Source organism: Mesoplodon densirostris, chromosome 16 (genome assembly GCF_025265405.1).
Source record: "Mesoplodon densirostris isolate mMesDen1 chromosome 16, mMesDen1 primary haplotype, whole genome shotgun sequence".
Taxonomy (NCBI): domain Eukaryota; kingdom Metazoa; phylum Chordata; class Mammalia; order Artiodactyla; family Ziphiidae; genus Mesoplodon; species Mesoplodon densirostris.
Window position 1 is genome coordinate 83352729 of NC_082676.1, and position 71860 is coordinate 83424588.

General features: G+C 50.6%; 1 protein-coding gene across 1 annotated transcript; it reads right to left on the reverse strand.

Moving 5' to 3' along the window:
* Window positions 1-862: 862 nt before the first annotated feature.
* On the reverse strand, window positions 863-51260 carry SYNDIG1 (synapse differentiation inducing 1). The gene is made up of 3 exons (XM_060079382.1): window positions 50784-51260; window positions 27087-27224; window positions 863-1021 (listed from the first exon to the last, which is right to left on the reverse strand). Exons 1-3 carry the CDS (start codon window positions 51258-51260, stop codon window positions 863-865), a joined length of 774 nt encoding a protein of 257 aa, XP_059935365.1.
* Window positions 51261-71860: the final 20600 nt, after the last annotated feature.

A 71860-nucleotide genomic window follows, 5' to 3' on the forward strand; every position in this document is an offset into this window, starting at 1 on the left:
CTGTCATCACCAAGGCGTGTAGAAGCATCCCCCTGCGCTCGTCCTTGCACTGAGGGGGCGTGTTGGCCCCTTGGCCTGGAGTTCCTGGAGAAAACCTGGGTCCTTCTGGGAGGAGTCTGGGGAGGGGCCGGCCTGCCCCGGGCCCCAGGTCAACAAGGCCCCAGGATTGCATATTGCCGCGTGGTGGCTGCCGAGTATGGACACGTTCCAGAGGAGGCCTGACGTTCCTAGGCTGGGGACAGCGTGGAGGGAGGGACACTCTGGGCCTGGGAACGACTCTGGCTCTGCATTCTCAGGGCTGGACCCCTCTGGAGAGCTGTGACAGCTGGGGGTCCTGCCAGCAGCCGTTCTGTCTCTCTTGCTGCCCAGCCCATTGCCTTCCTGCAGGAAAGGCACATGGACTGGGGGACAGTGTCGGAGGAGTCAGGTGGGGCCACAGACAGAAGAGCACGTGTCCCCTGCCCTCTGCCTGTTGCACCATATTCCATAAAAATAAACACATGTTCCTGTTTGTCTATTGCTAATGTTATGGCATTCCAGGCACTGGCACCAGTGTTCATCCACCAGAATCCATCCAGAGACAGCCGCGAGGGTCGGGATCTTTGGAGCTTCCAGTTAGAAGGGTTAGCAGTGCCCATCTGTCCCATGCTCTGCACAGTGCTGTGAAAACGATATGAAAGGGTGAAAACAAAAGGAATCCATGGGCAGGAGATCCCAGGGCTTTATGACGGCGTTGGCGATGACTTACACTGGACAGCATCCCACAGGTGTGTCCACCTGCGTGTCCACCCTTGCCAGCCCCGTTCCTCTGCACCCGCACACAACTGGCCCAGGCTCTTCATGCGCATGCGCCCGGGGAGGCTCATAGGTGGTTGCTCTTGGAGAGGTAGGCGATGAGGGCCACGGCCACGCCCACGTAGATGCCGGTCCCGATGGTGATTGACAGCACGGCCAGGAAGAGGGCCCGCCGGGAGCTGGTGCTGGCCTGGTGAAAGTCCCCCTTGGCCACGGCTTTGTTCGTCTGCAGCGGGAGGAGGGAGAGGAAAAAGGGGGTCAAGGTGAGCAAGGCGAACCGAGAGGGGACTCACCGAGGGGGAGTTGTGCAGGGAAGGCGGGGGCTGTCGCTCATCACTGCTCCCCCCTGCCCTGCAAGGCAGTCAAAGCTTAAAGGAAAGAAAGTGAAGCCCCAGGGATACCCAGGCCGGCAGTTGTCAGCTGAGCACCAGCCACGGGAGTCCCGGGTCTCGGGCACCAGGACGCGAGGGCGGGGACGTCACAGCTCAGCGGCCCCCTTCTGTCCGGTAAAGATACGTGAACAGTTTTCTAAAGTGTGTTCACACTTACCTCCTCTGATCCTTACAGGGTACGGCGGTGTGGGGGAGAAAACGGTAGGTCTGTTACCCGGAGAGGAGCCCGAGGCGTGAGATCCTTCAGTGGAGACCCCACTCGTCAGCTGGCGGCGCGGGAATCTGCGTGCCCGATGCCCCCTCCCTGCCATGGCGGGGCCGGAAAATTCATCCACCAGTGAAATAACTCGATGTGAGACCAGCGCCTCTATTTCTGGTCACCCGATTGCATAGCGAGGTGTTAGTTTAGTAAGATTCATGTTGCCTCGGGGTCATGAGGCAGATGGGAACGTGGAGGTTTCGGGTGCTGTGTCTGATTTGGCGTGTTTTTTTTTTTTTTTTTTTTTTTGCGGTACGCAGGCCTCTCACTGTTGTGGCCTCTCCTGTTGTGGAGCACGGGCTCCGGACTCGCAGGCTCAGCAGCCATGGCTCACGGGCCCAGCCGCTCCGCGGCATGTGGGATCTTCCCGGACCGGGGCACGAACCCACGTCCCCTGCATCGGCAGGCGGACTCTCAACCACTGCGCCACCAGGGAAGCCCTGATTTGGCGTTTTGTGCTGGAGTCCACCTCCACCACTGCCAGCCCCCTCCTCCTCGTCCCCTCGACAAGGGAGGCCCCGGGCTGTGGGGACCATCGTGTGATCCAGCTGTGACATCATGGCTGATGCCCCCCTGACTGATGGCAGAGGAGGGTGGAGGCCAGCAGGGCAGGTGCCACTAGAGCGTCATGGGGCGCTGAGGAGGGCTGACCGCCGGCAGGGCGGGGTGCTCAGGGCAAAGGCAGAGCCCACTCCCCGTGTGGGACGTCCTGACCCCCTCAGGACCCATCTCCAGAAACCGGACTCTCCCCGGATCCCGTTTCCATGCGTGTTGAGTGTATTTCTACTTTTTGTGGGCAGGATGGGGGGTGGCATCCTGTTCACTCAGACACCGAGGTCCCAGACTCAGGGGTCACTAGGAGATGGCTTTCCGTCCTCCGCAGCTCTGCCCCCGACCTGATGAGACATCGGGGGGAGAAGGGCCTCCGGTCCGCTCGTGTCCTTTTATTTTTTCCTCTAACTTCTGGTTCTTGAGGGTCAGTTTTATGTCCTCCTCCCCAAGTTTTGGGCGTGGAAGTGAGCCTGGGGGTTCCCTATGGACGATCTTTGAAGAGAACGTGAGCAGGAAGCTCCCAGGACAACAGTAACTACGTCTCAGCTGAGTTCACCCCAAACTCTCCAGGCCCCTCCCTGCTGGCCCCCAGCCTCTGTCAGGGTGGGACCCCCAACCCCAGCCCAGCCGGGGCTCTGCTGCAGGAGCCACAGACAGACAGACCGGGAGGCCCGAGGGCTGCCCGTCTCATCTGGGTCCATGCACGCACTTGGGGCCCTCAGTGGCTGGAAGCCCCGGTGGGCTTTATAATGCCTGCATCGGCTGGGCTCCCCGAGGGCCGCCCTGAACGGCCTGCCCCGCGGGTGTGGGACCGAATCCGGGCGCTCCGTCCTCTCTCCTGACGGGTGGGCTCCCTGTCCTCTGCTGACCTACATCATCCCCAGCCGGGCAGCTTAAATCAAGAACAAGCCGCTAACCTCTCCCAGGTTCCGGGGTTAGGGATTTGGGAGCCCCTTGGTGGGTGACTCTGCCTGGGCCTGGAGGGGCCTGGGCTGCAGTCTCTTGACGTCCTGGCTGCATTATGGGCTGAGGCAGGAGCTCACAGCGTCCCCCTACTGGGACCCACCCGCTCCTTCCTTGCGGCCCTGCAGCCCTCGGGTCCACCTAGGGTCCCCTCCCAGATGGCGGCCTGGCCTCACGGTCTCTGGGGACCAGCTCCTGGGGCCCCTGCACAGAAGCGGGGCTGCGGCTGGGGGTTGGCTGACGTTTGCACAGCGGAAAGGAAACTCTTGTGAAGAAGGACGCACACACAGGACGACACAGTGGGTGGCCCCCCCTTCCAGGAAGAGCAGAATCCCGGGGGGTGCAGCCTGGGGGTCCCACTGAAGCTCATCCTGAGGGGGTCCCCACGGGCAGCTTTCTGTCCGTATGGCCTCTGTGACCCCAGAGGCTGACCCCAGGGCTGCCGCATTGGGCAGAGGGAGTGGCACAGTGTGTGTCACTGGACAGCCCCTCGGGGCCCTGTCTGCAAACGGCCGTACCACTCCCTCCAGCCTGGGAACGTCCCTGCGGCTGGTTTTCCTTCCCTGCCCTTTTGGCCAGAGATCACCAAGTGAAGTTCGTTCCTTTCTTTTTTGAGGTCTTTTGCTCAGAAAACAGAAAGTGCAGGTGACTGGCCTGGTTCTGAGCAGCATCTTCTGTACTCCCGGGGCTCAGAGGGACCCAGAGAGTGTGCTGTCCACCCTCATGGACGCTGCTTGGAGTATAAGTCACAGGCGAGGGAGAGAGTCTTAACTCAGGTCGAAGAGCTGGAGGTCAGTCAGGGAGTGCCTGGGCCCCCTGAGACACTGCTCGCTGGGGACTGGCTGCAGCCACCGCCCTGACCTGGGGAAACGTCCTCCAACCCACCCAGGACGTGCTGAGCTCACACATAGCCCACTGGGATAGTCCACATTCAAACATGCACTCTGGTTCTTTAGGTAAATAACTACCCTCACTCACCTGGTTTTAAAGCTATGTAGAAAACCCAACTTTAAATTCAAGAGCAAAAGTAAAATATTGGTGCTAAAACACATGGAAACACTGACTCCTCCCCTTGAATGAAGTGTTATTTAAATGGAGGAAATAAAAATCATATAAACAGAAAACGCACAGCTGGGACCAATGTGCTCAGGCCAGAATTGACCTTCAGAGCCGTGATCCAGATACGGCGTGAGGTCCGTCCCAGGTGCTGCCCCCGTCAGCCTCTGAGGCTGGGACGGCCACTAGGCCAAGCACCCAGGCAGAGGAGCCGGGCATCAGAAGTCGGGAAGGTCCTCAGACACATTTCAAGCTCATTTTGTGCAGGTTTCTAGGGTGAGAAATGACCAGTTTGCAGGGGAACGAAGTCAAATTCACATCCCCGGCTGCCCTTATCCTCTGACACTTCCTCCCTCTGTGGCTGGTTTCATAGCAGGCTCGTCTCCCGGTCTGACAGATGCCAGGCCCCCTTTCTTCTGGTGCTTCTGGTGCGTCCAGTCTGGCCCCGACCTGCGGCCATCCTCACCCTCTTCCCAGTGCGCGCCGCCTCCCTCCCACCTGAGGCCCGGCTCACCTGAGAGGTTTGTCTGGCCCTCGGCTCGCGGGGGGCCAGGTCCTTACTCCTCCCCCAGCCCTTCCTTCCTTCCTTCCTTTGCTCACTTGCAACAGCTAGAGGTTTGACATCACGACAGACGACGGCCCAGGATGGCGACAGGGCCGCACAGCCGCGTTTGCCAATTTCCAAAACGAGAAGGAACCGAATTAGAGGTTCTGAAGCCCTCCATCGCCCCGCCCTCCGAGGGGACAAGGGGCCGGGTGTGTGGAGGCGGGGAGGGGATCTGAGGGACCAGAACGCAAGGCCGGGTTCTCTCCACGAGGGGTGTAGGCGCCGCCTCCCCATTCAGTCCCACTGAGAGCAGCTCCGACAGGACACTGGGCGTCTGTCTTGACGTGTGTCCCCTGCATGGAGGGCAGGAGACCATTCCTGCCTGGACAATCCAGAAGGCGGGGGTGGGCTGGGCAGCAGCGTCAGGGTGGGAGCTGGGGTCAGCGCTCTCGGGAGGGGATGGGCCAGACCTCCCGTCGGTCAGGGGAGAAGTGGGTACTTCCTGGGGCAGACGCAGGCTGCCCGGGCTGTCTTAGACCATGTCCGACGGAGCCCAACGGAGGGGCAAGCAGACCCCCGAGGAAAATTCCAAGCTCTAGTCGAGGATGCAGAGTGTGTGAGTGTGTGGGGGGGGTCTGCAGAGAACCCGCCAAATGCCTGGATGAGGAAGAGAGCTGCACACACTTTGCAGGCATGAGGCCCCCATGGTGATGTGAGTGGGTAGACTTTTCTACCCCCATCTGTCTCCACTCGCCATGCCTCACCCCAAAGTGGCAGACCCCATGGTGGCAGCCTGGGGGTGGGGAGAGACCACACCCCTCCTTCCCAGGAACGGCTCAGGCATACCCCACCCAGTAGATTGTAAGAGAACAGTGCTATCTGCCATCCAAGAATGGCTCAAAGGGAAGAGAGACACAGTGGAAATCCACACTCTCATCTGGTCCTGCTGAGAGCGTGAATTCCTGTCACTACTTGGGAAACGCAACACTGCTTACAGCTGGACATATAGACACACACACGATGCAAGTGTTCCACTCCTGGCAAATACTCAACAGAAAGGATGCATTTGTACACCAAGGACACCTACAAGCATATCCGTAGCCATACCGACCATCAGAGCCCCGACCTGGAAGTCATCCCAACATCCAACCACAGTAAAAGGATAAATGACAATGGTACCCAATACGGTAATGAAATAAACCTCAGGAACATGATGTTGAACAGAAGAAGCCAGACACAGGAGTCTATTGCGTAGAGTACAAAACAGGCCAAAGCCATCTACACTGTCAGCAAAGGAGCCAGATTGGTGGTGTCCTTGGGGAGGGTCAGTAACAGGAAGAAAACACAGTTAAAAAAATTTACTTTTACACCCTAAGATGATTTTAGAAATGATTCTACCAAGAGTTAAATGAACACATAGGAACCATCTATAAAGAATAGAGAAACCCATTTCGTGAAATTAGTAAAATCTTGATATCGGAACCAGAGAAGGAAAGTAAGAGAAAAGGGAAGGAAGACGCTGATTCCCTACAGACACGGGTGCAGGTGAGATTCGGTGCGCGAGAGCCGGCTTCCTCTGCACGCTGCTCGCTGCCTCTGCATTTGCTGGGCCTTTTGGATCGTCCTTCACACCATTTTCACCCCTAACTCATCTATTATACGTCCATGGGGCTGTCCCTGCCCCCTGAGGAGGGGAGGCCCCCGGGGCTCCCAAGTCTCCATCCCAGGCTCACCACGGAGCATTGCAACTGCAGGTTCGCGGGCTCCGCGCAGGACCACTCAGTGAACTAATGACTGAGGCCCAGCCGCCTTTCCTTCCAGCTCTCGAGGGCAACACGCTTTGGTCAGAAACATCCCCATGTCCAGGAAGCCCTCGGCTGATAATCGCGGGTCTTACGCAGAGTCTATGAGCTGATTAGGAGGATATGCATCAGGCGTAGCCAAGAAGGAAGGATTTACAACCACAGCTCCTTGTTGGGGTGGCTCTGCTAGGCACCCTCAAGGACCTGGAGTCCAGTTTGGGCAGGACGTGGTGCCTGCATGATGGAGGGGAGGGGTCCGCAGTCCTCGGGAGTCCAGGAAGGAGGAGAGAGAGCAGCCAGGAGGGTGGCCAGCGGCTGCCGGGCAGGGGAGCGCTTCCACGATGGAGGCAGTTAATCTGTGCCACCCCGCGTGGTGGCCACGAGCCACCTGTGGCTACTCAGCACTTGGGATGTGGTGAGTGTGACTGTGAGTTTTAATATCATTTGATTTTAATTAATATAAACATAAATAGCCAAACGTTGGGGGCCACCATGGTGGGCAGCACAGACCCAGGAGAAACGGGCAGAGAGTCCCACAGGGAGCGGGGAGGAGAAGAAGCCTGGGGTGTGGCGGGCGGGATGAACCCAAAGGAGGTGGAAACCCTGCAGGGCGGTTCAGGCATCAGTGCTGGGGGGCAGGGGGTTTCCCCGCGTCTGGGAAACTGCTCCACACACACCTGCCTCTGTGCATCTACCTGTGAATTTATTTGGGTAGCTCAGTGTCAGGTGGAGATGAAGGAGGTTGGGGTGACCCTGTGAGAAGGCAATGCCCATGAAATCTGCAGATGAAGGGGGGCCTTTGGACCCGGGCTGTGGAGTGGGCGTCCTGGTCTGGGGTCCACTGGCACCCCTCACAGATGGAACCTATCAGGGGCTGATGCTGGGCCCCAGGCCTCCGTGACATGTGGCAAGGTCCTGCGCTCCATCCCTGCTGGGGGACACCTCCCCCGAACCCCAGGAGACGATGCTCCCAGGGTCTGGTCCTGGATTGAGTTTACCACAAGCTTTTGCCAAAGTCCTCATTTCCTTTGGCTGTAAAATACCCACTGTTGTTTGAGTTTCAGGAAAAACATGATTTTCTCTGCAATATATCCTTCCTTTGTTTTTCTTTCTTTCTTTTTTTTTTTTTTTTTTTAGCTGCGTGGCTTGTGGGATCTTAACTCCCCGACTAGAAATCGAACCTGGGCCCCGGCAGTCAAAGTGCTGAATCCTAACTACTGGACAGCTACGGAATTCCCCTTGCTTTGTTTTTCTTACGGTCGCTTATTTTAGGGGCAGGAATCGCTAAGGTCGGAGGAGTCCACGTCCACGTCTTCCAGACATGTGGTCCCACTCTGGTCGAGGAGCTGGGTCCCGGCACAGCCGGGATGGCCTCGGCAAAACACAAAGGCTGGCGCCAGACCCCCACCCCTGAGGAGTGTGACAGACACCCTCTCTACCTCCACAACCATCTCTCTGGAAATTTATAGCACTCTGGGTATTTTATGGTTCATTTTTCCTCCTGCACCAATATCTGTCGGGCTGGATTACATTTCTTTGCATCATTGCAAAGCTTATTTTCCTTATTTATGACTGTCTACCGCTTGCTGTGTGCTGACGGGTACCCGGGGCTGCGCTGGAGGAGGGGGCTGTGTGGTGGTTTAGCAGGCTCCATGGGGAGGAGGGAAAGCCTCTCAGGCCAGGGCTCACTCAGACCCACATGCACGCTTCTTTCCTTACACGCTTTAGTTCCAGGAGCATTTTTATGACCTCCCCTCCGCCTTTTAAAGCAACCCTTCTATTTTAAGCCATGAAAAAAAAAATAAATCTTGTGAGTTAGGTCTGAAGGACAGACAGATCAGCTATGAAACAAACGTACCCCCTGTGCTTGGGTAAAACCCAATGGGAACACAGGCTCCCCTGGGTGCTAGCACCAAGCCCCCTCACCTGGCCTTGGCCTGGGTCACTGTGGGGGGGGGAGTTACCCATGATGGTGTCTGAGGGCCCCTGTCATCAAGGTCATTTTGTAGGGAACACAACAAAAACATCAGTAGGAGCAACGGCCCCTGTGCCATCCTGTGCAGAAGCCTGAGTGACCTTGTTTCCATCCTCCAGCTGAGGTTAGAGGAGCCCCAGGACCCGCGGTTCCTGAGAGGCCCCGCCCAGTGCTTATGTTCCCACAGCTCAGGCCTCCCCCCTATGCTGGCCATAGGGCTCTGTTGGAGAGAAGCCTGCCTTGGTTTTCCCCTGTGACTAATCAGTATGAACTCATGTTTAGCTTCATACAGGCACAGATGTATAATACAAAAATAATTATACATATGGAAATATTTCTATATATAAAGATGTAGACAAATGTATTTCTACATATAGAACTAATAACGTGTGAGTACACACAGGTGTATTTCCTATTTCCTAGCTCTGTTACTGAGCAAACACAGAATCAATGACACCCCAGTAGCAACAAGCACACCCAATGCCCAGATAGTGGTTTCTAAAACCATTTTCCAATAAAAGGGGTCAGAACTCCATGGGGAAGTGGCTGATTTTAGGACTCAGGCAGGTAATATACAAGATGAGCCTGGGACGGCATTTTATAGTACAAAAAAGGAAAAATACTCCAAGATCAAAAGGATGGGGCATGTCAGGGGGACACAGGAAATGCTGCCTATGGCCAAAGTGACAAAATAAATAATGTAGTATTGGATTATAAGCCAAAGTGTAAAATAAACATCCAAGGGTCCATACTGATATAAATAAATGATTGGATGAGTCAGTTCACTGGGGAGAATAGACAAATCTCCCATATAGACAAATTCCAAATAATCTATGTAGGTCCTCCGGCCTCAGGCAAATAAAGCACTAGTCCCACCCTTTGAGGGTGGGCTGTGCAGTGACTTCCTAGGACAGAGGATGGAATGGATGGCGAGAGGAAGAGTGACCTGGCCGTGAAGAAACCCGACAGACACGACCACAGCCAGGCGACCAGGGTCAGCATCCACAGTGACAGGGCATGTTGACGGGACGCAGCACTGACCTTCACCTCCATGCTCCACCTCCACAAACCCATAACCCCAGTCTAAGCAGGAGGAAAGCATCAGACAAGTCCCGATAGAGGGACATCCCACACCGTACCCCACCAGGTCTCCTCACAGCTGTCAAAGTCATCAGAAACGGGGGACGCCTAAGACGTTGTCACAGTCCAGAGGATCCCGAGGAGGCCTGACCACCAGGTGCTGCGTGGATCCTGGCGGGGACCCAGGAGCAGAAAGAGGGCATCAGGCAACCGCTAAGGCGATCTGGACAGAGCACGTAGAGTACAATGGTGCAGCAACACTGGCCTTTACCTGGGGGACAGGCGAGCCCCACGTGAGATGTTGATGGGGGTTGGTGGGTGACTGGGCTCAGGGAAGCCACCAGCTGTGCACCCCTTTGTCCATTTTCTGCAGAGCTAAACTGGTCTGAGATAAGCCGTTTATTTAAAAGGCAGGGTGTGGATGGGGTGGGTGAGAGGCCTGTCTGGTGCAGGGGCACGTTCCCGGGCTCCGTCCCTGAGAGCCTGGGGGGAGGCGGGGAGAGGGCCCGGCACACCTGCTCAAACCAGCACTGACTGGGAACTCGCTCGGCCCTTGAACTACTTACTCGCTATTTCTGAATGTCCGATTTTACTTTTCTCCCTAAAGCAGAGTTATAACACCTGTCTAGTGGGTATTGTGACAATGTCAGCACAGGACACCCTGACTTACTGCTCCATGTCGAGCTCCATTTGTTCTTGTTTCTCTAGTTTCTTAAGGTGGCTGCTTAGGTTCCATCAAATGCATATATTAGGCTCTTTTTCTAATATATGCATTTGATGCTACAATTTTCCCTCTAAGTACCACTTTAACTACATCCCACAATTTTTGATGTTTTATTTTCATTTTCATTTAATTCAGAATATTTTTAAATTTCCCGTGGGACATTTTTGACCCATGGGTTATTGAGAAGTACATTTTTAAAGTGCCAAATATTTGGGAAGTCCCCAGCTATCTTTCTGTTACTGACTTCTATTTTAATTCTTGTGTGGTCTAGAATGTACTTTGTATTTTTTCTTTAAAATTTTTAAGGATTGTTTTTTTGGCCCAGAATACAGCCTATCCTGGTGAATGCCCCCTGTGCTCTTCAGAAGAATGTGTATTCTGCAGTGGTGGCTGATTAACAGTGCTCTTCAGGTCATCTATATCTTTACTGATCTTCTGTCTGCTTGATCTATCAAGTACTGACAGAGGTGGCTGAAGTCTCCAACTGTAACTGTTATCTATTTCTTCTCTCAATTCTGTAGTCTTGCCTCATATCTCGACTCTGTGGTTAGTGCATTCACTTTATGTTTACGATTGTTATTTGTTCTTGGAGAATTAACCCCTTTATCATTATGCAACACACCTCTTTATCCCCGATAATATGCCTTGTTCTAAGGTCGGCTTTGTATGACATTAACATAAGATACTCCAGCTTTATCTTGATTTGTGTTAGCATAGTATATCTTTTTCCATATCTTTACTTTTAATATTTACTTTCAATCTGTCTGGGCTTTATATACAGGTTTCTTTAAATGTAGACAGTATATAGTTTATAAGTAGACAACATATAGTGGGGTCTCATTTTTTAAAAAATCAGTCTGACAATCTCTGTGTTTTAGCTGGTGTGTTCAGACCACTGACATATAAATGATTATTAATATAATCAGATTAATATTTACCATCTTTGTATATTGTTGCTTTTGTTTCTATTTTCTTTCTTTTCAGCCTTCTCTGTTTTTGCTTTTTTTTTTTTAAATGTGGACCATTTTTAGGGTCTTTATTGAATCTGTTACAATATTTCTTCTGTTTTATGTTTTAATTTTTTGGCCGCAAGGCATGTGGGATCTTAGATCCCTGACCAGGGATGGAACCCACACCCCCTGAATTGGAAGGCAAAGTCTTAACCACTGGACCACCACGGAAGTCCCCGTCTTCTCTGGTTTTAATCGAGCATTTTATGTGATTCCATTTTTTCTCCTCTATTGCCTTATCATTTATACTCCCATTTAAAATATATATATCTCAGTTGCTAAGCCTACTTTCAAATAGCACCATATTGTCTCAAGTGTAGTGCCGATACTTTATGATGGAATATTCCCAAATCCTCCCTCTCACCTCTTCAACACCGTTGTCACTTTTCACTTTTACATATTCCCTAATCGCCTAATGCACTGTTACTATTCGTGCTTTAAACAGACAGCGATCTTTTAGAGAATAAGAAAAATAAAAGATTACATCTCATTTTTATTTATTCATTTTTTGCTGCTCTTCTTTTTTATCAATGTAGATCCAGTTTTCTGACCCATATCATTCTCCTGCTGCCTGAAGAACTTTAATATTTTTCTAGACCTCAGGTGTGCTGGCAGTGAATTCCCCCAGTTGTTTGTTTGAGATTGTTTTCATTTATCCTTGACTTTTTCAGGATATTGTCCCTGGATATACACACAGGTTGGCAGGTTTTTGTTTATTTGTTTTATTCTTTCAACACTTTCAAGATTGAGTTGAACTGCATTCTTAGTTGTGTGGTTTCTGATGAGAAGTTGGCCACAAATTTTATCCTTGTTTCTCTGTAGGTAAGGTGTTTTATTCTCCTTGGAGAATCTTCAAAATTTTCTTTTTGTTTCCTACAGTTTAAATATAATACATCTGGGTCTTGTTTTTGTTGAATTCTGCTTGATGGTTTCTCTGCTTCTTGGAACAGTGATTTGGTGTCTGTCACTAATATTGGAAAACACTTGGATATTATTTCTTAAAATATTTCTTCTTTTGATATTCCAATTACACATGTTACACCATTTCCTGTGGTCTTGCAGTCCACAGTTCTTGGATGTTGTGTTCTTTTTTTTCACTGTTTTCAATTTGTGTTTCAGTTTGGATAATTTCTTTTGGGCCACCTTCAAGTTCACTGATGCTTTTCTCAGCTGTGTCAAGTCTACCAAAAAAATATTCTTCATTTCTGTTACTGTTTTTTACTTCTAGCATTTCTTTTACAGTTTTTATCTCTCTGCTGACATTACCCAGATGTTCATGCATGTTGTCTACCTTTTCCTTTAGAGCTTTTAACGTATTGGACACAGTTGTTTTAAATCCTCTCTTTGATAATTCCAACATCTGACTCATAATCAAGTTTGGTTCTAATGATTGCTTTGTCTCTTCAGACTTTTCTTGACTTCTAGCATGCCTTGCAATAAAGACATCTTTATAGGGCAGTAGATATTGAAGTAAATAGGCCTTTAGTGTGAGAATTTATGTTAAGCTGGCAAGAAGTGGAGCACGTTTGATGTTTGTTGTAGCTTTAGGTACCTCTTTGAATGTCTTTATTTTTGTCTTTCCTCTTGGCTTTGGGGCTTCCCTGTGTACCGCCTCAGACAGAGCATACATCTCATGTCCCCCGGCTCACATCCATCGTTATCATACTGGAAGCTTATACTCATGTGGTGGAAGGGTATGCGGGAGGGGAAGCTCTGTGACCCTCTAAGTCTTTTAACTGGAGAGCACAGTGGGCCAGGGGTGCACTCCACAAAGAGGGATGAACTCCACGGTCTTTCCGTCTCTCCTCCAGAGTAGGGTTGCTCCCCCCGCCCCCATCAAAAGCCTGCTAGAGACCACCCTGCAGCACTTTGCTTTTAGGATAACAAATGAGATGCATGTTGGAGATGAACAAATGCTTTAAGGTGGGTCTCTTTTGTTGAGGTAGTTTCTGTTCCTCTCCTGTACACACACATACTGTAAGGCTGTAGATATTTGAAGAAATATGTTAACTTAGCTTATTTTAAAAATCACTTAGAATATTTAATGCTGTCATTTAGCCTTACCATCACAATGCTGTTTGCTTTGCTAACTGAAGGTTTGCAAGACTCTCAGCACTTCTGTCTTCACTAGGCAATGTCTTTTTTTTTTTTTTTTGCTTTATAATAAATTTAATCAGTTATACATATACATATGTTTCCATATCCCCTCCCTTTTGCGTCTCCCTCCCGCCCTCCCTATCCCACCCCTCCAGGCGGTCACAAAGCACCGAGCTGATCTCCCTGTGCTATGCAGCTGCTTCCCACTATCTGTCTACCTTACGTTTGGTAGTGTATATATGTCCATGCCGCTCTTTCACTTTGTCACAGCTTACCCTTCCCCCTCCCCATATCCTCAAGTCCATTCTCTAGTAGGTCTGTGTCTTTATTCCTGTCTTACCCCTATGCTCTTCATGACATTTTTTTTTCTTAAATTCCATATATATGTGTTAGCATACGGTATTTGTCTTTCTCTTTCTGACTTACTTCACTCTGTATGACAGACTCTAGGTCTATCCACCTCATTACAAATAGCTCAATTTCATTTCTTTTTATGGCTGAGTCATATTCCATTGTATATATGTGCCACGTCTTCTTTATCACTAGGCAATGTCTTTATCATCATTGTCATGTGGGCCAGTGTGCATTTGATAAGTATAATAGCTTTGGAATAGAAATGCCCTTTACTTTTTACTATAATCATGTCATGACATCATAAACTATTAGAAGGCATTTTAGGTCTCAGAAGTTTTGTTAATTTGATATTTTCTTTCTGAATATAGTATTTAGGAAAGAAAGTTGTTCTCTCATTATTCATTTTCCAATGAACCTAATAATATAAACATGTTATGTGTTTACTTTTCTTCCATCCCTGTAAATGCAGCTGTGGCAGATTATATTTTCCCTGAAATGGCTGCTGCAGTGTTTTCCATCCCTCATATTCTTCTAGATCCTTGACCTCTATGTTCCCTCCTATGAGTCTGGGTAGACCTTTACCAAGGCCTCGGCCAGCAGGGTCTGGCGGAGGTGATGCTGCGTGGCTTCAGAGGTTGGGTCATAACAAGGTCTTATGATCTGCCCTGGTATTTTTGGGACACTTGCTTTGGGAGTCCAGCCGCCATGCTGTGAGGAAGCGCAAATTAGCCCATGTGGAGGGACCACGTGGGAAGGCCAGGTACTGGGTGCCCCTGTGCTCACTCTGGGTAAAGTCCAAGCCAACAGCCAGCATCAATTACCAGACATGGGTGTGAAGACGCTGCAGATGTTCCAGGCTCGAGTGACCCGACATTGAGGAGCAGAGACAGGCCTTCCCCATGGTGCCTCCCGGATCCCAACCCAAGAAACCATGAGCACAATGAAAAGGTCATTTCATGCCACTAGGTTCAGGGCAGTTTTCTTTGCAGGAATAACTGGATCAGCACCCAAAATAAAATGCAGAGGTTTATCAGAAAACCAGGAGCAGGTGTGGTGTGCAAAACACTTTCACTGCAGAAGCAGGAGGAAGTACGGGGAGATTGTGAGAGTTTGCTCCCCAAGGCAGCAGGATTCACCCCTTCCGTAAAAGTCTGAGGACATTTCTCTGGGGAGGCTGGGGTTTGTACCTCTTATTTCTTGGTATACTTTTAAGGAGTCCGCTTAGACACGGGGCCTGAGTTTCCTCATGTGCAGACCTTGATGGTGCTCCTTGGCCCCTGCAGGGTCTGAATGCAGGAGGCTCGGGTTCACTCCTTCTCTACCTCAATGTTGCTCAACTGGAAAATCTACCCTCTGTGAAGTTAGACAAGAAAATGAGGCTGGGTCACACTGCATGCGATTTGGGATAAGGTGTGTTCTGGTCACTGTCTAGGAGACGATCCTTCTATCCCTGGAGATTTGTAGTCTGATAAGCTAATGAAAGTATTGTAGCCAGTAAGGGCTATACTATTATACAGTGACAACACGATATCTATCTGACTTACAAACATTAAAAATAAGTACAAGGTATGGGTAAGGTCCTCAAATTGTGTGTGTGTGCATGTGTGTGCACGCACATGCATGGCCCATTTATGCCACATAAAGACCAGCTCCCATGAGATCGTCTGTGGCTGGGAACACACGGAGAGCAGACAGAGAAGGGAAGGGGAGAGCTGTCTTGGGCCCCTTTTGTGCGTGTCTGTTTCTTTGGAAGCCTCAATATTCTTGCCACCTTCTTCTCCATTGTAAGAAACAAGCAAAATCTCTAGGAGAAAAGTGCCTTTCTGGCCGGGGAGTTAGAAACAACAGACTAGTCTGAACTTTGCTCTTCCGTATTTCCCACCCCTTCCAGACAATTCCTTTTGGTGGGTCCCACCTTCGGGTCAGGTACAAGCAGGCCAACCTCTGTCTTATTTCTCTCATCACCTCCTAGAAGTGTAATATGTAGTTTTGTTTGCCAATTATACCTCAATAAACCTGGAAAAAATGATAAACTCAAGACCACAGCCTCCCTCTAGGCCCTCTGGCAGTTCTAAGTGACAGGGGGCTTCAGACAAGGGCCCTGGGCTGGGGTATGACCTGCACTCCCAGCTACGTCCCAAGGTCTCAATCTCCTCCTGCAAGAATCTAGGACTTTGCAGAGGCCATAACTGGAGGAAAGAAGTGTGTCTGTTTCCTCCGTGTCCTTTGATAATTTTCTTTGCTGTTGTTTCTGGAAGACGGCCCAGTCACTTGGCTATAGGGGACTGAGAGCTGACATGCAAAGGGGGAAAAAAAAGAGCAAAGGAGGAGGGGAAGGACCAAGAGGGAAAGAAGAGACCCTTTCATGAAGAAGAAAGGTCACTGCGGCTACTTTCCATGTGTAAAATATTCCCTTAGCTTTATTATGTGGAGGACATTAGCATTATGCACAGCGGGAAGGAACATTTTAATACAGAGCATCTTTTTCCAGCTTCAAAGATGAGAGTAAAATATAAACGTAATGAAACTGCTGTTGGGATGCTGTCTTTTTCTCCTTGGGGCTTTGTGGGTTGGCAGAGAAACGGGCTGGTAGGAGCATAATTTGTGGGTCAGAAATGACCCCAGAAAGAGAAGGAGACAGGCTGAGCCCTTGGTGCCAGCGAGTCCCAACGTTCTGACCTGCAGAGACACTGCAGGACCACCTTTCCAGCCCCACTCCAGGACCACCCCTCTGGCTCCCCCAGGATCAGCCCTTTGGTTCCCCTGAGGTAAACAGTCTTCCCCTGGGGCTTGTGGCCACATTCACAAACAGGAGAAATGCTAAATTTCAGTGAGAAGTTGGTGAAAATCATGATGAACCCGTTTCCCACCAAGCCCGTGGATGTCCCGGACGGCCTGCCTGCCCTCGTGGGGTCTAGGCAATCCCCCCAGTGGAGGGGGGCAGGGAGGGCAAGACGATCCAGGTGTCCGAGCTCCCTGGGCTGAAAGGACGTCCAGGACTCTGGGGACAGGAGGAGACGGGGGTGAAGGTGGGTGGAAGTGGGCGCCTATCTCAGGAACGGCGTGTGGGGGTGACTGTGTCCTGTGTCGCCGCACAGCCGTCCGGGAGGGGAGACCCTGGAGGGGAGGAGCCAGCTCGGCGGGTCCCCGAGCAGGACGTGCGGGGTTCCTCGTGCTGTGTCCCCACGGAGGTGTCTTCCCAGCTCTGTCCCTCGGAGTTAGGGTGTTGAGGTGTGGCCGATTAAACAGGTGTTAAAACATCGGCGAGGAAGTTGCCTCACCTACTTAAGATACTAACGTCGTTAAGGATTTGATAAATGCGTACAGCTCATTGGCTGATTTCGACTATATGCTTTCGTTTATGAAAGGAGGCCACTGAAAGAACTCCTTTGACAATAAACCACTAACTTCTAGACGACAGAAGTCCTTGGGAGCAATACTGCTGCAACATCTGAGGATCCTTACAGGATCCTTACAGGATCCAGGCTGTAAGGTATTGTTACCTTCTGTTCATTGCTTTCCCCGACATGCCTGTTGGGTTACATTAATCTCAGTGTAATAAAGAACTCTATTCTGAGCATTTAAATGGGTGAAGCAGGACTCCTCCTTGACAGCAGCTTGTCAGTTAGGACTTTGACCGTGGGTCTGTCTTATTTATTCCCTGACCATCTCCAGGAAGGACCAAGGAGGGTTGACTGTTTCCCGAAGGCCAGGAGCCCTTCCTCATCCCATTTCCTCGTTGCTTCCCGAGGTCTCAGTGGACTCGTTGCCCGGATCACCACAGAATCTCAGCCTAGGAACTTGGATGAGCCCCTCTCACAGCGCCCCTTTTCAGCCAAGAAGAGTGGGCGGTTTGGGGAAGAGCTCTCTTGGCCAGGCCTCTGGTTCCTGGACCTGCTCCCCTGTCTCTGTCTTTATGCCAACCAAGCAGACAGAGTGTGTTTACTAAACTCCTGTTCAAGCCACGCACCATGAACATCACATCCTGGAGATGCAGCCGGACTGCAGCGCCCCCATGGCCAACGCACCCCATCCACAGACCCCCATGAGCTGAAACCCTTCAGCCAAGCTTTCTGACCATGACAAACGATTATTATAATCCTATGCTGGGAGCTGAGGCGGAAGAGCTCTGAGTTTAGATATATTTAGAAACATAGCTAAAGCGGATTCTGCTTTAAGCCTTTCCCCTGGCTTTTGAATTCTGTTAAGTTACTGGGAAATAAAGTAAATCATCTTGCAGGTTAGTGAAGGCTGCGTCAAGAGCACTTTTATGTCCTGCTGCTCAGGCTGGGCCGTTCTTTGGTTTTACAACTCGCCGGGAGCCTGTGTCGGGCCCGGGGCGTCCCATCTCCTCCCACGCCTGCGGGGAGACCAGGGCAGCAGGTGGGCCCCGGCAGAGAGTCACAGTCTTCCCGATGAGATGGCAGGGTGTTTGGGGGCACATCTGATTCTGTCCTGGTGCCAAAGGGCTAAGTCCTCTCTCCTGAGTAAAGACAGCACCCCCGCACCCCCAAGTCCTTAGCTGGAGTCAGATGGCTCCTGTCTGCTGGGGAAGGGCCACCCTCTGGGGAAATGAACCCAGTTACTCAGGGCCTCCCTGGTCCCAGGTGGTGACAAGGAGCACCAAAGAATTTTCAGAAAGAATTGGCCTTTCTCATGACAGGCTCTTAGGCCAAGGATGGAGGTGCCCAGCACACCCTGAGTACCTGCAGGTCCAGGCCCGGGAGCAGATTCCAGACATTCCTCCAGGAACCGTGCCTGAGAGCTGGCCCAGGACAGAAGCAGCCCTTTGACCACGGAGCTGAGCCGCCAGCTCCTGCCCTTGCTGCAGCTGCAGCCGCAGGACAGACACACTTCCGGGAGGCAAAGCTGCAGAGGGTGCTTCCCTGCACCCCGGACTCTGGCCTCCGGGGATGCCACAGGACAGCTTCGGGGAGCGTGGCCACATGTACTGAGGGGACCTGCAACCCTCGGGGCTCCGGCTGCCTTCAGACTCCAGAGCGTCAGCCGAACTCTGTGCCCCACCCCCCATCCAACATTCATGCATAATAAATCAAACCTCACTTTGATTGGGCCTTGCAAGACACCCCTCCAATTACCTGAAAATCAGCCTGAGAGCCAGAGTGATCAGTTGTACCCTCTGTGGGCAGAGCGTGACTCAGGCTCCCTGCTGTGGACTCAGGCTCCCAGGTCTGGTCAGCACTTGCCCCCTGTGCGATGGGACAGGCACAAATGCACTCCCAGCGCCCCTGATGGGCAAGGCCCAGGAATCCTTACGTGGACGCAGATGGCTCTGGATGAAGATTTGTTCACTTACAAGCTCCATTTTGGTTTTCAAACCCTGCATGTTATTTCCGGAGGAACGCAAGGCACTTTATACACCTCTGAGGACCAGGCAAAATGATGCAAAATCATCTCAGGAATGCAGAGAATCATTTTAGAATTGAGCTCTAGGGGCAGGGTCTCAAGAGGGACTTACCATGTCTCCACTGTGTTTAGATTCCCGGGAGAACCACAAAGCACTGCCAGTCTGTTCTTGGTACTTTCTGTGCCTGTAAACCATCCCGGACACCTTGGAAGCCCTTGTGGCTCTCGGTGACCAAGAAGGGACCCCCTGAGACCCAGTCTGGTGGTGGTGGGCAGTGCGGGCCTGGGATGGGGGGGGTGGTCTTGGAGGGAGGCAGGAGTGGCCGGAGGCTGGGGTGATGGCAGAATGGGGGTAATGGGGAAGCTCTGGGGTTCAGGCTGGCTTTGAAACCTCCACTCAGTTTGGATGAAGCAGGCAGTGCTGGGGCCTCGAGGGGTGATGCTGTCCACGTGGGACTGAGAGGGGCCAAAGTGGACCCAAACTGTGGCACTTCCTGGAGAACCATGGATGGGCCGGGATGGGGGATGGGGGATGGGGGATGGGAAGGGTCCAGGGCCAAAGTCACCACCTGCTTGTTGCTGTCTCCCGGCGCAGGGCCAGTTCTAAAGGATACTTTCCACCTACACGTCTTGCTGTTTCCTGCATCCCCTAAGCAATCTGTGTCATGGCATCTAAGAACTCGCTGCTTCATCATTTATCTTTGAATTACTTTGGAGGCAGCCGGCTCCACAGCTGTCCCCAACCAGCTCACGCTGAGCACGTGGCGCTTCTTCGACGCTGCCCTCGTGTGTGTGTGGACATCACCACAACGCAAAGCTCAGATCAAAGTAAACACGTGCTGCAGTTGTGTTTCAAGGACTCCTTCCTACTTATATGTGTCAATCATTTAAATAAAATCAAAGGTTAGAAATGAAGAATCCCCTGTCTAAAAGGAGAGAAGGAAAAGTAAGGATGAGGAGCTTTACACACATGCTCTGCAGGTCACAGTACATGCTGTGCTCAAGGTAATTTTCCAGCTCTAAATTCAGCATCTTCTAGGCTCTATGTCTGGGGTTCATGCAACCCTCAAGTGCCAGAAAATGCCAAAGCTCATCAAGGAAGCAAGAAAAGAGGGGCCCTGCTGAGAGCAGCCCACCGGAGTCTTGAGCCAGGGTCCCGTCCTCTCGCTGCACCAGTTTTTACAGCCAAGGTGCAGGTGTAATGTCATCAGTACTTTTGACTCCCATGTACAGCTAGCTGGGCCCATGGGTGAGGTAGTCCAGTGAGGGGTCTCTCTCAGTGAGAAAGACTTAAATTTCATTATTGTCAACATCAAAATATCTGAGATGTACCCCAAATGGCCCTAATTCCCACGAGAATCTATGATGTGCTCATCAATCAGTGACTCATCACAACTGTTCCCGAATTTCTGTGTTCTTTTGGCATCACTATACTTGTGAGTCCAGACACAGGAGGTGCTGTCCTGCCTGTGAGGTGATGCTTCGTGCTGCAGACAGTGAGATGGATCAGTGGCCTGGCCTTCCCCGTGGCTGCATCCAGGGACGCCTGTGGTGAGACTGGTGTCTGTCATGGACCAGGGCATGTTCAGCTAAGTGTGTCTAGGCTCTGGGAAGGCTGGACTCAGCCTTCAGAGGCACGGCCACAGAAGCCACGGGCCACTGCACAGAAGCAGGAGCTCCTGGGACTGCACCTTTTGTTTGGTCCTTGGGATGTCATAGGACCTGTGCAGCGCCTCAATCTCAGAAGAGATGTGAAAGAAAAGACCAACCATGCTTTTAGGGGCTATGTCCTTACAGCTTTAGATACATCAACTAAAAGCAAAAAGATCACGCATTTGCAAATGTAATTTGAGGTGAGCATGAGGCCAGAGGGAAGAATGTAACACACGCTGGGATTTTAACTCTGGATTCCCAGGCACTGTGTGGGCTCTGCCCTTGGACAATCAACGCACGGGTTTCTCTCCTCCAGACAAATAATCACAAAATCAAGATACTAATTACTGACACAATGAATAAACTATAACTACAAAAAATCCATCTAATACACTCCAGGGAACAGAACAGATATGATGCATTTGTTCATCTATCCACCAAAACAAGCTGAGATCAGTGACTCAACTCCAGCATGCATTCTGGAGGAAGGAAAATAGATCAGAAATCTGATTTGTCTTGGCTGCACCGGATCATTAATATTTATACAGAATTGTTTAGATCCAGAAGTTGCAAAACAGCTCTCAGAAGCTACAATCAGCGTATCAAATACACATATGGAGAGGGAGATAGAGATGGGGCAGGAGGGAGTGAGAGAGGAGGAAGGAAGGGAGGGAGGGAGAGAGGAGGGGGAGGAGGGAGAAGGATGAGGGGAGGAGGGAGAGAGGAGGGGGAGGAGGGAGAAGGATGAGGGGAGGAGGGAGAGAGGAGGGGGAGGAGGGAGTGAGGGAGGAGGAAGGAAGGGAGGGAGGGAGAGAGGAGGGGGAGGAGGGAGAAGGATGAGGGGAGGAGGGAGAGAGGAGGGGAGGAGGGAGAAGGATGAGGGGAGGAGGGAGAAGGATGAGGGGAGGGGGAGGGGCATCGCTCCATGACCATTAAGCTGCGTTGCATGTTTTCCGGATACAGGTGAAAATATATCCATCTGATATATTGGGCCATCCTTCTAGTCATGTTTATACTCCATTTCTGCAAAGTCAGTGCCATTCCCGCGCCTGGTGGGGCTCCTGCAGCCCAGCCGCTCCCTCACCATAACCCTGGGGGGAGAGGTGGGCCTGGTCCAAATCCTTCCCACCCCCTTGCCCCCTTGGTAGCATCTTTCTTCCCAGGTGGTCCCATGGCTCCTGCTTCTCCACACCTCCTGGGGCTGGAACGGGCTTTGCCAGGTCCTCCTCTGTGACTCCAGCAGAGTTCGTGGCTTTAGTACTTAGTTACCCTGCTCAACCAGATGATAACTCCACCTGTTAGAGGACCCGTGACTCTCACGTATGAAGTTGGGTCTTGTGCTAATTCTGAATCGGCTATAGTGCTTACAGACGCAACTTACTATAAATCAGGGGGCATCCGAGAATCATGAACTTGAGGACAAAAGAGGTACATGGTGACATACATCAAACATTTCCTCCAGACCTATGGATGATTATAAACCACACCACTCAGTGTGTGGAGGACACGGGGTCCAGTTTTGTGTAATGCACCTGTTCTAAGCACACAACTTGGGAAAAAAATGAGCATTTCAAAAATCTGTCTTTGTCTGTGACAAGGTTTAGCCAGGAGAACGTGGAAATGCCGGTCTCTCTGGTGAGATGAATGGTTAGAGGTGGACAGGTGACAGCTCCTAAAAACATCTGAGGCATCTGCCACTCAAGGCTTTGTTGTAACTAAGCTCCTGGCGGATGGGAGGGCGGAGGGAGGTGACCGGCCCGTCTCGCTGCCTCTGTCTCATGCGACCCGGAGGCTGCGCAGCAGAAATCCACAGAGGCCCGCAGTGCCAGACACACGTGTCTGCTTGCTTCCTCGTGAAAGGATCTTCTGCTCTGAGCTGACTCTGTTCCAGAGCATGCTGCTTCCGTGCAGTGTCCTCTGACCACCCTTCATGCTGTTGTATTTCCCACCCTTATTCTCTGGCTTAAAACGCTCAGTTAATAGACCGACTCCAGTTTGCGTTCAAGACTCTCCGGCCCTGCCCTGTCTTCCCTGGCCCCTCAGGTCACCTCTGTCTCTGTTGCTTCCTCCTGGGGGGAGCCCTCAGCCTACGACTGGTGGCAGCCCCTCCTTGGTGGGCAGCTCAGAAGAGGGAGCTCGGCACTGTCTCCAGGGCGCCCAGCGGAGGAGGGGTTCGTGCTGGCTGCACACAGCCCTGCGTAGGGCGCGTGCCCAGAGCATTTAGCAGCTTGACTTGATCTTGAGTCATGGTGACTCCTCCCAGCTGGGCCTGGACACCCTCAAGAGATGCCACGTTTATAAGCCACATGGTTCATCTTTACGAAATGACTGAACAGAACACGGGTGTGCAGGTCTCTGCATCAGACATACATGAAGCCGGGACTCGGCGAGCCCCTCGAAGGGCCAGGCCCGGGGCTTTCCACCCTTTATTCACACGGCGATGCCACTTCTGAGTCTGAATAAGGTTCCCATGGGCTTTGTTCTGTTTGTCCCATTGCACTAGGCCACTCACGCAAAGAGCCAGGGCGAGTTCCTGTCGGCGCTGGAAGGACCGGGAATTCAAGTGACAGAAAATTTAAGTTCCTCAACCCAGCCTTCAACTTTCTAATTAAAAAACATTCCTGTTGTAAGAGGAACACAGTCTCTGTAGAAGAAATATAGATTTCTGCTTCTGATGATACCACTAGTGACCCTTCTGCAGAAGACAGCTACAGATTCTTTAGGAAATATTAAAGAATACTTTGAAACGCTGGTGTTATTCATAAAATTCATAATCTGACCCTTAATTCCCTTTTCTCATTTAATTATAGTTATAATAGTGCAGTTAAGAAAGGAAAGAAACATTTTAGGAAATGAAATCAAGACATAAAAGATGCTCAAATGTAGAAGATGCCTGAGGCCGACGCAGTGCACAGAGCCCTCAGGCCTCCTGCCAGCGCAAGCTCCAGACCCAGGGCCTCGGGGCAGCGGAGGTGGGCTGGGGAGTCGGGGAAGGTCTTCCAGCTCCAGTCTCAAGCTCACACCTGCCCCGCTGGTGAAGGTGCCCAGGTAGGCGCCCAATGTCGTCTAGAAGGCTTCTCTTCCTCACCCTCCAAGCAGGTGGGGACAGAAAACTTAGAAGCGAGAACTGTGCTTCTATTTTTGTTTGCAGGTAAAAGTCAAAGTTATATTGCAGGAAATTGGATTTGAAGTGTTAGAAGCATTGATATTTGCATCATGTATCCATACTTGCTCTCTCTCTGATTTCTGTGTTATTTAATCCCTTGAAACTTCAGTCTTTTCGTCCATAAAATGGGGATAATAAATTCCCACCTTTCAGACTCATTGCCAAGATTAAATAAGATAAAGCGGGCACATCAACTAGCTCACAGCCATCGCGCAGCAAATTTGGGTTCCTTTCTATCGTCCACATCATTCAGAGCATTGTTTTCGGGGTGGACCCACCAAAACTACACACAACACCTTCCTCTATCAAAAGTGTATAAAACTTGCCTGCATTGGGAGCTGGATCAAATGATTAGCAGTGGAGTAAAATGAAGCTGTGGACAAACGCTGCCCTCAGGCCTCCACACTGAGGCCGGGGGCCAGGCCCACCGCCAGCAGGTCTGGCCTTAGGACGCCATCACCTTCACTGACCTCTGATCCCATGGCCACAAAGTGACGTGATGGCAGTGCCCTGTCACGGACTTCCCATGAGATCACGCGTGTGCAACTGCTCAGACTACGGCAGCATCAGGAGCAGGGGAAGGGCTTGTTCAAAAGCCGTTTCCACGCCCCGCCCCCCACAGTGGCTGTGATGTAGCGGGTTGTTGGGCCAGACAACACGCCTTTCTAACTGAGCTGGGGGTGTCGACACTGTTGGCCAGGACCACCCAAGAAGGCAGGTGTGCGGGGTTCAACGCAGGCCAGGGCCCAGGGGGTAGGTGCCGCCCACCTCTCTGACACTTCTACCACCACTGTTACTGCTACTTGAGGCCTTTTTCGAATCATAAAATCTGTTGGAGAAAAGATCCCACGTCTCCTTCCAGGTGTCCCTTGACCTGGGGACCCACGTGTGTGCTGACAATTCCGATTTCCTGCGTCTACAGTCAGGCTGAAGAGGCACGAACAGAAGGCCTGGCAAGCTCAAGGCTGGGCTGAAGCGCCATGTGCCAGGGGCTGCCAGCCTCCTGGGCCCGCAGTGCAGCCCAGAACCATGCTGACCCTGAAGGGACCCACGTGCCAGGGTCTCGGCCGCAAGTTCCCGTGGAGATGTGTCCACCGAGGGGTCCATGCTCGCAGCACAAGAAAAAGAGGGACTGAGGGCCGGGGACCCCAGAGCCCCTTCTCTTATTCCAACAGCAAAGGCAACCCCACAGGCCTCAAAATGCTGGCTCTTCACCCCCGAGAATGTGACCAGCGGCCTCCACGGAGTGTTTCATTTGCTGTCAACAGATGATCAGAATCCTTTCCCATCAAAGGTATTAAACATCCCGAGTCTAGGAGGCTCTTAAGGTGTGAAGGGTAACGTTACTTTCTGAGAAGGAGGATCTCATGCCAGTCTCCTCTACTGTGGCTGGATTTTTATTATATTTACCATCTTTTAGACAAGGATGCTGTGCACGACTTGCCCTGCTCCAGAGACAGGCCTGCCCCAGGGTACGTGGAGCAGCCAAGACCAGGGATGACTTCTGCATCCCGGCACGTAGATAACCTTTCCTGGGCGCCCCCCACCCCCAGCCCCCGCTTACCCAGGGCTCACCTGGCCTCTGCCGGCAGGTGACAAGTGACACCAGTGTCCACTTGCATCTCTCTGAACAGGGAGCATCTGCCCTGTGGAATCCATGGTAAAAATATGAGTCCCATTCTACAACTTGGCAATCAGAGCACAGCTCTGGCTTGGAGGGCACCCCCTGGGGGTGATGGGGTTTGTCAGCAGGCCAGGCTGAGAGGCTGTGAGTGGGCCGCCCACTTCACCCCTCGATGTGTCAAGACTGGGATGCAGGGGGAGGCTGACGTTACACTTGGGCCCTGGTTCTCTGGGCTCTGGCCTCCTGAGCTTCCTTCTGGTGAAACCCTCTTGCCTGTTTGCAGCGCGTTAACCCAGGCTCAGGGCGCAGCTGACACGGGGCGCTGGGCTCTGGGCCTGGGGTCTTCTGGGGACACCGTCTGCACATCGAGGGCATCTGCCCATGCGCTTTTTTGTCTGGGTCCCGCTGTGCGTCCCGATCCGTGGTGTAGGCAGTGACCACGGCCACTGCTTGGGTCTGGGAGATCCCGGCCCCGCTGCACCCACAGCTGCTCAGGCCCCTGACAGCCCGGAGTCTTGCTCTGCAGCCTCGGCTTGTGCCCCCAGAGCAGAGGCCTCTGGCATGTGTGGGACAAGGTCACAAAAGAGAAGCTCAGACAGATCCTCCAGGTCAAAGCTGGACGTGGAACAGCCACCTGACCCAACCCCAGTGGTGTCGGACGGTCCCCATCAACCCTCCCCGTACCCGTCCATCCTCGAGACGGGACCTCAGAGCAGCGGCCCCGCCATGTCCCTCTGGAAGGCCCTCTGGGGCCCCTCAGTGTCCCTGTGAAGAGGTGCCTGCCCTCAGGGGGCCACCAGTGGGTCCTCTCCTCCCCCTGCTCCTCGTGGGGTCAGGAAAGGGGGGGCAGGGGACACAGGAACACGCATGAAGGGACTCTCCACTCACCCAACAAACCGAATCAGTACAGACAACGGCCAGAAGCAGTGAGAGGCCAGGGGTCTGTTCTCAAGCCCAGAGGAATCAGTGCTTCAAGCGTGAGACCTGGCCAGTTGGCCCGAGAGCCCTGGACGCTGGAGAGGGAGCCCGGTGCCCTGAGGATGCGGTGGGCTCTGGGGCCAGTGGAAGGGGCTGCCTTTGTCTCCCGTCTGGTGGGGATGACGGGTGATGCTGAAACTCATGCTTTAACTGGCAAGTACACATCTTCCTTTGATTAATAACAACGGGAATGTAGATGATTTCTGAATGAAGGCTCCCCATTTGCTAGAGGAAATCTTTCAAAACCTGGGCTCCGTGAAGGCACATGGAGGACGTTTGCTGTGAAAAAGGGCTGGGAATCAACCCTCTTAAAGCACGGAGGTCACGGTTACCCACCAAGACAGGCCGTTTCCTCCAGAACCTTAGTTTGGGATACGCACACCAGCGCTGCAAGACTGGACTCTATTTTACGTGTGAGCCTTTCACAGAGAAAATCAAACCCGCTTTGCCTCCGTTCCCAATATGTACCAAGTCCGTGCCCAACACGGGGTCAGTCCCGCTGGCGTGGAGGGCGGGCTCCCAGCCCGCTGCTTTCCCAGTGGCCGCTGTCAGAGGATGCGTCCGGGGCCTGATGGGGTGAGGCTGGGCACCCCCTGCCCAGTCCCCCCAGATGGCCCTCCGCCCCCGAGCGGGCTCTCCTCGATGGCCTGGGTGCACCAGCCGCGTGCGCGTGATCCACGGGGAGGCCTTACCTCGTGGGACAGGTAGAAGGCAGCGATGCCCAGGGGCCAGAAGCAGCAGAGCATGGAGAAGACGCTAAGGCCCAGGTGGTCCCGCGGGGGCATCACGAGGAAGTTGTCCTCGCTCTCCGTGTCACTGGAGTAGTCGCTCTGCCGGGAGAGACGGGGAGGTTACCAGGGGTCTCTCCATCATCCCCCAAAGTGGGGGTCAGGCCTGGCAAGCCCTCCTGGCAGGTGTGTGTCCCCCACAGGAAGAGAAAAACCCCAAGGATGGGCTCTGGGTTGTTCCACGGGAGATTGAACCTCACAGACCCGCGGATCTCTGGGATGGGGCGCGGACAGCTGGGTGAAGGTTTGACCTTCGGAGGACGGGGCTGGGCGGGAAGCACACAGGCGGAGCTGGAGTCCACTCTGTTCCGAGACTGCAGGCTGGCTTCAGGCCGAGGCAGGGCAGGTGTCGGGGCCGGGACCTGCCCTGAGCCTCCTTCTTGCCTTAGACTCCGATCTGCGTGAGGACGTCACTGGGCCTGGCCTCAAGCCCGGGTGTCCCTCCTGTTTTGGTTAATCAAACACATGTAAAACTGCCAATCAGAGGCTCTACTCAGCCTGTGCTGGAAGCTTCCTGCTGGACTGTTCATGTCTCATCTGAGAGAAAACAGGTGAATTTGGAGGGGCTCATCCCAGTCGCAGACAGCGACGTTCTCTAGGGGCCCAGGATGGGAGTGGGTGACGCACTGTCCACACAGTACCCAGCTGCCCTCCGCATGTGTGCGCGCACACACAGACACAGACACACACACACGGACACAGAGACACACAGAGACACACATGGACAGACACACACACAGACACACGTACACACATAGATACACACACGGACACAAACATACAGAGACACACACACAGATACACAGACATGGACACAGAGACACACACAGAGACACACACATGGACAGACACACACACAGATACACACACACAGACACACACAGACATACGTACACATACAGATACACAAACACACACAGATACATACACGGGCACACAAACACACACAGATACACACATGGACACACACACAGACACACCCACAGACTCACACACATACACACAGACACACACAGATATACACACATGGACACACACACACAGACACACAAATACACACACAGAAACACACACAGAGACACACAGACTCACACACATACACACACAGATACACACACGTACACACAGAGACACAAACACACACAGATACACACACAGACACACATGTACACACAGAGACACAGACATACACAGAGACACACACAAACACACACAGACACAAACACACACAGACACACACACAGACACACACACACACACAGACACACACACGGACACACACGCATGCACCCCAGGGGTGCCAGGCTCCTGCCCTGGGGGGTTGCCGTCCCTGGGGTCGTCTTTCCAGGGCCCCGCAGCCCCCCCTCCGCTGGGCCACGTCTGCGGAATCCCTGTCTTTCCTCTGCAGCATCACCTCTCAAACAATAAAGGGAAAGGCCCATCCTCACTGCTGCACAGAGGGAACGAGCAGCCTTCAGGGAGGCATCTCGCTCGGTGGGACCTGGGGACTGAGGGCTGAGGGGCAGACGCACATCTGCCGGCCCGCAGGGAGGCCAGAGCCTTCAATCCAGGTGAAGGAGGCCAGGCAGGGTCACCAGGACGAGCTGCCCAGGAGGCCCACGGTGTCCACTCTGGGAGCACAGCACTCGGAGCCTCAGGGCTGGGCTCAACAGCCGAGCTGCCCTTGATGGCCCTCTGCACGGGGTCTGGGGAGGGGACCCTGAAGCGACAGTGGCAGGGCAGGATCCGAGGCCCCCGAGAGACACGGAGGACGTGGCCGAAGGACAGACCCTCCAGAGGATGCGCGTCATTCGACGGGTCTGGATGCACCCAAGCGACAGCTGTCTGTGGGTACTTGCTCAGGCTTTTGGCTTCTGTGGAGTTTTTTGGTTTTGTTTTAGTTTACTAAGGGTTTAAATACCAGGACTGGCTGGATTCTTACTCCAAATCTGGAAATAGCTGCTGTGGCTATTTCTCTTGTTATTTCTATTTTACAAAGGACACTGCTGGGATCTGGGCGGTTACAGTGTCCCCAAACTACAGAACCGTCTGGCCAGTGGCCACTTACTCCAGACTTCTGTGCTGTCAGCTGTCTGGACACCAGCGTCTGGCCACCAATCAACCCCACTGCCCTTAGTTGCTTCTTGCCTAAAGCTGGGGTGTCCTCTCTGTACCCCTTGGCCCTGGGATTTTGATAACCACTTCTCGACTGGTCTGTTGGTGGCCAGTGGCCAGAGTGGTCAGTGGAAAGTTCCCCAGTCAGAGAGCAGTGTGGTGTGAGCTGAGGCCACAAACCACACAGGGCTGCCTGGGCGTGGACCCCCATCTTTGGAAATAGCTTCAAATGACACCACCATGCCTGTGAAGCAAAGGTTCCCCCCCACGATCTTCACAGATTTTTCTTTAGAGCATAAGGGAACCACATCTGTAAACTGCAAAGCTGTGGCTACATGGCACCAAAATAACTAGTCAATTTTCATTACAATAGGTTTTTAAAAATTCAGACAAATGACAGGGCAGACAAAAACAGCCCAGCTCTCTGTACCACCTCCCTCCCATCCACGGCAGTGCTGTGGGTACAAGCGGCCGTGGGCATCACACCACCAGATAGAGGAGAGGAGAGGAGGACCCTGGGGGCGGGTGGCGACAGAGACACCACCAAACCAAGTAGAGAAAACACACCACGCACAGCAGCTGTTTCTGAAAACCCTCTTTGTGGGGCATTGGCTTAGAATATCTGCAAGGCAGGGTGGACGCTTCCAGAGACGTTCACAGTTCACGTGGTTGAAGGAACAGACGCTACGAGGGGGCGGAGCAGTACAGGGGCTGCTGTCCTCCTCCCCCAGCCCACCACTGCCCACACAGTCCGCCTTGTCCATGACCTCCACGCAGGGAGCCGGCTCTCTGTCCCCTGGGGTTTCTTCCTCGGGAAGATTGAATACGACAATCATAGCACCAGGCAGGACGCACATCAGCCCTGTGAGCACGGCCACGAGGGTGAAGGCATGCAGGGGCTCGGCCTTGTCCCTCGACTCTCTCAAGGCCTCACTGTCCCCTCGCCACTGCCCGGCTCCCTGGAGCCCCACTCCCTCCTCATCCCCTGGCCTTCTCTGCTGGCTCATTCTGGGGAGCATCTCTGCATGGCCTGGGTGGGGGCGGCGGGTGGAGACCAGGATGGACTCGGGATCGGGATTCCCTGTGGAGCCTGAACGGTGTTCCCGACAACACCACTTCAAAAATGCAAAATCACAGAGGACTCTACGTGGTCGTGGAAAATGATGACGTAAATGTTTATTCATTGCCCTGGAGAGATGCTTGCAATAACTGAGGGAAAAACCAGGGTAGAAAGTGGAAGAAGTCATATTTCCCCCAGAAAGTCAGAAATTAAGATGCTTCTGGATGGCGGGCATACCAGTGTTTTTTTTTTTTTTTTTTTTTTTTTTTTGCATTTCTGGGGTATAGTTTTTCTACAATAAGCAAGGTTATTGGGCAATGAAACTCACCAAGACGCAGACGTGCTGACAGGTGGGGGGTCCCCCCGCCCTTCGTCCTCCCGTGGAGTGGGATCCCCCAGGGCTTCCCTGAGGCCCTGCTTGGAAACATTGCATCAGGGGCCCAAGGAGCCGCTGGCAGAGCAGGATCGGAACTCAGCACAGCACCCAAGCTCCCTGAGATGCAGGTCAGACCCACCAGGTCACTGAGGGTCAAGATCAGAGGTCTCAGCCCATGGAGCCCACGTCTGTGTTGACCAGCAAGGCACCACCGCCCCACGGAGCTACTTAAATTACCCAAATCACAGACACCCGACGTAGTTCCTAAGCCACCCTACCACCTGCCAGAGGCTCAGGTGGCACAGGTGGCCAGTGTCCATCACACGGGACAGCACACAGACTGCACATAGCAGGTACCAACAGCACACGTGCTGAATGCATGCAGAATTTCCAAGTGCCCTTAGCCGACAAGAATAGCACCTGAGAAGCAGCCAGGCTCCAGGGTTTGCCCAGAGCGCATGGGAGGAACCGGGCCCCCATTCCACATGGGCAGTCAGCCCCGCTGCCCAGGGCTCCTCTCCTTCCTGTGGGCCCTAGGGTCCTAACCGTCCCTTCAGGTGGGGCCACAGTGGGAGGACGGTGACTCGGTCAGGTCCAAGGCTGTCTCACCCAGGGCAGCTGATGAACAGAACCGAGGACAAAGGCAGATGGACACAGTCCCCCATCCTCCTCGTGTTGGTCACAGACCCTCCAGATGTTCTGGGGGTGCAACATCCCGTCCACGTCAGAGGAGCGAGGAGTGTGGGCGAGTGCTGCTGACACCTGGAGCTTCCACAGCCACAGACGGAAGTGCCTCTCCTGACCACTGTCTGGGTTGTGAGCCCTGAAGTCCTTGCAGGGAGGGCACTGGGCCGTACTCCCTCACCTGCACTGTCGGGGTAGCCCCGCTGGTCCACTTGTGTCCACTTGGGGGTCTTCCATGGGCAGGTGAGCTATGGAAGACCAGATCCCTCAGCACTCGGCAGAATCCTCTGACCCAGGCTTCCCTGGCACCTCAGGCCCACTGGCCTCTCCTTTACCCGGAATCAGATCAATCAAAACCAGACTCTGCTGGGGACCCACTCCGTGTATTTCACACAGGGTCATAGATGCAAAGATGTGCAGGGGTCTGGGGGCTCAACAACATGGAACCTGGGGGACATATTTTAGTATCTAAATACGTTGTGCCCTAAATTCTACCGGGGAGCTGTTACTCAACTTTCCTGAATTAATTTAAACGCCGTTTTCTCACCAGCTATGGTCTTCAATCTGATGGTTGGGTTACGATGACAGGCTCCCTCTAAGACTTGTCCTTCTTCTGACCTGGAAGTGCTCAGGGGTCCTGAGGACAATCCTACAAAACGTTCTCAGGACCCGTCTTAGTTTAGTTCCCCCAGAAGCAGATCTTGAGTCAAGGACTGGGTGCACTTGTTTTCTTGGTAGAGGACCACGGGAAATGCTGGCAGGGAAGAGGGGAGGTGGGACGTGGCCAGACCAGAGCCAGTAAAGGGCGTTTTACCAAGGCAGGTCCTCTGTGGGCGCCTGGAGCCTGATCCCGCTGGGACCTCGGGGGCCATGTGGTAGAGGGAACCCCTGGGGAACCGCCTCCTGGCAGTTTCGGCAAGTGCCTGGGGGCAGAGGTTCTCCCACATTGCAGGCAAGGCTTCAGGGCCCAGAGAAGGTCCTCAGGTGGGCAAAGGCCAGGCCAGGGGGCTTCTCCTGCAGGGGTGATACTTGGGGGTGGGCTGAGAGCATCTGCTGCAGAGGCTGTGGAAGAACTGGGGGGTTAAGACACCTTAAAACTTCAATCAGGGCAAGACCACCACACTCAGCGAACGTCTGGGAGGGTGAGAAGATGGGGACACACAGGAACGTGGACATCCAGGATGATGAATCCCATCTATCTCCAAATAAACAGGCACAAAGAAAAAATACACATCGTGTGTTTTCAAAGACAGAAGACCTGGTTTAAAATGACACTACATGCATCAGGTAAAACCAACCTGCTTGTAGCAAGCAATCAATCTATGTTGGAAATTATATTATTTTTTCACTGTCATGTTTTTGTTTTCACAGTGTGGATATAATTAGGTTGTTCACTGGACTTCAGATTTTGTCCAAGAAATTGTGATTCCCCTCTGAAGGCTCCTTGCTCAGTAGGGACGTGGGGGTAGCATGTGCAAAGGCCCTGGGCCGGGAATGAGCACTGTACACACACAGAGCTATAGGGAATGAGGGGAGTTGGTGTGGGAGAGGGGCTCCCAGCAGACCGTGTGGAGTGCAGGCCGCTTTCCACTGCTGCGACCAGGGCTTATCCCACATCAGACAAGAAACCAGGAAATAAACACAGACACAGCCCTCCAGGACCAGCCACAGGTGTGGGTGTCACAACCGAGACCAGCCCTGGCATGTCAATTTATCACCTGTGGATCCAGTTTCTAAACGTGAATCCCTGCTTCAAACCTGCATTATTTCCACGTGTGATGTTCTGCACCTAAGAGCTACATGTACAACTGTATCGCTTCTTTAGATCTTCTTGCTTCCCCTTTATGTTACATTTGCCAGAGGGTAACCTACGGTTTGCAGATGGAAAGTCCAAGTTATTGATAGTTTTGGCACCATGGGTTTGGATTGGTGTGAACTAGGACTTGACTCTCAGAGTCACGTGAGTGCAGGGTCAGCACCTGAACTTCCGTGGCCTGGGCGCTCTGCTGGCCTCACCTGGTCCAGGTGGAATGATGCTCATCCTCACTTAGAGAAAGGAGAATGAAAACCACACTAAGATACTATGTTTCACCTATCGAGTTGTCAGCGATGAAAAAGCACAACCAGCCATCCTGTCAGTTAGGCTGTGGGCACACAGCCTGGCTGGATGCAAATTGGTGACACCTTAGGAAGCAGATCTGTCGACATGCAACACAATTAAATACGTGCTGAGTTTTTGGTTCAGTAATCTCAATTCTAGGTATTATTCTGAAGATTCACCTCCAATAATAGAAAAATACATATGCTCAAGGTTATTCATGGCAACCTAGTATGTAATTGCAAGATATTGGAAACTACCTAAATGCCCGTTCAAACTAGAGTGGTTACATAAACTATGAGGCATCCAGTGGTTACATAAACTATGAGGCATCCACCGCATGGGATAAAGCGCAGGTGAAAAAATAGTGTGTGGTAGTGGTGTGAGCTGTTTGGATTGGATTGAGGATGTTAGTTTCTATCTATCTATAAGTAGATAAAAAATAAGTATGTCTGTGTACACACACATGGTTACACAGGTGTGTTTATGTACCTATGTGCTACATGTTTCTCCTGGCTTAGTCTGCCAGAGGGCCTGGGAACAACGCGCCCATCCCCCAGGCGCTGAGAAGACCCAGTGCCCGGACGTTGGTTTCTAGACACGGCTTTCTCCAAAGCCAGGGTGCTTTGGAGAAATGGCTGATTTCAGGGTCAGGGTTGTCAACATCTAAAACAGACTTGGGACAGCTCTCTGCACAGGAAATAATGATAAAATGGCTAATGGATGACAAGCTGTGTCAAAAGGACACAGAGCCTGCCGTCAAATCTGTAACAAAGTGAGAATAAACACACAGTAAATACCGTAAAGGATGGACAGGAACCCATTAAGTAAGAATCAGTGGTCCAGCCTGAAATGAAGTAATAAATGCCTACAAATAAATGCGGGGGAAGGGAAAACTCTTCCCCACAGCTGAATGCCAGCTAATACATACAGAAGGAACGGTGGGGTTAGGAGCTTGTGAGGGACGTTAAGACCCGTAGGTGAACAACCAGTGACAAGCAGGATGGCCCCTCCTCACACAGCACCTCCTGCAAGACACTTAACAATTCCAGAGAAACGTGGCTCAGCCAGGAGACACTTGGCAGGCACCGCCTGCAACACGGGATGGAGGGCTAAAGAGGCACAGCAAGAAAATGCAAGATGCGGGCTTCCCGGGTGGCACAGTGGTTGAGAGTCCGCCTGTCGATGCAGGGGACACGGGTTCGTGACCCGGTCCGGGAAGATCCCACATGACGCGGAGCGGCTGGGCCCGTGAGCCATGGCCGCTGAGCCTGCGCGTCCGGAGCCTGTGCTCCGCAATGGGAGAGGCCACAACAGTGAGAGGCCCGTGTACCGCAAAAAAAAAAAAAAAAGAAAGAAAGAAAATGCAAGATGGGCTCCTGAACTGGATTCTGAGCCTGACTTTTTTTTCCTTTTGCTATAAAGGACAATGTTGAAAGAACTGGGAAAATGTACATAAGGTCTATAGATGAGATGACGGTATTGTAACGATTTTAATTTCCCGACTTTTATAATTGAACTTGTTTTTAGAAAATACAACTGGCTCATTTAGGGGTAAAAGGACATCTTGTCTGACACTTTCTTGCGAAGAGCTCGGGAAAAACATATGTACATTGAGAGAATGGTAACGCACCCACGGTAAACTGTTAAGACTGAAGGAAACCGGGTGACAACCGTATAGGGATTCTCTGTACCGTTCTTGCAATTCTTCTGTCTGAAATTATTTCGAAAATAAAAAGTCAAAAAACCCCTCACATGTGTGCCATTTTCAGAGGAAAAAAATTATACTTTATATTGAATTTCTTTCTTTTGGGGATTAAAAATTGCATACACTTTCCCCTCTTTTTTCATTATGCTTTAATGGAAACACTGTGAGCATTGCAGGGAAAAATGAAAAAAATATCAAATTCACTCTTCTCATGACACATGAATAATTCATTTTACACTGGTATTTCATCAAGTTCGTCCTTTTTATGTTTCCACAGAGAAGCTACTTAGTAGTGTTGGATGTCACACACTTGCCCTCAGGAGCTCAGAGACCTGCGGAGCCCAAGGCGACTTCTGGAACAAAGCTAGGGCATTGAGCAGTCAGCAGGCTGCGTGTGCTCACCACTGGGGCCCAGGTGGCAAAGGTCTCCCAGGCAAATCTGGCAGCAGATGGTTCACTAGGGCCCACAGAGATGCTGCCGAATCTGGCAGCGGGTGGTTCACTAGGGCCCACAGGGATGCTGCCCTTGGCTGAGAGGCGAGGAGGGCGGAGGGCCCAGTAGAGCACGCACCTCCCAGGAACAAGCTATGGAGATACAACATCCATCCACCTGTCTTCACCCATCCGTCCACCCACCAGAAAGGCCCTGATTCCCAAGGAAGTGCAGGAGCTACTTGGTGCCACGGGAGGGGCAGGTGGGAGCCACGTGCCTTCCTCTGAGAGGTTGGCGGCCACCTGCCTCCACGGACCCTCACCTGCCCTTCACCCTAGGCTCCAGAAGCCTCTCTGGCTTGAGTGGGAGTCACGTCTGTGCTGCTCCGGTGAGGGCAGACTGTGGATCCCCCGCCTGGCTTGTTTGACGTCTCCTTCATCTTCTCATAGCATCAGGTACTGGCCAAAGGCACTAGCCCCTGTACAGTGTGAGGCCCTTGGAGCTATGTCTCCCATCTCTGCAGCAAGGAGAAAGCCGTCTGCCCGAAACTTGGGAGCGGGGAGCCCAGAGCCCATCACCCTTCAGCCCCTCGTCACTGACCTTGGCCACTGCCCTGCACATTTGTATGTGCCTATGGCCCACGTGGGCTCCCTAGTTGGTAGAATGAGAATATCTTCTAAACCAAGGGCTGCCTCTGTGCAAGATCCCATTACAGAAAACCTCTGGTTGTATGTCAAAGCACTGGCTGGGCTGTTCTAGGTCATCAGATACCAGCCGTTTTTTAAAAATCACTAATTTCCCAATTTTCTTTACTGTTCTGAAATATGCTGCTTTACTGAAAGGAAAGCATATATTTAAATTAGTTTGAATAGTTTGAAGATTATAGAGTTTGAAGAGTTATATTATATATTATAGATATTAATATCTATAATATATATATTATATATATTATATTATAGAGTTTGAAACTAAATAGTTTGAAGATTATAGAGTATTAAAATTAGAGTATTAAAATTAAATATAAATATTTTATAAATATAAAATATAGAGTATTATAATTTTTTTTTTTTTTTTTTTTTTTTTTTTTTTTTTTCTTTTTGCGGTATGTGGGCCTCTCACTGTTGTGGCCTCTCCCGTTGCGGAGCACAGGCTCCGGATGCGCAGGCCCAGCGGCCATGGCTCACGGGCCCAGCCGCTCCGCGGCATATGGGATCCTCCCAGACCGGGGCACGAACCCGTATCCCCTGCATCGGCAGGCGGACTCTTAACCACTGCGCCACCAGGGAGGCCCCAGAGTATTATAATTTTAATACTTATTAAATTATTAAATTAATTATACTTATTAAATTATACTTATTAAAATTAAAATTATAATTTTAATACTCTATAATTTTAATACTCTATATTTTATAAATATAAAATATAGAGTATTAAAATTATAGAGTATTATAGAGTATTAGAGTAAAATTAGAGTATTATAGAGTATTAAAATTATAGAGTGTTAAAATTCATTAAAGATGGCCATATACAATATGTGTATGTATGTATACATATAGAATATTTCACTGTGTGTGTGTGTGTGTGAGATGTGATGTCACATCTAAAAACTCTTCAACTAAGTCTAGGTCACAGAGATGTATATGTGTATACACACACATACATACACACACACACACACACCCTTTGCAACAATTTTAGACTCACATAAAAGTTTCAAAAATAGAACAGAGTTCCTGTAGGGACTGCAAAGATAGAACAGAGTCCCACATCCTTGACCGCCACGTCTTACATAAGCACGGCCCAGCACCTAAATCACGACACCAGCTCTGTCCAGTGCAAGACCCCCGACCAGCCCCCTCAGCCTGAGGCCCCGAGGGTCACCCAGGCTGCTGGGAGTGTCAGCAGTTCACTCTGTTTTGTTCCTGAGTGATTTTCCACGATGGGGAGGTGCTGCTGTGTGTTCGTCCGTTTGTCCACCGAAGGGCGTTTAATTCCAGTTTTTGATTCTTACTCATAAAGGCTGTGATGCATTCGTGCAGGTTTCTGTGTGAACATAGGTTTTCATTTCTTTAGAGTAAATACCCGGGAATGGGTTTGCTGGGTTGTTCGGTGTTGGTTTTTTTTACAGGAAAATGACCAATTGTCTTCCAGAGAGGCCTTCCCGCTTCTGCATCCTCACCAGCACTTGGTGGTGTCAGTTCTTGGCGTTCCGCCATCCTAAGGGCTGTGCAGTGCTCTTTCATCTAGGCTTTAGTCTGCACTTCTCTGAAGGTAGTGATGTTGAACATCTCCTTGTGCTTATTTGCCATTCGTATCTCCTACTTGGTGAAGTGCCTGTTCTCTCCATTATGTGGCAGCTGGCTCCATCCAAACTCTCCTGCAAGTCCCCATCACCCTTACCTTAGCTTCCGCCTCCCAAATGTAGACACTCTGCCCGCCAGGTGAACTCCCGGTGTTATGAGAAGGGACTCAAAGCTGGCCAATCAGTGGTTGGCCTCCTGTGGGCACCCAGCCCGTGCTAAGGACAGCAGATGGGGTTGTCACGGGGGGACAGTTCCAGCTGGAACGCAGGACAGGGCTGTGAGCCCGTAGGAGCACACTGACCTCCTGTGCACACAGCCCGAAGCCAGGACATAGCCCAAGCCTCCAGCAGCTACCCAGCAAGGGGCTCACGTGCCTCCTCTGTGAAGCTGCACCAGTTGCTGCATTTCTGGAAGATAGATGTAGAGGGTCTCAAGCCATTCTCACCTTCCCCCTGCCACCCTGAGGCTAAGCGTGAAGCAGTGACGACTCATGGAAAGAGGCTGGCCGGCCTCGGGGAGGGAGGGTCCAGACAGGGGGTCAGGCAGCTCCAGTCTGCTTCACAGGGGGCAGACCACCTCTGGATTATCCATTTCTCGACTCATTTCAAGAGGGATTCAGAGCGACCAGGATGGTGAGGAGAGTAAAGTGATGCCCTACCGGGAAGAGGGGGACCCCGGGGAGGGCAGGGTTGGGGGTGAGCATTGTCTCCATGTGTTAAGGGCCATCCTTAGAAGAAGGAGAGTGGGTCCTCAGGCATCCAAAGGGGTACAAGAGGCGGCCCTTCTCTAGAGAGGGAAACGTTTCCAGGAAGGGTGAGTCTTGTACCTTCTCTGTCTGTGAAGTAGGTTAGAAGCCGCCTGGACCACTGGTCAGCAGAGCTCTCTGTCGTCACTGCTCACACAGTGTGGTCCAGGGGCTGCAGTGTCGGCCTTGCTGGGAGCCGTCAGGAATGCAGACGCCCAGGCCCCAACCCCAGCCAGCCGGGACCTGCCCACATGGAGGCTGCCAGGCTCAGGAGAGGTGTTTGGAGGGGGAGTCACGGGGATGCTCCATCGCTGGGCGGGGGGGTGTCTCTCCACCGTCGTGTGTGAGGAACGTCCCCGGTTACCTGCCCTGCTACCTACCTCTGGACAAACGTCCACTTCAGCAAGTAAACAACAACGATGACAAACTGACTGTCACTGCTTCTGTTCTCTGTGCTTGTCCATAAGAAGCACCTCTGACTATGTCCCCGTGACACGATGCTGGTCCTCCCCAGAGGAATGGCATGGCTGTCACTGGGTGCTTTGCTCCCACTCGACCCCAGGGACACACTGAGGACTGGCCAGGGGCTGAGCAGGGCTGTCAGGGCACTGGCTCCTGTCCTCCCTCCCCCTGCAGTTATGGGGCGGTTCTGTCCGGCTAGCATGGCCTCACGATTTCTCTCTTCTAATGAAATGCCAATGGCGCTGTGTTCATAACAGGCTTCATGTCGTGCTTTCTCCTTAGTCCTTATTTGGGGTCTGTCTTTGTTTTTGTGGTTTGTGGGAAACATGGTCTGCTCTTGTGTTTCAGCACAGAGTCAGCTGCTGCCAGGATGCCCCACACGGAGGCCCTGGGGCTGCCGCAGGGTCGACGGGGCGCTAAGTACCAGAGGCCCGGGTCCCGCGTCTGCTCCGTGCACTTGACGTGGGACATTTTTTAAAGCACCTCATTAAACAAAGTCGAGGTCACATAAATGCTCACCAGGAAGATCTCAAGGAGTCTGGGTGCTCACACAGGTAGTGTCTGGCTTCATTTCGATTGAAAAAAGCATGACACTGACCAGGAGGGCTCCTCTGCCAGTCATTCATTTACTAAGAGACCAATCGGCACAAAGGATCATTAGGTGCCCACTCGGTGCTGAGCTTGGGGGTGCATCCAGGAGCTCCTGTCTCTGCTCCTTTCCCAGGAGGCTAAACTCCACTCACCCACAGCCCCCGGGGCCATGGGGGCACTGCCCATACCTCAGGTCCCGAGGCCAGGCTGGGCCCCCTCTGTGCTTTGTCTGAAGCCCCCTCCTTTCTCGACACCCTGCCCCTTGCTCCCCCGCTGACCGGCTGGTCTCCCAGGGAACGTTTCCTAGTAAATCACGTGCTCGTGAATCCTCGCATTGCGTCTGCTTCTGGGAACCTCAGCCTAAGATGGCTCGGCCGTGTCCGACACGACAGAAGATCATCAAGTAAACACACACACACAGAAACAACGGCGTCTCAGCACTGCGACCCGGATGCTGGCGAGAAGGCAGCCAAGTGAGGGGGAGGAGAGAACACCCTGGGTCTGGAGGGGGCTGCAAAGCCGCCTGGGGGCTGGGAACTCGAGGGGGACCAGGGGCTGGAGGTGGTGGGGACGGAGCGCGAGGCGAGGCGACGGGGGTGGGGTGGGGCGACTGCTCACGGGGCCCCCGGCGTGGCTGCATTTTATTTAACTCAGTTTGGGTGATCTGCTACCTAACGATGTATCAAAGGGATCAAAGCAAAAGTACTACAGGGGGAGACACAGTAATTGACTAGCTTACCAAAGGCTTGAAAACCTCCCTATTTTCTAGAAGAAACACGAGAGGAAAATCCCATACAATCTACCATACTGAACCACGTCCAGATTTCACCCAGCCTGGGCCAGCAGAGCACGGGATGGTGTGCTGGAGAGACAGGTATCCTCTGAGATCTGACCTCAAGTTACGGCTGTCCCTCCACTGCATCCCTGACCCTCCACCACCAAGCCTCCCAGAAACACCACTGCTTTCCCTGCTAAATCCTTCCTGCATCTGCATTTGACAGTGTAGACCTCTCTGGGTAACGTCTTATGTAAGGTTATGACTCCAAGCAACGTGTTCTGTTTCTCAATATACTTCTTTCCACTCTGAGGAATGTTCCCTGACTTCTCAAGTTTTACCTGTTTGATGATTACACAGACGTCCCCCAGACCCCCTGGTAGTTCTCACCTTTCCAGACTTGTCCACACGGCACCACTGCAGGCTGGCATACGTTTTGCTTCATACGACATGAAGACTTACAGGTGCCTCAGATGAACCGTGCAAAGGGAACATTTTCCAACTAACACTGCTGTCAACAGCACGCACGTCCTGCTGTGTGGATTTGTTCTTTTTTTTTTTTTTTTTTTTTTTTTTTGCGGTACGCGGGCCTCTCACTGTTGTGGCCTCTCCCGTTGCGGAGCACAGGCTCTGGACGCGCAGGCTCAGCGGCCATGGCTCACGGGCCCAGCCGCTCCGCGGCATGTGGGATCTTCCCGGACCGGGGCACGAACCCGTGTCCCCTGCATCGGCAGGCGGACTCTCAACCACTGTGCCACCAGGGAAGCCCTGGATTTGTTCTTTAACTGGACAAAGGCTGTTTTCCTAACTTGGCCTCGTGTTTCTCCGGTGACGGGGCTGTGGTGCGCAGTGTGGTTTTCATTATCCAGGAGGAAACAGCCTTCCTCCTGGGACCCTTGCCGACACCCAGGCCAGACCAGGTGGGGCCATCCCGCTTCCTCCCACCTGTGAAGGAGGACAGCACCCTCCCTGGAGACAAGCCCGACAGGAATCCTCAGCACTTTGCACAGTGAGACCTCTTTCTTGCCTCCTCCGTGTCTGTTTCCTCCAGGTGAGTATCAGCACTTAGCACCCACCACCTGGGGCCATGAGGAGGATGTGCAGGCCCTCCATCCGGATCGATGGAGTCTCCCTCACCTGCTAACGGTCTGAACAATCTGATGATCCTCACACCAGCCAAATGCCTCTTGTTAACAAAAATCTAGCTTAACTTCAGCCCACAAGTGCCAGCCACCTGCACCGCCTTCCCCGTGTTAGTTTCTTTTTGCATCTCAGTATTCACAATGCACCCAAACTACCTGTGTGTCAGTCCTGTGAGCTTTTCCTTCTGTTTTTAGGAAACGCCGTGAAATGGTTTGTTAGGGAAAAAATGGAAAATGTTGGCAGTCATGCAGTTGGGCTCCTCCTGGATTTCTGTGGTTATTCCGCCACTGTTTCCCGAGCAGCAGGACGGACAGAAAGCTGAACAGACCAGAATATGGGGGTGACACTTCCCACGGTTCCCTTAAAAAGGACGTGGTCATCACCAATACTTCGAATTCAAAGGATGTGCTTCTTCTGACACACTTGAATGCTGATAGTTTCCCACAAACTTTCTTATGACATAATGTCATTATGACGTTATGATGTGGTAGGTGGGAGATGAGGTTTTTGTTACCATGGGCCAAGGTTAAATGGCATTCCCTGGGCTCCAGGCCATGAAGAGTGTTTTCTGCACACGTGGAGGTCACTGAACGCAGGAGTTAGCGGCAGGCCCATGAGGAGACACGTTTCATGCACCGTCGAGCAAATTTGCCCCTCGGGGACTCCAAAGGATCCTCTTGGTACTGGGTTTTGTTCACATGAGTATTGCTTGAAATAGGTGGACCTTTGGCTAAGCTTGGGGAAACTTTATTAAACCACAATTTGGTATAGAACCAAATTTTACTGGTATTTGTTCAAAATTGAGTATGGAAGAGATTCACCAAAGTCATGGGTCCGCCTTTCACTGTTATTCAAACCGCATTTACCGTGTTAGCGTTCAGCTCACAGCTACCTGTAAATATGTAAAAGCTGATTTCATTACAATAATTGTAGTCTTACAATGATGAAAGATTCCAGTTCCAGATGGCCACAGATACACGGACGGCTCTCTCCCACTCGCAATTCTGAGTAGGGGCTCAGAAGCTGCAGCCGAGAGATCAGTGTGAGCTTGAACAAGTAAAAAGGCTTTTATTTCCTTGGCACACAAATCTGGTTTGATGTCCCAACCCTTCTGCTTATCGGAAAGTGTTTCAGGGAAATGTGACGAATGATCCCCTTATGTTCTTATGACAGATGGATTTATTATCTCAGAGATCCTCTCCTCATCAAACGGCTATAATTACATGCTCCAGTGCCTTTTCCTGGCACATGTGAGATGAGAATATAAAGATATTGATTTTTATTTTGTAAGAAACATGCCGCAAGTCCCACATTTATATGAGAGTTTTCCTTGACATAGAAAATTAAACCGGTAAATAGCGCACTGCTGTTCCAATCATGCTTATATTTCACACAATGTTTTTGAATTTGTCTTTGGAAATCATAAGTATGTAGGATGCCCTCAAAATATTTACTTCGTAAGGGTAAATTTAATTTCCAGATGAGAAGTTATTCCCACAGGCCTCTTTACAGAATGAGGTGGTTGCTGCAGCTTGAACAGTGCTAGATAAGATGTGACTATAGGGAATAAAACAGATTTCCTGTGTGAATGATCCACGCATAGTTCCAAAGAAACTGGAATATCTAAATACATTTCTTTATTTACAGACTGTCTCAAGGGAGGAAGATGAGTAATTTAATTTCCTAATGCTGTAAGTGGATATATGTCATGTTATTTAAAGATAATTAATTCGATTAAAATTCTTAACCTAACCACAAGCCATCTGTGGGCATTTGAACATATTCTTGTCCATGTCTAGTGCCTGCTGGAAAATGCATCTAGCACTTCAAATAATATCCTGCAAAACTTCTGGTATAACAGAGCCAGGAGGCAGGCAAATCCTGTCCCTGAGAAATGACTGAACAAAATTGTCAAAACAGCCTTGTCAGGGCACTCTGCACTGACCCAGGGCCAACGATAAACTGAGGGGTGTGTGCTTACAAATCACTGCTAAATTCTGAGTCAGAATAGTGTGAGTCTGGGGTGTTCCTGCTCTGGGCTGATCCAAATCCACCACCAGCTTGGCCATGAAGTATTTCTGCTAGGGTGGTGCTACCCTTGGAGACCAGAAGCTTCACTGCTAGAAGGAGCTGAATTGACTGGGGAGTACAGGGTAGAAACTCCCGTCCCAGATACAAATTGGAAATCTTGCAGCTCTCCCAAACTATGGCTGTAGTCCTGGTTGGGCCAAGTAGCAGACAACAGGATAACTCAAGAATTTAACAAGGAGCTCCTGGAAAGAAGAGGACCACAGGGGCCTGGGGAGCTCTCCTCACATCCCAGGCTGATGTGAGGCTGTGCAAATGCATGTTTGCCACCAAAAGGCAGTAAGAAGAAAAAGAGAAACAACAATAACAAAACCAAGAAACATGCAGAAAACAAAAATCAAAATGGCAGACATAAATCCAACAATATAAAAAATTACAGTTAATGCAAATGGATTAAATACTCCAATCAAAAGACAGAGATTGGGGGCTTCCCTGGTGGCGCAGTGGTTGAGGGTCCGCCTGCCGATGCAGGGGACACGGGTTCGTGCCCCAATCCCGGAGGATCCCACATGCCGCGGAGCGGCTGGGCCCGCGAGCCATGGCCGCGGAGCCTGTGTGTCCGGAGCCTGTGCTCCGCAACGGGAGAGGCCACAGCAGTGAGAGGCCCGCGTACAGCAAAAAAAAAAAAAAAAAAAAAAAAAAAGACAGAGATTGTAAGACAATTAGAAAAACAAGACCCACCTATGTGTTTTCTATAGAGACACACTATAAATTCTGAGACAAAAATAAAGTCAAAGCAAAATGATGGAAAAAGATACCTCGTGCAAACTGTAATAATAAGAAAGCTGTAGCAGCTATACTAATGCCACACAAAATAGACCTGAAGACAAAAAATATTATGAGGCACAAAGACTGGCATTTTATAATGATAAAATGGTCAATATTCCAGCAAGATATAACAATTATAAATGTACATGCACCAATCAATAGAGCCCAAAATACATGAGGCAAAAACTGACAAAACTGATGAAACGACCAGGAAGATAAGCAACAAAGACAGAAAACGTGAGCAGCATGGCCAACTCAACTCAACAAACATTCATGGTTCTTCATGCAACGACAAATACAAGTTCCTTCACAAATGCACAAGGCACAATTCCCAGAACACACTGTACATTAGGCCACACATCACATCTCAATAAACTTAGAAGAGAAATTATACAAACTATGTTCTTCAACCATATGAAATTAAGTTAGGAGTAAATGATAGGAAAAATGTGGGAAATCCCTGAAATTTGTGAATTAAACAACACTCTTATAAATAACCCATTAGTAAAATAAATAAATCACAATGCATATTAGATGATATTTTGAACTAAATCGAAAATGAAAACACAACATATCAAAATTTATAGGAGGCAGTTAAAACAGTGTTTGAAAGTTACAGCTTTAAATACATATATTATGAAGGAAGAAAAATCTCAAATCAATAACTAAGAAACTAGGTAAACAAGAGCAAATTTAGCCCATAGGAAATGAGAGGAAAATATCATAAATATCTGAGTGAAAATCATTGAAATGGAAAACCGAGAAGCAAGGACAAACCAATGGAAACAGATGACAGATATTTGAAAAGATCAAGGAAATGTATAAACCTTTGTCTAGACTGAGCAAGGAAGAAATGGAAAATCACCAAAATTAGGCATGAAAAGAGGAGACATTACCAACTGTACAGAAAGTGAGAAGATTTAAATGGAATATTATGGACAATGTTATGCTGACAAATTAGGTAACTTGGATAAAATGGGCAAATCCCTAGAATGACACAAATTACTAAAGCTGAGTCAAGAAGAAAGGAAAAGCTAAAGATTTTCTTTAAAATCATAGAGAATTCAGCTCTGATCAGTAATCAAAAATCTTCCCACAGAGAAGAGCCCAGGCCCAGATGCCTTCACTGTGAATATGAACGAATACCTGAGAAGAAAAAGTACCAATGCTGGGCAGAGTATTTCAGAGAGAAGAGGAGGGGACACTTCCCAACTCATCCTATGAGGCCAGGGTCATCCTAACACCAAAGCCAGAAAAAGACAAGAAAAGAAAGCTGTAGTTGTCAAGGATCAAGACCCCTCATGGGCACAGAAATAAACATCCTGACCAAGTTGTTAGCACGTTAAATCCAGCAATATTTAAAGAGGAGCAAACACCATGACCATGGGGGATTTACCCCCAAATGAAGGATAGTTTAATATATGGAAATCAGTTCATATAATAGGTCACATAAATACAATAAAGGACAAAAATTCCCAGCATTTGGCAAAGTTAAACACCTATTTTTTATATTAAAAAAAATTCCTGTTTGACCAAGTCTTGACAAAGGCTGCTCCCTGCACCTGATTAAGAGGCTCAAGAACTTGGTCCTTAATCTGAGTCTGAGCACTGACCCCGAACCAGGAGCGAGGCAAGGACCCCCACTCCCCACCTCTGTCACCAGCGCACGTGAGGGTCCAGCCCAGGTACAAGGCAAACAAACCAAACCAAACCCGGCCTCCCCACCCCACCCCAGAGCAGCCTCTCACATCCTCATAGGACACTAAGATTGTGTTTAAAACACTGTCTATTATTTTCTGAGTGATTTCAGTTTCCTCTGGGTCCACTCTTCTATTTCTGTTCTTCTGCCTCATTCACGCTTTGGGGTTTTCGTCAAATGTTTGCGAGTCCTCCCTGCTTTGTTCCTGTGTGAGAAGGAGGCCTCTGCAAGGTGCTACCCTGAGTGTGAAACCCTGTCTCTCCCAATAGGTTTCTGGTTTTTCATGGGAGGGCAGACTCAGGGCTTGGACAGCCCAGGTGAGGGCTCAGACATGCGGAGGTGGCTGTGTCTGAAACAGCCGTTCAGGGACCACAGAGTATCGCCATCAGGACACAGGGGTCTGACCCCAGGAGAGCCACCTGGGACCCCTCCAAGCTTCCACCTCTCATGTGCAGCGTTAGGGACAGAGCCTGTCGCCCAGTGTGGCTGTCGGGATCAGACGGCAGGGTGAGCAGAGGGGCTGGCACAGGAAGATGCTCCAGAAACACGCGTCACCTTCTGCTTTCTTCCCGTGTCACTATTTCCCAGTGATGACATCCCATGTGCTTTCCAATGGATGCTGGAGGCTTGGCTTTGTCACAAAAGGGTGACAATCAGCCTTTCAACATGCAGTGAGGCCCCTCCAGCCCTGACCTGCACCCACTTCATTTCATAACTTTAAGCTCACATTTTATATCTTGCAGAACTGCTTTATTACTTGTGCCTGAAATCTCTCTGCTTGAGTTTGTTTATGTGAAAAGGAGACGGGATTTCCTGCGGTTGGGGCCCCGTGAGTTGTGGTTTTAGCTGCAGCCGGGAACCAGGAGGAGGCCGCGGGTAGTGCACCCAGAGTGTCCCGAGGGCCCCCGAGGTGCCTGCCTGGTCACCCTCCATCCCCGTGCACCCCTGGAACTCCCCAGGCCGACTCTCCGCTGTGCCGGGCTCCCACTCTCCGGGCAGCGCACGGCAAATGCCATGGCCGAGGCCTCTGCACAAGATGCTTTCAATAAGATGCTTTCAATCAGCTGCAGATCCGCTCATGCCAGCACCACCACCCCAGAGGCAAATGAAGCTGCAGGAGCTCCTACAGATGTGCACCCGGTGAGCAGACCCATCTGGACCAGGCCACCTCCACTCCGAGTGCTGGGCAAGCCTGTCCAGGCAGAGATGGGGGCAGAGGAAAGGCTCCTACCAGGGCAAAGCTCTCTGAAAACTGTGATTTCCAGGACAGAGAATCGATCTGCTGTAGACTGAGTGAAGCCAAGGAATCAAAACCACATTTTCCCTTTTATCGGAAGTAGAGCCGCCTTCTGGGCAGAGCCCCACATCAATACGGACCATGTGTTTTTTATCTGGGTTACGGTACGACCATGACTGTCCTCATTCTGTTCAATGCGATGATCTTAAACAGTGATGCTTGCTCTGTGGGAGCTGCAGCAGTCCTGGCCCTGTGGTTGGCATGTTCCTGTCCTGTCACCCTGAGCAGCCCCTCCCGCACCGATTTGGTCTTGGCCATGTGACTTGCTTTGGAAGATGTGCTCCACGGCAGAGACTTGAAAAGCCCTGGCTCCCTGCTCACCCTGCTCTCTGCTCCCAGAATCCCCACTACGGCCGCCACATGATGAGAGGCGTGTGGTTCTGTCTCCTCTGTCACCCGGGCCAATAGCCCAGCCCACATTCTCAGGCTCAGGCCAGTGGGGGAACCCGGCAAGCCCAGCAGAGCAGCCTCCATCCAGCTGAGACCCCTGCAGAATGCTGACCCTGAGAATCACAAGCTCACAGGGCTGTTAGAAGCCACGATTTGGGGGAGATTTGTTACACAGCAAATGCTAATGCGTACATGCCTATTATTTCTTCACGGAATGGGAAAACAGAACACTTCCTGCATGTAGGATGTGACCAGAGAGAGGGGAGGCCTGAAGCCCACATGAGTGATGAAGGAACAGTGTAGGCAGGAGCTACCTCTACATTTTCAGTCTACTAAGTGTCCCACACTTTTCACTGCTGGGGATGTTATGTGTTGGAGCTGACTTCTAAGAACTTGTGACAAAGCTGAAAATCCTGTGCCAGCCAGCCTGGCCAGTGGGGACACTTGGGACCCTCTGTGCACAGAGAGGCCCTGACCCTTCCTTCTTATCTTCTCCAGACAATGGCAAGTACCACTTCCTGAGCATCTGTTCACTTGTAATGCTGCCCTGATTCTCTCATCCTCTTCTGTGACAGGCCCCTCGTCCTGCTCTGCAGCCAGAGCAGCTCTGACGATGCACCCCTACCTGAAACACCCCTATCCCCCCGGGATCTCCTCCACACGAGCCTGCACGGTGGCACCCCTGGAGCTACAGACAGGCTGGGCTCCCAGTCTCGGCCCTGCCCCTCCGTGGGGCTCCTCTTGACCCTATTACTGTCCCTCCTGTCTCCAAGTCTCTGGGTTTGTGTCCCCGCCTGAAATCCAGTCTCCCCGAGACGGCAGTGAGGTCCTCAGGGACAGGATCCCGCGTCCTCTTGGTCCTGCCTTCCCGGCCCCACCAGGTCTAACCCCTTGCTGTCCCCGCAGATCTAGGTTGGACACCTCTGTGTGCCATCTGCTCACGACGTCCCTTTGATTCTCACCCCCTACCCCGATGAACCTTCCTGCCGGAGGGTCTCTCTCTCCCCGGCCAGGTGCAACCGGGCGCCTCCTCTGCAGCCACAACTGAGCCCCACGCTGAGCTCGGGGGCTCAGCCTCTCCTTCGGAGGCTCTCGGAGCAGCGGGTTTCCATCACCATAACTCCCGCGTTTCGCTGAAATTGCGTCTTTGTATGTCTGCTTCCTAAACTCCACGCAGCACTTACACTTTGGCTTTAGGCAAAACCCCAGACCTTGGTAAAAGTGGACACTGAACAGAGGCTCCTGAACGGCAGCTAAAGCACTCGCCCAGCTTTCTCAGACTTCAGCACGGCCCAGGCTCACCCCTTGACGGGGTCCCCGGGGTGTGCTGGTCTTCCCGACGGCCTCCGACAGCTGCCTTCCACTCCACTCCCCGTCAGCTGGTTTCAGGGGCTCTGTTCACAGGGTTTGCTACAAAAGCACATTTTGTTTTCCGTTTCTGCATATCTGTTTGGACTAAAACCATCTCTCCAGCTGTTTCTGGTTCTCGTTTTACCTCCGGTCGTGACGCCCCTGGTCTCCTGGGCCCATCAGTTCCCTGTGACCTCACTGACCTTCTCCCCAGTCTGGGCCCCCGCGGTGGGGCTGAGTCTACTCCAGACACCCTCCCTTGCTCTCTCCTGCCTCTCCCAGCTTGCAGGCAGGAAGCCCTGAGCTTGCTCTGCCCTGTGCCTCCCCTGCTGAAGGGTGGCCGCCCGTCACGGGGAAGGTCACAGCGCTCAGGCCTGACCACACCTGCACACAGACCCCCCCGCCCCCGATGCGGGCTGTCTCTTCTAGGATGGTCACTTCCCTTAGTCACCGTCCTGAGGGTCCTCACCCTCCCCCAGCTCCATGACCCTCACCCACGTGGGCCCTCATCCCATCCTCTTTCTCCTAGAGCACTTGGACTTATTAACCTTTTCAGACAAGCCTTGTGCGGACTGCTTGAGAAAGGCCAGACTTCTGCCTGGACACCAACTCCTGCCCCGCCCGCCCCCTGGCATCCTCTGCCCTGGACGTTTCCCTCCACCCACAAAACATTCTCACCTATCAAAGTAGGAAACAAACTTCCTTTCCCTCTGACCACACGCTTCCTCCTAAAGGTCTTTCCCTCCCAACGGACAGAAACCGGCCCTTCTCTCCCTGCTATGCATGTCCTGGAGGAACCCCCTCTAGCCTCACAGCAGCAAAATGACTGCCCCCCGGCTTGGGCGCCGGCCTCCTGGGCTCAGACCCCTGCAGCCGCACCCTCGCCCTCCACGGGGGTGGCCGCACTTCACACCCCGGCCAACACGCACGTTTCTGGGCATGTGATCCGACGCCTGTGCCTCCCCACGGGAGACGGGACCCTGCAATAATTCAGCTCGTCTGCCCTTTATGCCATCAATTTCAACTGTTTCTTCCAGCAGGTTTCAGCTATTCCAATGATCCTTAGTAGACACTCTGGAATGTCAAGTTAAGGAAACCACACGTAGCAGCAAAAAATCCCAAATTGTCCCCACACGTGTACTTCCAGCCTTGTGTGGCCCTAGGACCGTGAGCCCCCCTCCCCTGCTCGCTCTTGCCAGTGACCGGTCTCCCCTTTGGGCGGGGTGTCAGCAGAGCTCCACCCCCTTCCAGCACTGTCAACCGTTAAGTCCCGACGCCTGTGACCTTGTGCCCTCTCTGACCAGAATCTCTGCTGAAGCCCCCCGGGTCCTGGTCCTCACCTCTTGCTCCGTCCCCGCATCTTCCACAAATGTTCTGAGTGAAGGGCCCCCAGAAGGCTTCGGTTTCCCTGCACTTGCGCGCACTGGCTTCACGCCCCGCCTTCTGCCTGGCACTTGTGTCCCGCCAGAGCCCCACACCCTGCTCCCGAAGGCCCATGACAGACACACGCTCTGACCTCCAGCTCCTGGAACCCCTCCTCCTCCACGTCGTAGGAGAGCGTGTGGATCTTGATGTCTTCGGGCGAGAGGTCGAGGAACTTGCCGTCGGGGTACTCCAGGCTCTCCTTGGCGGGCGACCGGTCCTCGATGAAGGTGGTCTCACAGCAGTCGGCCGCCATGCTGTCCCCCCAGGGGTGCAGCACGCCCTCCGAGTAGAGGAGGATGTTGGGCCGGTAGAGGGACTCCACCGACTGCTGGAGGGTGTTGGGGTCCAGCAGCTGCTGGACCGGCTTGTTCCTGCTGCCGTCCAGGACGGCCGGTGCTGCGTTGCCCACCATCCGGCAGCTCTGGTACTGGGGCGCCGGGTACACGGACACCAGGCCATCCCTGCTCTCGGACACGAGGCTTCTGGTGTTGATCAGGCCGTTCCTCTTGCCGGCCTCGCCAAGCTTGCCGCGCACCAGCCCACTCTCCTGCTCCACGGCTCCAGCCATGGCGCTGTCCTCCCGGCCGGGCGTCGGGCTGGCGGGCTGGACTTGAGGGTCACACTTGCCTCACGGGGCCCATTTCTCCTGGAGGAGGAAGAAACAGAGATGAGACAAGAAAATCACGCCTGGAAAGCTGCTCATCAGCCAGACCCTGGTTGTCTCAGGGTTTCCCGGTCGCCGGGGTGCATAGCCGCTGATCCGAGCCCACCTACTCTGCCGAGTTAGACAGGCTCCATGGGGGCAGTGGCCAGAGGGAGCCAGAGGTGGACTCCTTGCATCTCTATACTCTAGTCTCTGCTCCAAATGAAGGCGACTCTGCAGGAATTGGAACCACTGCCGCTCTAGAGAAACTCATGATTTCAGCAGACCTGCTGAAACCCACAGGCAAGCCTACCCTCACCAGCCTCGACCACAGGGGAAGTGGGACAGTTCGTCCAACTCTCCCAGGCCCACGGCTCCTCATCCCAGCAGAAAATTCACACCAAAGAAGAGAGGGTTGACTTACAAAGATCTTGTGACTTAGTACTAACGGAACAAAGAAATAAAGCAACTATTTTAGTTTTTGAACTTTTCAAATAGATTTCCAACAAACAACCAACCTACGACCTCTTGTGAATAAAATTTTGACTAGAGGGACATTAAAGTTTTATATTCTAATAAATTCAAGGATTTTTTGAGTAATATGTTTTTATCTTTATCATCTTTATTCAGGTTTCTTTTTGGTCTAGTATATCTTAAATATTGATCTATTTTATTTAAAAAAATTTTTCCAAAGAACTAAGTTGCTTTTGCATATAACTTACAATAAAATACCTCTGTGTGATAAAAACAAAAAACAAAAAAAACGCCCCACACAGATTTAGAAGTGATAGGAAGACCTACATGTTAGTGCTGTACAGGGACTAAGTTCCCCGGCTGAGGAAATCTCGCACACACATTCTAATATGTTCTTTCCTTGTGTTAGAATTATCTCAACACTCACACCTGCCACTGGCCTTCAGCAGGGTCCCAGGAAGCAGACTGGAAATTTCCTTGCCTCAGTGGTGCTCGGCTTAGAGAAACATCAGTGTGTCTGGGATACAATTAAGAAGTCTTCTAAACTGTTTCTCCCTAGATCATGTTCCTTTCTAGGGTTTCAAATGTTAAAAAAGAAAAGAAGATACCCAAGCTTAAGATTTTGGGAGACAGCTTTTCCTCTTTGCAAATTAATAACTGTTATGTAGGAAAACATTCCCTCTTGGGGCTTTCGGGTGCTCTGGCTTTCTATGAGATTTAAGAATTTTCTTACATTATAACTGCTGGGTTTGGTGGTAGCTACAGGAATCCAAAATTTCAGACTGAGCAGAGGAGGAGAGAGAGAAGACACCCTTGCGACTAATTGGAAAATAGCCGTTTAACTGAGTCGACAGATGACCAGTCGAGGGCAGTATATGCACTGGGAGGTGTGGGTGTCACCATTGTGACACTGTGTCACATGTCCCAGAGCAGGACACAGTATGGGCTCTGCTGCTGTGGCTCTAAGAAGCCCTCGGCCCTGGGGCCCAGTCACAGTCCGAGAGCTAAAAGCACTGATTCTGAGCACCTGCGAAGCATGTCCTATGTGTGAGCATCACCTCCGCACCCAGTCACCTTCCAAGCTCATCCAAGCATTTCTGGTGCAAACACCCAGCTTCTCTGATCTTCATCCTTCCACAGCGAAGCTGCTGGGCCCCTCATGCAGGGCTGGATGTACCAACAAGACCAGAATAACCTTCTTGAAACTCAGTTAGGCTTCTCAGACTCAGCTCCTGCCTGGATCCGAAGTGAGTATCTTACAAAAGACATTTGGTTACATTTATTCAAATTCCTCCTCCTGGACGGAGTCTCCTGTTGCAGTTCAGCCAGAGTGACCTTCCCTTTTCTGGTGTGTTCCCGGCAGCTGGGCTCCGGTTTCTCCTACACCGCCTTGTGCATTCTTCTCTGCCAATGTGATAGCTACTCACGTCACCTCCTCCTCAGCCCCTGCCCTGCCCAGAGCCTGAGACCAAAGAACCACGGTTCCTTCGCCCCTCTGGTCCTGGTATGCAGCAGGTGCTCAATGAACAGTCTCAAGGGTTATGGGATAGGGATCTCCTTGAGCTGCACCAGCCTCAAAGTGGGTCGGAATCATGGCATTTTGAGGCAGGCGCAGCTTAAGTCTCTACCTAGAGTCGGCTGAGAACTTGCAGCGTTGGCACTACCTGGGATTCTGTCAGGAAGGCACGGTCTTGACCACCTGGAGCTACTGAGTCAGAATCCGCATTAACACGACCACAAGAGTAATTTTGCACCTTGAAGGGAGGGGCCCTGCTCTGTAGTGAATAGTGTGAGTTCTGGCTGTTGGCTCCATTTTACAGCTATTTACTATCCTTCTTTTTAGTATTAAAACAAATATATCCAACAGTTTACATTCTTCATCTTTTGGTTGTATTTGGCCGCATTGCATAGCTTGTGGGATCTTAGTTCCCTGACCAGGGATTGGACTTGTGCCCTCGGCAATGAAAGCGCGGAGTCCTAACCACTGGACCACCAGGGAATTCCCCAACAATTTACATTCTTAAAGACCTTTTTTTTCTTCTTGGAGTGAATTTTTCCAACACTGAGTATGATAAATTATGATTACATCTGAGGTAAAGGGGCTGAAATGAGTAGAAGTTTATTTTTGTCACTTCAGCATCCTTCAATACTATTTCTTCTAACACAGACTGGCTTGTCATTGTCTCTAACCCCTAATTCCTATTTGCTCATTTCCTCTGTGTTTACTTCCACGCACTCCTCCCAGACTATAGCCGTTCCCGAACCCGAACCCGAACCCGAGTTTAGCGGCTCTGAGATAAAAGGTCCCGTGCCAGAGCCTGGGGTCTCCTCCAGCATCCTCACGATGCTTACTGGGGTCTTACCCATGATGGTGCCATTCCTCCGAGGCTCTTTATAACAGACATAAAATTACGTAATACAATCGGTTATATAACAAATGATACTTCATTTTTTTCTCAGCCCATGATATTCAGAAACAGCAGCTGCAAAGAGGAAACCCTTTGACTCGATCCTTTATTTCTGCTTGAACAGCCTCCGCTCTGTCGAGGATGCTGCCTGCCTTCTGTGAACAGAGATCGTCCTGGGCTGCATCAAGTGCTCCCAATTTTGTCCTCCGGGTGAGGCCCTGCAGTCTGCTTTTACGAGTCTGGCAGAGAAAGCTGGTCACTCGTGCTACAGCTGCTGCATTACTGATGCTGGCGGTTGGGGGAGGGGAGAGGATGAACAGGGGTCTCCTGGTGCCTGAGCTTCATCCCCTTTCTCCTTTTCTCCTTCTCTCTCTCAGAACCACAGCTCAGGGAGCCCTCCCACCCACGGGTTTGGGTGAACACCAGGCAGGTAAGGAAACTGACGGGGGCTGTGAAAGAAAACAGAAAGCAGACAGGCAACAGCTGTACAAATTCTGTGTGGTACAGAAACACACTTTTCTTTACTTTGAGGCTGTCAGGATATAAGAGGATGAAACTAAGAGTCAGGAAACCAGGGATCTGCCCTCAGTTTTGCTACTTCCTGTCTATGATCTTTAGCAAGTTGCTCGTGGAAGAGGAATTACTGATAACACAGTAGAGCGAGAAAAGCTTTAAGGTCCCTTCCGCGCTATGATTTGTACCTCACGGCCCATGAGTCTTGGGGTTTTATGGGGTCAGATGGAGCTTTTCCACAAGGTGGTGAAAAACCTCACACTGACCACAACAGGCTAGGCTTCAGTTCAATAATATGTACATTTGTCAACTGCTTACTGTTGCGAGGCTCTGTGTTAGGTGATCGCTGAAGACAGAAAGATGACTTCCTGATACTAAAAGCCGAATCAGTGAACAACAGTTACATAAACCAGCATAACAGTAGTTACACAACGAACGTGTCGGAAAGTCACATCAACATGAAACTGAAATCTAATGTTTCAGAATGAGCTACAAGGAACGGAGAGAATGGTAGACATCGTGAAGAACAACGTAAATCAGGATTGGGAAAATAATCAGAAGCAACAGAATTTGAGACTAGAAAGAGACGTGAAAAGAACCCAGGAAAGAATTAGAAATAAAAGAGAAAGTCATTTCAGAAATCAAGGCTAAGCCAGAAGGGACACAGGAGCGAATAAACACAGTGGATCGTCCCTTGAAAGAAACAGAACATGGAAAACAGAAAAATGGTTTAAATTAAAAAAACATGAATACTTCAATTTACATGAAATTCTAGCAGAGTGTTGTGTTGTGGAAGCAATCAAAACATTGTTTGAATCAGGGTTGGAAGGACGATTTCGTGCAAAGGGCACAGGGCAGTATCTAGGTGGATGCAATGACTCAGTATGCTGGTAGGGCAGGGGTTATGGCGGACGTTTGCATTTGCCAAAGCTAATCAAACTGTAACACCAAAGACGTGCATTTCACTGTGTGCATTTAAAGTGCTGAAATTATTGTGAACCAAAGCAATAAATGCAGAATAAAGGCAAAGAAAGTACAATATGCATATACAAGGAAACCTCGGAGAAGAAAATAAACAATGGAAAACAGCAAACACTAAAACTATGATTTAAGAAAATGTTCCCGAAGTGAATGTTGAACGGGTTCAGTCAGCACCCAGAGAAACAGAACAAGAATGACTAATCCCAGCGTACGTTACAGTCAATCTACTAAATGTTAAAGAAAAACAAACAAACATAACACCTTTGGTTATCCAGGAAAAAAAAAGAACCTGGGTCACTCAAAAGGATAAGAAAATAAGATTGTCATCAGGCTGGTCCACAAAATGCTTTAGAACAGAAGCCAATGGAGTAACACACTGAGGATGCAGGGGCAGGGAGACTTGAGTCAAAGGTTTTACATTGACTCAAACTGACCCCGGGCTTAAAGCCTGTGGGTGAGCGGACGGGAGGAGTGTGGGTCCCACGAGGCCTTCCTGTGGAATCCAGATGCTACGAGCTACGATGAACGACCAGAGGGGCGGCCGTGAGGGCTGGCAGGGGTCAGGGGCTACAAGCAGGACAAAGACAAAGACGACGGGCTTTACACGCCTCTCGTGGGAACATGTGCCATCACCCATGAAGCCTTCTTGCCAAACAAACACAGCACAACACAACACAGCAAAACACAACACAACCTTATTTTCATCAAATCTCTACATCTAACCACCAATTAGGAAATTCAGACAACAGAGGAACAGGTCAAATGACATCATGGGTGTATGAAACCAGCAAAATGCGGAATGTGGACAACTCTACAGGAAAAATAACCCAGGAATTGTAAGGATTGTCAAACAGAGAGAGAGAGAGAAAGAGTCTATGGATTAAAGAGACTTAGAAGACATAGCAACTAATTGCATGTGTTAATTTAATTTGGATCTGATTCAATTTTTTGTATGTATATATATAAGTACATGTATATATACACACGTGCCTGTGTATGTACACAAAAACACATGCATATACTTACACATACATATACATATTAAATGACTCTCTACGTTTATACACACATTTATATATGTTTATGTATTGAGACATTGGAGAAATGAGTACACTGGCTGGAGTTCTTGTAATTTTTTTAGGTATTGTTAATTTTTGGAAGGTGTATGATGAAGATTAAAAAAGAGCTACCTACTTTTAGAGATTCATACTAAAGTATTCACAGATGAAATAAACGATTCAACGTCTGGGATTTGTTTAAACATCATCTGGAAAGGGAAGAGCTGGGTAGGGTACAGAGAACACAAGGTCGGCTCTGGGTTGATAATCAGTGAAGCTAGATGATGGGTACATGGGGTCCATTATCCAATTCTCTCTACTTTCATGTATGTTTGAAATTTTCTAGAACAAAGAGTTTAAAAAAATCAACAGATGAAGATGTGTAAGAAAGATGTTCCAGGTAGAGGGAACAGCATGAAACAAAAGCCAAGAGGCAGGGATGCCTAGCAGAGGGGCCAGGGGTCAAGTGGGAGGAGGGCAGGGGCCTTGATTGGAGGGTCTTGAATGTCATCTGCACATAAAACATTTACTGTGATAAACTCTGGGCATTGTTGAAGATCAGCTCCTGCGTGGATGTGGTATCACGGAGGCTGCTCGGGCAGTGGGGTCTGTGGGCAGCATGGGGAGTGGGCCCAGGGGACAACGGGGATGTGGCTGTGATGTAGCGGGCACCCCTCTCAGCTCAGCAGCTCCAGGGCAGCCAGAGGCCGATGACTGCAGGGACCTCAGGGTGGCACGATCCAGGAGAGCGTGGTTGCGATTTTGTCTCTGACAGATGGGTTGTAAAGAGGCTGTTTGAGTAGCCCGGGCAGTGGCCAGGGGATTCCACAACCGGCAGCCCCTCTGCTGCTGCCACCGGACAAGAGGGCTTCCTGGGGGACACAGGCACCTGGAGAGCCTGTGGGGATGCCCAGGAGACACACGGTCCTTCCCGGGTAACTGACGCGTCCGTCCCCTCACTCACTCACCCTTCTAGGCTGTGGGTGGTGCCCAGTGTCCACAAGGCTGTACTCCAAGAGGGTTACCTGCTGAGGATCTCTGTGTGTTTCTAGAGCTGAATGGCCGTGTGGCCCGAAGCCATGGACACAGGCCTGGAGAGGGTCCTGGGCGGGTGTACGTGCTCCCCGCACAGCCCTGACCTGGACGTGGGGGCCACATCCCCCCGAGGGGAGGGGCGGACAAGCCCGGGCCTCCGAGCATCGCATTGCACTGCCTGCTCAGTGCAGCATCTTCCTGGGATTCCAGGGTCACTGGCGCTGTGAGCGGGGCTCGGGTGGGAGGAAGTAAAGGTGACAGAGTGGCCAGACTCCTATGGCTGCTCAGGCCAGACAGGATGACCCACCTGAGAGCATTTGTGAACAATTCACAGAAAATAGTTGTGAGCAGCCTGCAAGGCTGAGGAGCCGCCCAGGAAGAGGAATCAGTCGAACAGGAAGGAGAAAGATGGGGTGGGGGTCTGGGAGGAGCTGAGCGTGGAGCTAGTACCCCATCCTTTTTTTTTTTTTTTTTTTTTTTTTTTTTGCGGTACGCAGGCCTCCCCCGTTGCGGAGCACAGGCTCCAGACGCGCAGGCTCAGCGGCCATGGCTCACGGGCCCAGCCGCTCTGCGGCATGTGGGATCTTCCCAGACCGGGGCACGAACTCATATCCCCTGCATTGGCAGGCAGACTCTCAACCACTGCGCCACCAGGGAAGCCCCCCCATACATTTTTGATTGGTTTTTTGCTTTGTTTGGCATTTGACTCTTGGTGCTTCTGTTGCGTTAAGCTTGGTTTCAAAATTGCTCTCCACACAGCTCATCCCTTTGGTCCCCCAAGTTCAAAAGCCCTTTGTTCCTCCTCCTCCGTTCCGTCCAGTCACCGATTCTGTTGATTTTCCTCAGAGATGCCCCTTGGATCCTGTGACCAGAAAACCCCCTCGGCGGTGGTCAGGCAGTGGGTCTCAAGGGCAGGCCTGGGCCCCGTGTAGTGACTGGGTACACGGCTGCTAGCCTACCCCTACTTTGCCTATACCTCACCCAGTTTCCATGTTGCCATGTCTAATTTTTTAAAAGATGCTGAAAATGGAGATTTTATGAAAACTCTCCCAAATTTACTCCTGTTCGCTCATTTTTGTACAAAAATTATGAACAGTGCTCCTTGAGTCCATGAGATTTGCTCGGCAAATCCCTCCCCAGGGCTGCTGGCAGGAGGGTCCGGATTATGCTGGGGTTTCTGAGCCCGTCCCCCCCTGACAGGCTCTCCTGTGCCCGCTCCCACATTCCAGGCCTCGGGTTGGGCCCCCGGCTGTGACCGCCCCGTCCAAGCTCACCTCCCACCCCTTAACCCCACACACCGAGACTCAAGACGTCCAGCTGTCCGCTCTGAACTGGCCTCTGCGGATGCTGGGCCCACCTTTCCCACCTCCGCCACCCCTCCCCACCCCCCAAAGCTGCCCTGACTCCACAACCAGCCTTGGCTTGGAAGTCACACCCCCTGCGGAGCAGAGTCTGGCCAGGCCTCTGACACCACCAGCCACGCTGCCCTGAGATACACTTCGGACAGGACCCTGCCTCCAAGGCCTGGAGCTCCTCCGGGTCGGAGACCAGCTCCACCCACTTGCAATTCTGATGGTGAGGCCAGGGTCAATCATGGTCCCCACAAGCACTTGATGAGTAACCAAGGCTGTTTGCCAACATAGGCCACGACTGGACGCTCAAATACGGTGACAAGAACCTCACTGATGGAGACAAAAATCATCCTTCTTCCTCAATCAGGAGAAATTATTTGCTTGGTCACTAACGTGGAAAGACAGGTAACCTAAAAGCTCTCCGACCTTAGATCAAGTTACTGAATGCTAGTGGCTTTTCTTGATTTATAAATAAACTTTTCACTTAGGAAGAAGCCATTCCAGCTGGAAATTCTGCGTCATAAGGGGAAGTATATTCCTATACTTTTGGTGTGAGGGTTGAACGTTCATCAAGAAACTTCCTGGAACTTCCTTTGGCAGAAAGACCTACCATTCTGTTCCCACCCAGGTGTCTGCACAGACGCCGGTGGGAAAGAGCAGCAAATGTCCATGATCCGGCTTAATCCAGGCAATGACTCCCACCTCATTCCTATTTTAATGAAAGATAATAATGCCTAAAGATAATAGAAGCACTGTTTTCCTATGACTCTGCCCGTCGAAGGCTTTCTAAACCTGGACCAGCAAATGCCCCCCAACCTCAGTGACGATCTTCTCTCAGTACAAATGGAAACTATCCCAGGGGTGGGGAGTCAGGCTCCCAGGGGACAAAAGCCAGTGTCCAGAGTGGACGGCGGCCTGAGCAGAGGTGGCCTTAATCCCCAATGCAACATCACCTATAAAAGTTTCAAAATAGGAAATTTGAACTCTTGCCCCCCAAACCAGGGGAGGAAGCAAGTTGGCAGGAATCTAGCACCTAGTACCTGGCGAGGCGAGCATGCAGGGGCACTTCCGTGCATCCACCGAGAGGCTCTTGGTGGGCACCGACGGTGAGCGGGCAGTGTGCTGGGTGGGGGGTGGAGCGGGGTGGGGTGGGGCAGAAGGCCATCTGGTCTGGGCGCTGCACACAGCACAGGGGAAGATGGTCTTTGAACAAGCATGGAAGTAAGCCCGGGGCTCCAGACCAGGTGAAGCCGGCCTGGAGGGAATGAACACAGTACCTGGGTCTGGGGATTCAGAAAGAGCCTCCTGTGCAGATGTCACTTAGGGGAGACGTGAAGCTGGGGCCGGAGTTGGGGGCCAAGGCCGAGGGGACATGTTCCAGGCTGACGGGACAGGCTGGGAGAACGAGGAGGCAGGGAACAAGCTGCTGGATGGAGAGAGGGCTGGGGAGACGAGAGTGTGGGAAGTGCGTCCTGACAGCCCTGGGGTGCAGCGAGGGGTGGGCTGGAGAGGAGGGGCCCGGGTGGGCATCTGAGAAGCTGGAGGCAGGGATCCCGGCCGGTGTCCGGGCAGCTGGACCTCAGGACGGGGCACGGATGGACAAAGTGCACCCCAGAAGGTGTCAGGGGGCAGGGTCGGCAGGCCCGGGGCTCCTTGAATATGCATAAAGTGGGGCATGGAGAATGTGAGGGTGAAGCACCCCCCACTCCCTACTCCTGCCCCAAGCCCTGGTGGACAGAGGTGCTATTTGCCAAGGTGGGAAACGGTGAGGGATTGATCTGGGAAAATTGGGGATGGTGATGAACCCACATTTCCCGGGTGGGCCGACTCACAGGTACCCCACCCCAGGCCCTGGTTGCCACCATCCCAATGGCGCTGTCTTGGCTCACACAGGCCAGGTCAGAGGGGTTAAGGCCCTGGTGTAGCTCCAGCCAATGGCAGATGGACAAATGCCCAGCGTCTCTGTCCCTGGGTGGGAGGGTCCTGCACACCATCCCACAGGCCGGCACCCTGGTGCCCAGAGCCTGCTTTGCTGCCTGTCGCGCCCCGTCTCACTTCCCTATTCCGCTACTGCTGTGCCCCCCAAATCCCTGTCCTGGGCCTGCTTCTTGGGGAAGGAACCCAATGCACCAGGCTCTTGTCCTCCAGGCCCGTGAGATACCTCCCCTGCTATTGCACAGACAAGAAACCAGTGAGATACCTCGTGTGTCCCCAGACCTCATCTCCATGTCACCTAATGACCTCAGCTTGCTCCCCTTGTCAGGACCTGGAGAAGAGGGGACATGTTTCCCTCCCGTCCCAAACAGAGGCCACCCCAAAGAGCCAGCAAGGTTGAAGGGTAACACGTTGGCTTGGATGAGCACATTGTAAAGCAAAAAGTAAAAGCAGCCTGGGAGTCAGTTAATTCTCTCTGTAAATGCATAAGCTGCCTTGTTATGGGGCCAGGGCGTGTGGGGAGGAGGCGTGCTCACTGCCATCTGATAAACTGGCTGTCGGTTCCGTAGGGCAGTCTCAGAAAGTGGGATCATTTAAGCTGACCCTAAAAGATTCTCTCACAATGAGATGGGAAACGACTAGGCTTCCTGACCTCTGAGGCCCAGAGTGAGACCCCGACTCACCGACTCTTCACCAAGAAAATGAATGCCCCCAGCGGCCTCAAAGATTCAGCCTGGGGCCATGTCTCAGGTGGTGGCTTTCAAATTCTACAAGGTCCAAAGTCATCACAGCTGCTGATCTAAATAGAAACGGAAAAGATGCTCCAGCCAGGAAGAGGAACAGGTGAGATTTGAACCAGGTACGTCTGACTCCAAGGTGTACTGTCTCCTTGCTCAGCTGTAGTGACACCCACGTGTCACCCAGAAAGCTGGAGAAGCATATCCACAGAGTTGTGCAACCTTCACGCCTATCTAATCCCAGAATATTTTCATCACTTCCTACACAGCAAGCAGCCACTGCCCCCTTTCCTGGCCCCTGGCAACCACCAGTCTGCCTGCTGTGTCTACGGATTTTTTTTTTTCTTTTTAATTTACTTTTGGCTGTGTTGGGTCTTCATTGCTGCGCGCAGGCTTTCTCCAGTTGCGGTGAGCAGGGGCTATTCTTCATTGTGGTGCTTGAGCTTCTCATTGTGGTGGCTTCTTTTGTTGCAGAGCACGGGCTCTAGGCATACGGGCTTCAGTAGCTGTAGCACATGGGCTCAGTAGTTGTGGCTCAAGGGCTCTAGAGTGCAGGCTCAGTAGTTGTGGTGCACGGGCTTAGTTGCTCCACGGTATGTGGGATCTTCCGAGACCAGGGCTTGAACCTGTGTCCCCTGCATTGGCAGGCGGATTCTTAACCACTGTGCCACCAGGGAAGTCCTGTGTCTATGATTTGATGACTGTGGACGTTTCACATAAATAGAATCACACACTTGGTCTCCTTGACGGGCTTCTCTCACTGAGTGTCATGTGTTCAAGGTGTATCATGTGTGTACATGTCAGTGCTTCCTTCCTTCCATGGCCGAGTGGTCATCTGTTGTGTGGCTGCATGGCATTTTGTTTGGGGGTGGGGGGGTGTTCTCACTGAGATACTATGTGATACTGGATTAATTATGACTGCATCTCTCTTGTTGAGCAGTTGATAAAATTGAGCTTTCCTTTTCTGGCAAATACATAGAATAAAACTGTCTTCAAAACAGAACAAAGCAAAACAAACCCTCAGCCTGTGCCTCTGGAGTATGGGAAAGGCATTTCACATACAGCCCAGAACACAGAGTGACAGATAACCACAGGTGTGGAGCGAGCAGAGGTGGGGTCTCCCCTGCATCAGCTGGACCAGAAAAGCCCACAGGCAGGCAGGCCACGCAACCTGCTGATGGAGGGAACACCACGGGCTGGGCCTGTCTCCCCACTGGACAGGAAGCTCCGACTTTCTGTCGGAGATGCAGAAATACAGCAGGTGCTTCAGAACAAGGCAGCCCAGGCTGCAGCCTCAGCCCCGTCTCCCGCACCAGAAACAGGGTCTGAGCGATACTGAGCTCCGTCTGCATCTCGCCCCGCGACACACATGCTCCACCAGCATCCTCTATTATGAACACGGCAGAATTATACATGGACCTCTCTGTGTAGAAACTGGGATTATACATTCCAGGTTGTGTTTTTCTCAACCTTGTTTCTAATGTTTCATAGATGCTCTGCTCTGAGGAAATAACTAGGAAATAATCAAAAGAAAGTTTTGGGAAGCAGCGTTGTAAGTGTAATAATTCCCAAACACAGGTATGAGCAACAAAGTAAAGCCAAATGAAGGACTAAGCCTTCTTCCTATGAGTTGTCCTTTTCTCTGAGCCTGTGAAGAATTCTAGATTTTGAAAAAAATCTGCCTCCTGCCCCACCCCCTCACTCATCCCACCCCCACCTCCACAGGAAGACATGAGGATCTGCACTGCTGGGCTTGTTTATGTGTGTGTGTGTTGAGGGGGAGGAATTTCACAAAGTAGTACCTGAAGTCCGTGCTTCTGTGGCTAATTAAGACCCTATGTGCCAAAGATCTTGTGCAGCAACAGTCACATTTAACACATAAAACCACCTTTAGAGCAGCATCTGAGTCAAAAGAGAATAGAGCAAAGTAGCTAGGCAGCTGATGGGGAAAATGAAACTAATTAACAGATTCGTTTAGTGCGACATTGGGGACATATGACAGGCCTGGATTGTTCCTCACACAATCCGCTCTCATGCGGCTCAATCAGCAAACGTCAGGAGCGCACCAGGTGCGGGGTCTTCCCTAAACCCCAACACTGTCAGACGCCTTTTGTGTCAACAGCAATACTTCCCTCCTGCTAAGCAAATAATAGATGTGTTCCCACCAATGCCCAAGTGTCGAGAGAAGAGATCTGCTTGCGAATCCTTATTAAAACAATTAAAATTTGCCTTTAACACAAACACACAGAAAAGCCTGTGATTTGGCACTGGAGATAGTTAATGAAGCATTCAGAACCAGATCAGTTATTGTTATTTAACGTTTAAATGGCACGTAACAATTGCAAAATGCTGTATCACGCCAACTCATCACTTCTGGTGTCCTGGGACTTCCTGCTCACACAGCCGATTCAGACTCCTGCCAGGAGCCAGTCTCTGTCACAGCACCTCTGGGAAGAGTGCAGGGATCTGAGTCTGATTCATGAACGTGGAGAGGAAATGCTGTGATATCGGAAGTGAGAAAACCTGCGTATCAGGGCCTCTGCTGCCTGTGAAAGTTGTGTCAACTTCCTTTAGCTTTGTGGGTCTCCATCTCAGTCTTAAAGATGTCCTGAGAAGAGCCTTCCACTCCAATAGCACCTCCATGTCCACCTTCACAGCGTCCAGGTTTTCATCACCACCACCTTCACCACCATCTCCACCATCTCCACCATCCCCACCATCTCCACCATCTCCACCATCCCTACCATCTCCACCATCTCCACCATCTCCACCATCTCCACCATCTCCACCATCACCACCATCTCCACCATCTCCACCATCCCCACCATCCCCACCATCTCCACCATCTCCATCATCTCCACTATCTCCACCATCTCCACCATCACCACCATCCCCACCATCACCACCATCTCCACCACCATCTCCACCATCCCCACCATCTCCACCACCATCTCCACCATCCCTACCATCTCCACCATCTCCACCATCTCCACCATCCCCACCATCTCCACCATCACCATCTCCACCATCACCACCATCTCCACCATCCCCACCATCTCCACCATCACCACCATCTCCACCATCTCCACCATCACCACCATCACCATCTCCACCATCTCCACCATCTCCACCATCTCCACCATCTCCACCATCCCCACCATCTCCACCATCTCCACCATCACCACCATCACCATCTCCACCATCACCACCATCTCCACCATCCCCACCATCTCCACCATCCCCACCATCTCCACCATCTCCACCATCTCCACCATCTCCACCACCATCTCCACCATCTCCACCATCTCCACCATCTCCACCATCCCCACCATCTCCACCATCTCCACCATCTCCACCATCTCCACCATCTCCACCATCTCCACCATCTCCACCATCACCATCACCACCATCTCCATCGTCTCCACCATCACCACCAGCACCCTCATCACCAACATTCCTATCATCACCATCTCTACCCTCATCATCGCATTCCTCATCATCACATCACTACCACCACCACCACCACCAGGAAATAGCAAACTATAGCCCACAGGACAAATCCAGCCCACAAGCTAAGAAAGATTTTTACATTTTAAAATGATTGAAGATAAGCATTATATTCCATGATACATGAAGACTAAGAAGTTCAAAAGTCAGTGTCCATAAATACAGTTTTATTGAACCCCATCCACATCCATTCATTCACATATGCCTCTGGCTGTTCTGCACTAAAAGAGAAGAGTTGAGCATCTTTAATAAGAGGCCATACGGTCTGCAAAGCCTAAAGTATTTACTATCTGGCTCTTCACAGGAAAAGCTGACTGATTCCTGACCATAACCCCTCCCATGCCACCACCACCACTGCTAACACCACCACCATCAGCACAAGTGATGTTGCCACTACCATCACCATCAACAGCAATGACACCCCACCCCCGCCCCCCATAACACTCTATGGTTCGGAGGTGTGGAGGCCACCCACGTGGTCAAAGAATCCCGTGAAAAGGCTGTGAATGAGGACACAGGATCAAGCAAGAATATTCTTCCCCACCAGTGAGTGAGAGAGACAGAAGCCTTGCAAGTAAGTATTCTTGTCCCTGAGATCTTGTGGGTGAACCTGCAGCCACAAGCCTGCACTCACACCCCGAGTCCTCACCCTCCATGTGCCTCGAATACTCAGCTTGGAGTGTCTCAGGCTGGGAACTTCCCCCCGAGCCTTCCCCGATTCTTGGCAGAAGCAAATGAAAATCCCTTCTGGAAGAATGTGCTAAAGACGGGTCTCAGAAAATGTTCATAGATCATACTCTGGAACCTGAGTCTGGGATGAAGCACTTGAGGAAATAAGCCCCAGTCAGCAAGGGCAAGCAAACGCTGCACGACCAGGATCACACTGGCTGCAGGTATTGATATCAGATACAAGGTGTAGAATAAACATGCTTACTGTGTTTGAAAATGCAGGACTTAGAACTTTAAAAGTAAAAAAAAATTACATTTTTTGAAATTAAAACCTCAATGGACAGACTGTCCATTCTGGCATTAAAGTTGACGAGCTGCTCCAAGGGATTCTCTTACTATAAAATAAAACCCAGGATTAGAACACACTTGGAGACGTACTGGTTGTGAAGCAAAATCACCAAAGATCACTGCCATTCCGTAAAGAACTACTGGATGGGCAGAGTTGCACTGATTTAGGATGACAAATGCAACAATGACAGTGAGTTATGCAGCCTTGGTAGAGAAACAAGATGATGAAGTTGATACTGGACCCCTATTCTCGGCTAAGACTCTTGATGGAAGTGGTCTCAGTGTAAGCACACACTACAGTCACCTGGAGGCCTTGTCCAAGCATAGATTCCCAGGCCCCCAGCAGAGTTTCTCATTCAGTGGTATGGGGATGCAGATCCACGGACCACACTTTGAGATCCACTGTTCTGTAGATTCTGACATAGCATCAAGTAAGTGATGACCCCTGGCCACAGGCAGAAATAGAATAAAAACTCTAAGGTCGAAAGCCCCCCAAATTTAAGCACATAATAAGATCAAGCAATGAGCTGACAATTAAAGTTCCCGATACACAAAGACTGCATGTCCCTGTGAGTGAGAATCAATAGGAAAAAAAAAAAAACACTTTGGACAATCAAGGACTTCAGATATTGGAATAGTAGGAAGATAGAACAATTGTTTATAAAATATTTACAGAAATATTTGTAGAAATGTAGAGTTATAAAATTTGTGAAATATTTATGAAAGAAATAGAAATATTTAAAGATGAGCAAGTCACAGGAGACTATCAGAAATAAACAGAAAAAATAAAAATAGCTTGAATTTTAAAAAGTGAAAATATTTAATGTGTTAGAAAAACACAACAGAAGAATTAAAATAGCAAAATAGATGCAGCTGAAAAAAAAAAACAACAACTAGAAGATGAATCTGAGAAAATACCCAGAATGCATCATTAAAAGAAAAAGAGATGAGAGAAAATAGAAAATGTTGGTTAAGAGTGTGGAGTGCAGAATAAGAAGGTTCAACCACTTCTAGTAGGAGTTCCAGAAAGAGAGAAGAAAGGGCAGATAAACACAGGAAATGCCACACGGACATGCTGTAGTCAAATTGATAAATGTGAACTTCAAGGAGACCTTAAAAGCAGTTGCAGGAAAAGCGCAGATAATTTGCTCAGCAACAAACATCCGACTGACAACCGACATCAGGTAACAGAGATGGGCTGAGAGCTTCAGTGTATCAAAAGTAGCTGCCAACTTTAACTGTATGCAATAAAATCGTCTTTCAAGAACAAAGTGAGATAAGACAGATCAAGAAATGAAGAGACTTAAACCAAAAAAAATTCTAAAGGATGCACTTCAGGAGGAAGAGAAACGATGCTGGCAGGTAGCTTGGGAGGCAAGGACTGGTGAACAGAGAAACCAACATCACATTTGTGAATGCAAACAAATAATGAGGATATACGACCCCTGCCCCTGAACTGTGAGGTTCATCTAAAAAATTTAAACACTGGAAAACAATAGTATGTAAATCAGGAGGTGGGTGATACTAAGAACCTTTCAATGTTGCAGAAATGTCTTAAATTATTCAGTTTTAAACTTAGGTTAAATATGCCTGGGTAAATTTCAAGGATAGCTACCAAATGAATAAAAATAGTATACATATTTCAAATCAAGAGAGAGAAAAAGTGAGTAAGACTGAAAAAAATAGAGCAGGACAAAAATAAAAATAGAAAATTGAGGTAACTAGTGAAAATATATCAGCATTCACAATGGGCATTAATTAGTTGAAAATGCCAGTTAAAATGGATTTTTACTCAGGGTTTAAAATAGTATCCAGGGCTTCCCTGGTGGCACAGTGGTTAGGAGTCCGCCTCCCAATGCAGGGGACATGGGTTTGAGCCCTGGTCTGGGAAGATCCCATATGCCATGGAACAACTAAGTCTGTGTGTCACAACTACAGAGCCTGCGTGCCACAACTACTGAAGCCCACGCGCCTAGAGCCCGTGCTCCACAGGGAGAGGAGCCACTGCAATGAGAAGCCCACACACTGCAACTAACAGTAGCCCCTGCTCACCATTGCTAGAAAAAGCCTGTGTGCAACAACAAAGACCCAATGTAACCAAAAAAAAAAAAAAAAAAGAATGGAAATAAAGAAGTAAAATTGTCTCTTTAAAAATAAATAAATAAACAAAACAGTATCCAGACATATGTTATTTATAAGAGACACACCTAAAGCATAAGGACGTGGAAGTACTGAAAGCAAAAGGATGAAAAACATGTATACAAGAAAAATCCTAAGCAAAAAATAAACCTGGCACAGTTTAGTGAATCTAAAACAAAGTAGACACCAAGGAGTAGGAAATGCCACTACATAGCAACATAGATAATACATAGTAAGAGGTTCAACTCACCAGGCTCAATGATCAACTTCTGTGCACACAATCAATTCATATCATAATCTACAAAGCGAAATTGGTAGAATTACAGGGATAATGGGATATGTTCACCACCAGAGCAAGAGACTTCAAAACACTCTCTAAATTATGTTAAGAAATAGACCAAAAATAAGAAAGACATGGAATATTCAAAAAGCAACGGTAGCAATTTTAAGCAATGAGCATATATAAAACTCTGCATCCAGAAATTAAAGAATAGATTCTTCTAGGCACATGTATTTTTTTTTCTCTGTTTCTCCTTAGTTTTCCTTCCTTCCCTCCCTCCATCCATTCCTCCCTCCCTTTCAAAAGTAGATCAAGTACTAAGCCATGAAGTACCAACACTTTTCACATAATTAGTATCTTATAGACCATGTTCTCTAGCCACAACACCATTGATATAGCAGTTAATACATTTAGTAAAAATCACTCTCATTTGGTAGTGAAGAAAAAAGAAATACTTTCTTTTTTTTTTTTTTTTTTTTTTTTTGCTGTACGCGGGCCTCTCACTGCTGTGGCCTCTCCCGTTGCGGAGCACAGGCTCCGGACACACAGGCTCCGCGGCCATGGCTCGCGGGCCCAGCCGCTCCGCGGCACGTGGGATCTTCCGGGATCGGGGCACGAACCCGTGTCCCCTGCATCGGCAGGCGGACTCTCAACCACTGCGCCACCAGGGAAGCCCAAGAAATACTTTCTTAAGAACCATTGGACCAAAGAAGAATTATAACAAAATATAAATTTATTTAGAACTGAATCACAGTGAAAAAACTACATATTAAAACAAAGTACATGGGGGTTTCCCTGGGGGCTTCCCTGGTGGTGCAGTGGTTAAGAATCCACCTGCCAATGCAGGGGACACGGGTTTGATCCCTGGCCCGGGAAGTGGGATATCCCACATGCCATGGAGCAACTAAGCCCGTGTGCCACAACTACTGAGCCTGTGCTCTAGAGCCTGCGTGCCATAACTACTGAGCCTGCGTGCCACAACTACTGAAGCCCACACAGCCTAGAGCCTGTGCTCTGCAACAAGAGATGCTACGACACTGAGAAGCCTGTGCACCTCAACAAAGAGTAGCCCCCACTCACTGCAACTAGAGAAAGCTGTGCGCAGCAACGAAGACCCAACACAGCCAAAAAAAGAAAAAAAAAAAGATAAATAAATAAATAAATAAATAAAACAAACTACATATCAAAACCTAAGGATGCAGGTGAAGAGATACTTAGAGGAAAAGAGATAGCCTTAAATGCATATATTAGGAAAATAAAGGCTGAAACATAATAAGTCAACATCCAAATAATAAATTAGTCAAAATAATAACAAAGGGAAAGAATACATGTGACAGGTATTAAAGATAATACTAAGATAATAATAAGGTAATAAAGATAAGAGCAGAAATAGTGAAATAGAAAGCAGAGGTAAAACACAGGGAACCAGCAAAGCCAAAGTCTGTTCTTTGGAAAACCCTCTGGTGGCCCTGATGAGAGGCTGGGTGCCCGTGACCAAGCTGGGCTTCTGACTCTGGATGGAGACCTCATTAAAATACTACTGAGAGGTAGAGTCAAGATGGAGGTGTGGGAAGACGTGGAGTTAGCCTCTCCCCACACCTAGGGTGCCTACTGGCCACTGGTGGGGGACCCTGATGCCCAAGGAGACAGGAGGAACCCCAAAGTGAACTGGTAGGACATAGTGGGACTGAGTGGGGAGGAGAAGTGGACGCCAGACAGGATCAGGAGAGGCAGGCAGGAGGGACTCTCCAAGAAAAGCGGGAGAGGAGCAGAGGGTGATCACCTGGCCCACTGGGGTCAGGGAGCCTGCTGAGCTCCCAAGGGGGTACCCCACCTCCAAAGCCCCATCCAGGCCATGTAGGTCCTGGGGGCATAGGAGAGAGGCTGGGGAGATCAGGAGAGGCAGGCAGGAGGGGCCCTCTGGGAGGAGTGGGAGAGGAGTGGAGGGTGATTGCCCCACCCACTCAAGCCCAGGAAGCCTGCTGTGCTCCCAGGTGAGGTCCCCTGCCCTCTGAGACCCGGGGTGGGGGGCACGCCTGGGCCCCTTCTGTTCCGTGAGCCGAAGTCCAACCCCCTACAGCCCCCAGGGGCTTTTCCAGCGCTATGGGTCCTGAGAATTGGCCCTGCCCACCGCCCAAATCTTGCCCTTGCTTAGGCCCTGCCATCCACAATCAAGACCTTTCCCCCTCCTTTTCCCTCCTCCTCTTTATTATATTGTGGTACTGATGTACCTTCCAGTTTATTCATCTATATTTTTATTTTTACATTCTTTCTAACATATCTTATAGTTTCCTAGTCTGATTTTATTTTTTACTTTGTTATTGTTCTTTTTTTTTTTTTGCTGCCATTCACAGCTTGTGGGATCTTGGTTCTTGAGCCTGGGGTCGGGCCAAAGCTCCTGTAGTGGGAGCTCCGAGTCGGAACCACTGGACTAACAGACAACCTCAGACCCAAAGGAATATCCATTGGAGTGAGGTCTCACGGAGTTCCTTATCTCAGCATCAAGACACAGTTCTACTCAATAGCCTATAAACTCCAGTGTTGGAAGCCTCAGATCAAACAACCAGTAAGACAGAAACACAATCCCACTGATAAAAAAAAAAAAGACGGCAAAAAAATATGTCACAGATGAAGGAGCAAGGTAAAACCATGCAAGACTAAATAAATGAAGAGGAAATAGGCAACTACCTGAAAACGATTTCAGAGTAATGATAGTAAAGATGATCCAGAATCTTGGAAATAGAATGGAAGCACGGTTTGAGAAAATACAAGAAATGTTTAACAAAGATCTAGAAGAACTAAAGAACAAACAAACAGAGATGAACAACACAATAGCTGAAATGAAAAATACATTAGAAGGAATCAATAACAGAATAACTGAGGCAGAAGAATGAATAAGTGAGCTGGAAGACAAAATGGTGGAAATAACTGCCAAGGAGCATAATAAAGAAAAAAGAATGCAAAGAATTGAAGACAATCTCAGAGACCTCTGGGACAACACTAAACGCACCAACATTCGAATTACAGGGGTGCCAGAAGAAGAGAAAAAGAAAGGGTCTGAGAAAATATTTAAAGAGGTTATAGTTGAA

What these genes read in the sequence shown, in the direction of transcription:
- SYNDIG1 (XM_060079382.1), bottom strand. Translation starts at nt 51,260, where the DNA reads ATGGCTGGAGCCGTGGAGCAGGAGAGTGGGCTGGTGCGCGGCAAGCTT. An exon ending in AGGGGTTCCAGGAGCTGGAG is followed by an intron (nt 27,225 to 50,783) that starts GTCAGAGCGTGT and finishes CTCTCCCGGCAG; the next exon opens with AGCGACTACTCCAGTGACAC. An exon ending in CCTTCTACCTGTCCCACGAG is followed by an intron (nt 1,022 to 27,086) that starts GTAAGGCCTCCC and finishes CTCCCGCTGCAG; the next exon opens with ACGAACAAAGCCGTGGCCAA.